The 54792-nt window shown below is 38.5% G+C and overlaps 6 protein-coding genes and 3 non-coding genes across 11 annotated transcripts; 3 read left to right on the top strand and 6 right to left on the bottom strand.

The window, feature by feature from the left end:
• The first annotated feature begins 10435 nt into the window (after positions 1 to 10435).
• On the top strand, positions 10436 to 13430 carry LOC132790799 (fork head domain-containing protein L1). The gene is made up of 3 exons (XM_060799503.1): positions 10436 to 10849; positions 12413 to 12668; positions 12729 to 13430. Exons 1-3 carry the CDS (start codon positions 10485 to 10487, stop codon positions 13218 to 13220), a joined length of 1113 nt encoding a protein of 370 aa, XP_060655486.1. The 5' UTR covers positions 10436 to 10484; the 3' UTR covers positions 13221 to 13430.
• Positions 13325 to 15200, bottom strand: LOC132790800 (large ribosomal subunit protein eL28). The gene is made up of 4 exons (XM_060799504.1): positions 15135 to 15200; positions 14232 to 14331; positions 13793 to 14035; positions 13325 to 13430 (listed from the first exon to the last, which is right to left on the bottom strand). The coding sequence occupies exons 2-4, from the start codon at positions 14322 to 14324 to the stop codon at positions 13389 to 13391; spliced, it is 378 nt and encodes a 125-aa protein (XP_060655487.1). The 5' UTR covers positions 14325 to 14331; positions 15135 to 15200; the 3' UTR covers positions 13325 to 13388.
• On the bottom strand, positions 14403 to 14476 carry LOC132794599 (small nucleolar RNA CD11). Its single transcript, XR_009633271.1, has one exon. It is a non-coding gene; the product is annotated as a small nucleolar RNA CD11 (small nucleolar RNA).
• LOC132794598 (small nucleolar RNA CD11) lies at positions 14626 to 14700 on the bottom strand. The gene has a single exon (XR_009633270.1). It is a non-coding gene; the product is annotated as a small nucleolar RNA CD11 (small nucleolar RNA).
• LOC132794601 (small nucleolar RNA CD11) lies at positions 14838 to 14913 on the bottom strand. The gene has a single exon (XR_009633272.1). It is a non-coding gene; the product is annotated as a small nucleolar RNA CD11 (small nucleolar RNA).
• A 354-nt stretch (positions 15201 to 15554) lies between the features above and the next one.
• Positions 15555 to 16658, top strand: LOC132790802 (eukaryotic translation initiation factor eIF1). Its single transcript, XM_060799505.1, has 3 exons — positions 15555 to 15741; positions 16041 to 16198; positions 16260 to 16658. Exons 1-3 carry the CDS (start codon positions 15714 to 15716, stop codon positions 16404 to 16406), a joined length of 333 nt encoding a protein of 110 aa, XP_060655488.1. The 5' UTR covers positions 15555 to 15713; the 3' UTR covers positions 16407 to 16658.
• A 624-nt stretch (positions 16659 to 17282) lies between these two features.
• On the top strand, positions 17283 to 30294 carry LOC132792998 (la-related protein Larp4B). 2 transcript variants are annotated; one of them, XM_060802554.1, is made up of 8 exons: positions 17283 to 17646; positions 19836 to 20715; positions 20782 to 21031; positions 21246 to 21644; positions 21704 to 22837; positions 22949 to 25193; positions 25254 to 25787; positions 25855 to 30294. In XM_060802554.1, the coding sequence occupies exons 2-7, from the start codon at positions 19913 to 19915 to the stop codon at positions 25454 to 25456; spliced, it is 5034 nt and encodes a 1677-aa protein (XP_060658537.1). In that variant the 5' UTR covers positions 17283 to 17646; positions 19836 to 19912; the 3' UTR covers positions 25457 to 25787; positions 25855 to 30294. The 2 variants fall into 2 exon arrangements, with proteins under 2 accessions (XP_060658537.1, XP_060658536.1); XM_060802553.1 differs by lacking the exon at positions 17283 to 17646 and adding an exon at positions 18125 to 19195.
• A 1938-nt stretch (positions 30295 to 32232) lies between these two features.
• On the bottom strand, positions 32233 to 34737 carry LOC132792999 (probable protein phosphatase 2C T23F11.1). Of its 2 annotated transcripts, none has more exons than XM_060802556.1 (4): positions 34500 to 34737; positions 33401 to 33786; positions 32974 to 33304; positions 32233 to 32870 (listed from the first exon to the last, which is right to left on the bottom strand). In XM_060802556.1, exons 2-4 carry the CDS (start codon positions 33683 to 33685, stop codon positions 32419 to 32421), a joined length of 1068 nt encoding a protein of 355 aa, XP_060658539.1. In that variant the 5' UTR covers positions 33686 to 33786; positions 34500 to 34737; the 3' UTR covers positions 32233 to 32418. The 2 variants fall into 2 exon arrangements, with proteins under 2 accessions (XP_060658539.1, XP_060658538.1); XM_060802555.1 differs by having other exon boundaries at positions 33401 to 33789.
• Positions 34738 to 37590: 2853 nt separating this feature from the next.
• On the bottom strand, positions 37591 to 38914 carry LOC132792403 (CTD nuclear envelope phosphatase 1 homolog). Its single transcript, XM_060801765.1, has 2 exons — positions 38779 to 38914; positions 37591 to 38720 (listed from the first exon to the last, which is right to left on the bottom strand). Exons 1-2 carry the CDS (start codon positions 38808 to 38810, stop codon positions 37892 to 37894), a joined length of 861 nt encoding a protein of 286 aa, XP_060657748.1. The 5' UTR covers positions 38811 to 38914; the 3' UTR covers positions 37591 to 37891.
• Between the last annotated feature and the right edge of the window lie 15878 nt (positions 38915 to 54792).

Consider the following 54792-nt stretch of genomic DNA (forward strand, 5'->3'; position numbering starts at 1 on the left):
CAGCCTCAGCCACAGCGTCAGCCGCAGCAACAACAACAACAATAACAAGAAAACTGTGGCAGCAGCAACAACAGCAAACGCTGCCATTAATTTTTTATTGGTTCTCCGAAAACCGATTCCGATGCCTTTTACACAGATTTCCCAAACATTTAAAAGTGCGAAAAGATCAAAGCAAATTCCAATTCCAACTTATTGTCCCCTCTTGTTGCCCCTCTCTCCACCTCCCCCAAGCCGCTTAATCCCTACGGCACAACACACACACACTCACACACACACCCCCAATGCCACATAGTTGCTACACACACAGAGTTCTTGTTGCTGCTGACTAACGAGACGTGCCACAAAAACTACACATAAATCTCTAGCTGTTGCCGCTTCTCCCAGAACCACAATTGGAACTGAAACTGTCCCTAGGCCTTCTCCCTGTGGTTGCGCCTCTCACTGTCCTATTCCTACTCCAATTCCTAGTCGCCAATTGGGAGCTCTACCTGCTATTACCTATATCCAACTTCTCTGTATCCTTGCTTGACCTAAAACAGTTTCTGACTCTTCTCTTCGATTTACAAAAAAACGCCGATTTCAATTTGTACTTCAATGAAGTTTCAAGAACAAATCGCTTTTCCTGTTCCAATTACTCTTCATGATGCTGATTCATTTTTTTTTAGCAGCTTTCTTACAAATCGTAGTGCTCTTTTTTCTTCTGGTTCTTTTCGACAAGCTCAGACCTCAATAAAGTTTTATTTTCGCCAGCTGATCTAACCTTATAGGAAAGTATCGAACAAATTCCTTAACTATTTGATTCATTCTATTTTACTTCTGATGATATACTCACCTACCTCTGCCCTTATCCTCTTTTATTGATCGTACAACTTTCGCCAAATTTCCATATTTCGCTTTTGATATAGAACTTTTATCTTTCTTGATTTTACATAGTCTAATCCAATTTGAAACTTTGTCTCTTTAGTGGCTCTTTATCTAGCCTTTTGATTGAATCTTAATTTGATCCTTTAATTTCTTGTCTTGCTGTCTTCAACTTTTATCTAAAGTGCTGCCCACTATTTAGAGCAACTTTCTAAAGCCTATTTTGAACTCTCAGTCTTCTCGAAGTTTAGTCCTTAGCACTTCTTACCTCTCTTCCATGTCATGTATATTCAACACTCTCTGGGGAGCTCTTTGGGAAAGATCTCTTCAATATCATACTAACTTTTTGTGGCATAGTCCTTGGACTAGGCTATTTCTCCAGAACCCCAAACATTTCCTGCTCCGTTATTGCTTCCATTCCTATGAGTGCTTCTAATGTTAAACCACCTTCAGATTTAACACTACTCTGAAATAGGTAAGTCTTCCCTCAGTGTCCTCAAGCCCAATCCCCAGACCCAGCTATAGAACTGTGCCTGCTGTCAGTCTACTATATACTTTTGCACCCTGCTCTTCTGCCATTGAGTGTCTCAATGGAATCCCAAGAACTATTATTGCCCCTTTCCTGCTTGACTCTTGCCACCACCACTTGGCTGTGGCTTGTGGCAACTATTGCTCACCCTGTTGCCACTCAGTGCAGCGTGACTTCTGCTGACGCTTCGCTGTTGCTGTTGATGATGTGGCGTATTTGCTTGTAAACATTTGACGAGTTCTTTCGTCGAACAAAAAGAGCTAAAGCGAGAAGCGTAAACCAAAGAAGAAAGAAAATAAAATAAAATAAAATAATATAGTAAAAAGAAAAAGGATGCCACCCAATGTGTGTGTGTGTGTTTGGGACTCCCCCAAAAAGTTTTTTGGGGAAAAAGTCGGCCACGGCTTTTTGGGCCTGGTTACCGAAAATTAAATCAGCAGCAACTGGCGTTGCTTCTCCGACTCCGGCTCCCGCTCCTGCTTCTGATGATGCTGCTGCTCCGGTTGCTGCTGCAATGGCAAACAGATATTTTGCTGGCGATGCCAAACCGCATATCAAACTGTCGACCATTTAGCATTTGCTGCTCTGCTCTGCTCTGGCCATACGTACAACGAGGTGCGGACCTTGCCAAGTGGTTTTGGCTGCCTCTTGTTTTCATAACAGCTCCACCGTGGCACACACCCGGTTGCCCAATTCCTCTCTGTCCCTCCCTCTCCCTCTCTCCATCTCTCTGGTATTCCCTCTCCTCTTCCCTAGACTGCTCAGGGCCGAAAGTCGACCCAAACTTTTGACGCCACTCTGTCTGCCGCGCCACGCCTTGGCGGCCTGCATTCATATGTAACAACAATTCATAGATTTGCTTTTTTTACAGCATACTCTAACAAATGGGGTAACATCCATCGATGGTTGAGAGTGTAAACAAAAAATGTAGTGAGAAAAATAGACAGCTTAGGACATCGATAACGGATGGAAGATAAAAAATAGTAGATACAAAAATATCAACGAAAGAGGACAAAACACCTTTTAAGCAAATCTGGCGAACTCGAATACCAGAATACTTCTAAGTATCTCTAAAGGCAATCTAACATACAGTTCTAAGGTTATCTAATTGTATTATTATACTATAGAATTTAATTTTGACCTAAAATTATAATAAATAAAATTAAAAAGCTCTAAAGACAATAAGACAGCTTATATGTATTCTTCCCTGACAAAAATTGGGAGATTCGAATTTTAGGAGCATTAAAGTAATATCATAAAAATCGCGACGAAGTCAAGTTTTGCGTTAAGGAACAGATCTACAAAAAAGAAATATAATTTTCAAGAGAAATTGTCAGGATAAAAAAATATTAAGACAAACATATCTCATTCATTATAATTATTTGAAACTTAGATAAAAATCAAGTCTGATTAAAAGAAAATTAATAAAATTAAAGAGAAAGTATAATAATATTAAAAAAAGGAAATTTTTTAAAATGAATAACGTGTTTAAATCATTATTTGTATTCTAGTATAATATAAGAGAAAAGAGGAGGATAATAAACTAAGGAACCTAGAACTGAATTCTAGTATAATATTAGAAAAATTATCAAGATAATAAACTGAGAACCCTGGAACTAAATTCTATTATAATATTAGACAAGAAGAGGAAGATTATAATCTAAGAAATTGTATCTTCCTAGTCAGCAATCAAGCTGAAGAAACAACAGTGACTTAGGCACCATTTTCCCCATCATTGTCACTCCAGTTGGTAACTGAGCCTAAGCTGGTAATACATTAGATTCCAACAAACAGCGAGAGAAAGCGCTGCCAATCAACAAGTATAAGTCCGATTGGAAGCAGTTGACAACGCCTCAATCAACTGGGGCAACTGAGGCAACGACTTCAATTAGAAGTTGCTTTAGCACAAAGAAGAACTTGTCGCTCTACCAGATTATCCCAGCCACTCAGCTGTCAGTTGCAGACTTAAGTTGCCATAGTTGTTGTCGCTCCATCAGTTGATAGCGTATAGAGAGTGCGGCGTGTTGCACGAGAGAGAGCAACAAGGGAAAGAGAGAGAGAGAGAGAGAGAGCACACACAATGTTGTTATATCGTCAATTGTGGGGAGCTGATGCAGCCGCATGGATCGGGGGCAACTAGTTCGAGTTGTTTACACGTGCCTTTGTTGCGCCGCTGACGCTGACGCGATGCGTGTGTTCTCTGCACCCCTTGCCATCACCCCTCGCCTTCCCCCCTTTTGCTGGCTGCCCCTGGGAAGCACACACGGAGCACTGCATGAAGTTTTGCGTACTCGTCGTATTTACACACACAAACACACAGAAGGCACATAAACAGGCAGTCAGCCGATTGCCAAGTGCAGCAGCAACAGCAGCAGTCACTAGCCCCTCATCCCATCTGTCACTCCCCCCTCTGGGCTGCAATAGCTGACTTTTTCCCATGAAAATAAACACGAGCTGACTACGTTAGTCGCCAAGATGTCTGCGCTGTGCACCTGAAGAACAGGAGGTGGAGAGAAGGAGGAGAAGTCGACTGAGAATGTGTCAGGATGTTGCCGTATTTTAATAATGCATCGAAATGAAAGTGGCTGTCAACTGGAGATTTGACAGCTGCTTTGTGCCCCACGACAAGGATCGATGATGGCATGTCGTCAGGTGCGTAAAGCGACAGCAAGATGAAGACAGAGAGAGAAAGAGAGAGTGAGAAAGGGGGAGGGAGAGTTGAAGTCAAACTGAAGTCAACTTCAGTCTTGACTTTACCTTTTTTTTTGTTCTGCTCTTTTTTTTTGCATACTTGGCAGCATTTGTTAGCTTGGCTCGATAATTAGCCAAGCAGTTGAAGTTTGAAGTGTATCTGTATCTGGTATCGTTGGCTGCGAAGCTCATTAGCACACAGCCTCCCCCCTCTCCTCCTTCTACCGATGCTGCCACCGCCTCCTCCTCGTTACTCATAAATGCCATAGATCTTTTGGGGGCCCACCAGCTGGCCCACTTGATGGCATAAACATGCGCTGCTTGGGACTCTTTGAAGTGCAAATTACCCGCGGGGTCAACCAGGCATCTTCACAAGCAATTGCAGATACTTTAGGGCTGGAAGGGGGCGTGGCACAAACTGGGGCCGCGTTTGCGTTAACAATGCTTAGTCTCTCTCTCTCAATTGCTTTGGCCATAATACATCTTTGGAAAATCTGTTTAATGGCTCTTCCGTCCACTTGAGAAGCTTTTGAAGCTGTTGCTATTTTAATGTGGTCGATATTCTAAATTTAAACAAATAAACAAACACACACACAGACAGACTCACACACCTCGTCCACAACAAATAAGCTGCTTGACTGATTGTTGTTGTTGTTGAAAGTTTATTGTTTTTAAACCTGAGCAGAACACTATTTGATATTTCCATTTCTTTTGAGTTTTGAACTGTTTTGAGTACCCGTTAATTTGCCGCCTCGAAAACGTGCCAAAAAATTCATTCACCATTCATTCACTTGCATTCTCAATAACTCAATCCTCAATGCTGAATGGAGTGTTTTCTTTCTCTGTGTTTTCCGTTCCGTTTAGATCCCATCATCTCGCATCGCATCGCATCGCAACGCATCTCGTGTAATTTCCCCCCGTTGTTGAATCAACGCAGTCAATTCAGTTCGATTCGCCCCATAGATAATTCAACTGTTAATTATTCCTTATTAATTGCGCATTAAATTACCGATAGTCTTCCTCGAGGTGGAATGATATTTTCAGCTAATTACATCATAATGAGGCGAAACTTTAAACTTGAGGTGTAAATTATAGGGAAACAGTTGAGCAGTGATGATGAAGTGAGATCATCATCATGTATTTAAGATTACAATGGAGAAAATCGTGAGAATAAAGGAAGTTATTGCCATAAATCGGAAATTAGTAAAATCAATTACAGAAATTCTGTCTATGAATATTGAATCATCATTTTGAATATGGTATTTAATTTAAACTATTTTATATGAGAAATATTATCTACTTTCTCTTTCAAAAACATCCTAAGAAATAAAATACCTATAGAAATTACTTTTCCTGTTCTCCTTTTATGTTTCATAGTTAATTTTCCCCAAGGGACTAATGCGACTACTAAATAATGTTTTCTAATGAAAGTAATAAAATATCCTGTCTTCAACTTATCCAATATTACAGTCCAGAAACTAGAGAAGTAGCCATAAAAATATGTGGACAAAATATTACTCGCATTATCCTAAACAACATCTGTTGCAGGTTTTAGGTAATTACATAAACATTATGTACATTTAAGGTATGCCAATATAATATTAAGATTGAATATAATGAGACTTTTTTGTAATTATATGCAATCTAATATATTTAATAGTATTTATTTATATTACTATATAGTAATGCAAAAGAACTTTAAAAATGTATCTCATTTATCATTATATAATTTGATTGTATTCTTAAATTATGTTTCTTACAATTATTCTCAGTTTTTATTTGATATATTTATATTAACAACAAATATAGAAGCCTTAAATAAATCGTAAATTCTAATATTAAAACAAAATTTAAAATTTGAGGTATTAGTTCATTCAAAAGAAAAATTGAAAGACACAGAAAAGGTTTAAATTTTCATTGAATAAAATTTTGTACGAGTTTTTAAAAATGATAACTTACAGTTTGTATTAATGACAAATGTAGAAAATTTTAATACAATATACACTAATATTCCTTAATTCAAAGACTTTAAAGAAATTATAAGATTGAAAGAGACTTCTACAACTAAACTAAATAAAAGATCACAACATTTATTTTAACAAAATGTAAGTATTCAAACAAATTTACCCACTGTTGAAATAAATTACAGTGTAGAAACATAATTTTAATAATTTTCTAAAATCTATATAAATTGAGATGCTTGTCACATTTCATTTTAAAAGATTTATAAAAATGTATGATTCGCCTTAATTAATTTTTCACACTAATCTTTATTAATTTCAACTTTATACAAAAGGAACAAATATTCAAATAACAAGTTGTTTATTTTAAGTACGTGTATTGTGTATATTAAACTACACACAAATAAAAAATCCAGTTTAATAAAATAGTAAAAATAAAAATAAAATAAAGTTAAAATTATCTACAAGTTAATCGATAAATCATAGCATATTCATACGGGCATAACTCATCTATCCCCTTAAAATCACAACTAATGTCCAACACCTGTTCTCTTTTTAAGGGTCACTGGGCCTGCCCTGCTACACGTTTTCGAGTTTATGGAGAATCCTGATGCGGATTTAACAAGCCTATCGAAAAGAGTGTCTCGGCCAGATATAAGTAGTAAATAATGCGCTTGTGGGGAGAGGGGAAGGAAGAGGAGCTGTGCTATGGATGTAACATAGTATTGTTATAGCAGATAGGGAGGTGCTACGCAACTAGTGTCAAGAATCGCATAAATTTCCGATTCCGGGCAACATACAAATGCGTTGACGACTCAAAGTGTGCCATTTAATGGCCACCAAAGGTCACGTTCACACCAACGTAATGGCTAAATGGGGGCCGCCCGGCTCTGACAATTCAGGTAATGTGGATAATTTGCTGTCAATGATGTGTAACGCCGCCGCCGACAACAAAATGAAAATGATGATGATGATGACGACGACGTCCACAGCGATGATGATGATGATGATGATGAGCAAAGAATGCGGAGTTGGAGGGCAGCTCCTTGTATTTGTTGTCAAACAACAGGGCACACAGCTAATAGCTGTGTGTTGCTTGGGCTGCATTTAACGAGAGATACTATTATATACTATAAATAGGCAACAACTAGACTGTTAATGTGCTCTCCTCCAATTTAAGTGGAGTTGGATGACAAATCACCCCACAAAATCTGACAATAACAAGCGATGATCGATGATTTGTTGTTTCATTCTTGTTTTTCTGCCCGCGACGAGTGAACAAATCAAACTTTCGACAAGGTGTTGATGGTACTGTCGATCCCTCCAGAATCCCTCTGATCTCGTTCACATAAATCAGCTGAGGCCAAAAACAATCGATCGACAAGATGTCACGCACTAAACTATAACTTGCAATTGGTGGTTTTGTTTTTCAGGGATTTTCCGTTTCTTTCCTTTTATTTTTTGATTAACTTGCGGCCTGTGGCAACTAAACAAACAATCGGAGAGGCGTTTTATGGCTTAACGTGACCAAAGCGATCGAGAGAGATCGTTTGCATCGTTTGCGTTGCGTTTGCGTTTGAAGCGTGATCAGTCAAAACTAAATAGAAAACATTGTTGTTTCAGACTTTGTGCAATAAAAATGAAAATCTATTTGTTTCCAATACTATTCACGGCATAGTTCTAAAAATAAGCAAAAACCAAAACACCGAGAGAGAGAGCAACAGAGAGCGACACATGCAACAATGTGGCACGTATGCAGATGAATGTTGCATGTAATCCTCCCCCCATACTCATAACAGACAATTCACAATTGCCTAGGATAACCCATTGTTTTATGACCCATTTTTGGCCGCGGTAAAACGATCGTAAAAATCAAGGGAGAGGAAGAGGCTGCTTGCCAGTTAGTGAGAGCGTGAAAAATCCTTTGTATCATTGGCGAGTTCATAGAGATCAGCTCAGTTGAGTTCAATTCTCCGACTCCCGACATATGTGGATTGTATGTGCTCAACAACTTCAATTGGTTTGTATTTATTGTTTTTATTTCTTTCAAATGAGACTCTGCTTTCTACTACTTGAGACCATCCATCGCATCGTAAAACAGATCATCATCCTAGTCCTGTGTTTTAAATGTATACAACATTATTTTACGACTTTTCGTGATATGAAGACTACTAAAGACTTTCAGTTCAGTTCAGTTCTGTTCACTTCAGTTCAAACAAAAACGCACAGCAAAAATGGCGCACTTGACTCTGAAATACCCCACAGATGAATACGAAATACGAAATCTTCTCATCTGCCTGTAATTGTGAAAAGTCGTAAAAATCGAAAGGAAATTGGATTATGTTCCAGATAGCCAGCGACATAGTTCACCAGAGATAAAACACTGCTTTCACTGTGTTTAAATGATATTTTCTGTGTACTAAAATCTTGCTTCGAGCGCATCTTTGAATGTGATTAAATTTCAAGTTCAAGTTGAGCCAATCTCTAGAGTCTAGACTTATTCTTGAACTTCTTCAGCAAACATAAAAACCTTTTTTTGTCAGAATATGGTATACTAAACATTTTTATTATTTGTTTATTTGTTTAGGATAAATCAGTAATCCAAGCTACTCTACAGAATTTCTTGTAATTTTTACATGATCGCATTATTTGCTGTAAAATTTATAAGTTGACTGGATTTACTTTTAAGTATCCTTTAAAATTATATTTTTATAGTCATCTTATTTTAACATTTTAATTATTTGTTTTGGGATAAAACTTTATATAGTATTAAGCAACACCAAAAAAAATCCTAAGATAATTATTCATATTTATTAGATTATATGTTGGATAATTTATTTTTTGACAGGATTTAGTTTTAAGATTCCTTTAAAAATACATTTGTATAATACTTTTACTTTAACTTAAAGTTTGAAATATAATATTTATATATTTTGTTTATTATAAATACATTTTTAACAATTGATGACCTTTTTTGAACTCCATTATTATAAACTTGATACAATTTTACTTTTAATATACAACTTTTTAGATTGTTTTATAAATAAACACTTTAGTTTAACTTTAATTCTAAAATATAATATTTTTATATGCATATACTTTTTTATAAATATATTATTACTATTTGAAGTCCTTTTTTGGACTTCACTTTTATACATTTGATACAATTTCTCATTTACTATAAGACATATTATTTAATTAAAATAATTAAAAATTAAAATGTTCAACAGTTTTCCTGTTACTACATTTTTTCAAAAGATCTATTTTCCTAGAACTAACTCTCAGCTAAATTCGTTTATTCGCTTTCTTTTTTTAATCCTCCAAATATCTTACGCATTAAAATTCCTCACTGTAAGACCTAAAAACATTTCTACACGAATCTACAACTAACTCTAACTAAAACTTAAATAAACATTACAATTACATTGTTTAAAGAATAATAGATCAAATAAATTCCAATCTCTTGCATAGCCAATTCAATATGTAAACTTGCTCAATTTTCATTTGTTGAACATATTTCGTCTATATGTTTGTTGAATACTTGAATACTTTGAATACACCCACACATGTCATGCCATAGGCTCCGCCTACCCGAAGAATTGTTCAGGCAAAAGAAATGTGCACGAGAGTGCTGTGTGTGTATGAGTGAGTAAGTGTGTAGGGTGTACATGTATGAGTGTGTATAGCTGAAGAGCGACGCCCCTGCTTGAGAAACTCAGTGCACCAATGAGGCGATTGCATTAACCCTACAAAGATCGCTGCTGAAGATCTTCGAATGCATTTCAAGCGATCGTTGGTAAATGATATGAAGGATATCTTAAATAGATTGAATATAAATAAAAAAGATATATAATTAAATAGTCTATGTATGTATATAATAAACTATTTAACTTAAGAATCAGCTTTATAAGTGGTCCTCAGAACGATCCTCGCTCTTCATTGAATTCTACTCCCTGCATTCTGCCACCTCACAGATTTACATGTTCTCTTTCTCAAATACTTTAGTGTGTGTGCGTGGGAGTGCGTGAGCTTGTGAGTGTATGAGTGTGTATTTATAGTACATGGTGCTCTCCCCACACACACATACACACACACACCAGCTGAAGCACACCCCGTGGTATTCCACTTGCAGCCAAACCCACAAATCCATATCCATTTATTTGTCGATCGGATCTCTTCGAAGACGCAACAAATCACGGCGCGCGCGGTTGAAGAATTCGCTTGAATACGTTTTGAAAAACTTAAGAGCTAAAGAGCAGCTTCAGTTCTTAAAAAAATTCAATTTAAGTGCAGTACTGTTTTGTGTCTTTAAGCTCAGGAACAAACCAAAGATTCAATCTAAAGATTTAAAAAACCAAAAAGTGCTTTCAAAAAGTTTATCAAATATTTAATTTACTTTAAAAACTATAATAAAGTTGAATATACAAATTTTAAAATAAAAAATGCTACCCAGTTCGTGTTATACAAGTGCATCGGGTCTTCCGGATAATGAGCAACTGGTCAACACGTTGTTGGCCTGTCCGGAATATCTACGCGCCAGCAATCCATTGGCTGCTGGTGCCGTCGGAGCTATGAGCATGGATGGATTGCCCTGCAATGGGTTTCCATCGGCATTCTACTATCAGGGCATGGATAACTTCTTGTCGCTGCATAATAATATCTGGAATTTACCCATATCCTTTCTGCACAACAATCATCGACCAGAGAAACCGCCTTTCTCTTACATAGCTCTGATTGCCATGGCCATAAGCAGTGCTCCCAATCAAAGACTCACACTCAGCGGCATCTACAAGTTTATCATGGACAAGTAAGTACCGAAAAGTATAAATAATAATAGTTTAAGACTTCTTACTAATTTCCAAAACTTTCAATCTAAAACTCTGTTATCGAAAAAGGATATTGTAGATTAGATTCATAAATTGTCATTTCTGTTTTCAACAAATTAAATTTGTTACATAAATCATGATCTAAGAGTACAGATAACTATTACTCATCAATCAAATCTTGTATATATTTAAAGTAAATACATTTTACTGCTTCTTCAATAGATGCAGTAAATATTTAAAGGCGTTGAAAAGTTTATTTTCAATTAGATAGAAAAGCGTACATTGCCAATTTCACAGCTTGAAAATTTCGAAAACAATTATTTATTTATTTACAATGTTAGACATAACATACAATATTAAATCTAAGAAGAAAAAAGTTATGGCCATAGCCTACAAATACTTTAAAAAAATGATTCATTTCTTAAGCTATCCCAAATTTTATAAATAATTTTAGCTATGGAGAAAGATTAAAGAGTAAGGAATAGTAAGGAAATATATCTAAAACTTACAAATTTAAAAGTTATTAAGATGAAGTCCTAAAGAAATGATTTCCGTCATTCTCTAAATAGTTTAAAAAATCTGTCGATACTAAAAACATTTCTTTGTTTAATGTTATTAACTTTGTAAGAAATATAGTAGCTTTATACATATTCATGAAGTATAGTTAATATACACATATTGACATAGGTAACCCTTAACTGGAATACAGTAGAATCCGGTTATAACGACGCCGCTTATAGCGTCCGTCCGGTTTTTGAGACGAAAATTCGATGACTTGGTGGGTTCCCATACAAATTAAATTGATTAAAACATTAATTAGTTGCATTTTAAAAACCTATGGCAACCATAAAATAAACAAAATTTTATTTTTCAACTTTTGGTTTGTAGGTGTTCCGGATATAACGACGGTCCCTTGAAAGTCGCTATAACCGGATTCTACTGTATTTAGAAAATTGATAGTTATTTTAAGACTTTATCTTATAAATTTCAAAATGAAAATTATAATATTGAGATCTCTTTTCTATGGTTCTGGTAAATCTATTGATATTATTGTTCACTGTCTCTATATTAAAGGAAAATATATAAGAACAATATACATGGATACATATCCATAGGCTTATCAGATTGTTTATTGGACCTGACAACCCGTCATATCCACACGAATTATTCGCAACTCATATATTTAACTTCCCATTAAGAAACATACAATGCAATAATATTTTCAGAAAACAAATTAAAATCCCACACATAAATGTCGGCAAAATTTCGAATTTTGTTCAATGATTCTTGGCACTGTTCCAGTCTAGCAGGGGGCATAACCCCAATCAAATAATCTTCCTTATAAAATTAAGAATATTCCTTTTAAAGAATATAATTTAACAACTAAAAATATAAATAATTAAAAAACAAAAACTTAGATACATATCTAGTTACAATTACAATAGATACATTTTTAGAACAACTAAAACTGTAACATATAAATTTCTTAATACATAAATAGATAAATACCATAACAACTCCTTTTCTCGTTTAATTACTTCAAGATTCCCCTACTATCGTGAGAACAAGCAAGGCTGGCAGAACTCCATCAGGCACAATCTATCGCTCAACGATTGCTTCGTGAAGGTGGCGCGTGATAAGAACACCATCGATGATAACGACAGCGCAGGGAAAGGCAGCTACTGGATGCTGGATGCCTCTGCCACCGATATGTTTGAGCAGGGCAACTACCGACGGCGACGCACACGTCGAAGACACTGCGGCAATGCCAGTCGCTTTGATCGCGATGCCACATCGCGGGTAAGTAATGAATCATCTCAAGAGACACGGCAGCATATAAACAATACAATTATTTATTAGGATGCGAATGGGAGCAACGATGGCGAGGTGCGATCACCAAGCGAGTCGCTGCCTGACTTTGATATATTCTGCAACGACAATGTGGCAGCAAGCAGACCCAACTATTCGGATCGCATCACCGAGCTGCATCGCCAGTATCTATCTGTGTCCTTTGGCTTCAACAGTCTCTTCAACAACGAATCACGCAACACGCAAGTTAAGGATGCCACACAGTCAGACAGTCCGTGCTCCAGTCAGACGGCGGCAAGTGCCACGGACAGCGCCTTGTTGCACGAAGATCTACATTCCCCAAGCGCGTTTACGCCGCCACTTCCAAGACGCACTGCAGCACCGGAAGTTGGTGGACAGGAGATGGCAACACTTGATGCATTTAAAGGATTGCAGGAATTATTGGGTGGCAACGACACGCCCACAGCGCCAGTTGCCAGCAATAATAATAAATCAAAGACAACGACGCTATTTACAATTGAGAACATAATTGGCAAACAGTAGCATAGAAACATCATTTCGCACAATCGAATTAAATTTGTTAATACATATTAAATTTATTGTTTGTTTTACTATTTTGAACCCATAAACAAAACACTCTGAATTGGTTCTTTTTTGGATTTTAACGGTATTTTTATTCTCGAGTAGAAAACAACTCCTCAATTACCCATCTTATTGAGAGCGCAGCACAGCGGAGGCGCGACGGAGAGCAGCCTATAAACAAAATATAAAGAATTGATCAATATCTACATCACAGTACATTAGCATATACAAAAATATGTGCGGAAGACAGTCTCAGTTTAAGTAGTGTCGTCAGGACCAGTAGGAGATCTTGGTGATACTTATAAAGTCATCACAGCACTATGAAATAGTTGTTATCAAGTCAAGTGTTTACCTGCAAGTAAATAGAAATATTCGTACATTAATAACATGAAAGATTTAAATCACATACAGTAAAAGTATTAAGTACATTCAGAGAAGGTAATCAACACAACATTTCTGAGATCTTGGTGTAGTAGTATAAAAAGGGTATCATCATAAAAAGAGAAAAAGAATGGAAAGGAATTCATGTTTACCTGGGTCAGATCCTTGCGGTACTTGGAGCCAATCAGCAGGTGCTTCAGTTTCTTCAGGGAGCGACGAGGACCAGCCTTGAAGTTAACACGCACGGTGTTCTTGGCGGGACGCTGACCGTATTTGCCCTTCTTCAGGACGGTGGTGAAGCCCTTCTTATCGGCAGCGGGCACAACACCAACGGTCTTCTTGTGCACAATGCCGCTGTAGCGGTAAGAGCTGACATTGGTCAGATTGTTGGGCTCCTACAACAAATGCAAATACATATTGTTAATAATCAACGTATAGTAGTTAACATCGACTCAATACTTTGTTCAATATTGTCAGACTAAAAGTTACTATCATGTAGTATTCAAATATCATTGTGAAAGTTGTATAAGTTGGAAACATCATTGAACTAATTATAGAGCGAGTAAGTTAAATCGTAAAATGGAAACTCACTGTGCTGAAGGGTTTCTTAACATCACGCTTCTTCAACAAGAAAGCGTTGTTGTTGCGAATGATCAACCAATTGAGGTGCGAAGAGGTTGCCATCGTACGTCTGCGTTAAAGAAAAATGCAATACGAAATTAGTATGAATAAATTGAAAACATTCAAAGCAGTCTCTTGAATGCTACATTTCAGTCTTGGGTGATGAATATAGTCTTCAAGAACTCTTCCGCCAAAATCAATCATCATGATACAAGGCAATATAACTATGACCAACAGATGGCGCTGCTTACCTTATGTAGTTAATTGAAGATGTAAATGCAGCAATAGGCGAAACACCACATGAAAGAAAAAATCAATTGTTAGTTAAGGGTTCCGAAAAACTATCATAAATTTAAATGTTGTGAATGGATATCAGTCTTGGGTGATGAATATAGTCTTCAAGAACTCTTCTGCTAATTCGTTCATCACAAATGGCAACCAATTCACTAAAGTTCCACATGTGCTCACCTTTTATGGAGAAACAATCATAAATCAATATCAACACAGCACATGAAATAGAAAAAAAATACAGATTATTATCGTTTCAAGTGAAAATAAAATTAAGAGAATTTATATATTGAGAATCAGTCTTGGGTGATGAATATAGTCTTCAAGAACTCTTCCGCCAAAATCATTCATCATCGATTGGTTGGTGCAGCAATTTGAAAGGCAGCGGCGTGTGCCACCAACGTGCAGCACGTGTGGGGTTAGCACACAAATTTTACCTCCATTATATTGCAGAGTTACGGCCATGGCTGGCACAAACACTTTATGCACATGCATTAATTAAAATATGGAGTACGTTTTGGTGCAGTCCACTGCACGCAGAAAGCTATAACTTATCTAAATCAAGACAAAATGCAAAATGCCCACCTTTTCTCGTTGAAAGACAAGCAGGAAAGAAATATGGCAGCCAAAGAGGAACGTGAAGTTGGCTGCGATTAAGGGCACAGTGTTGCAACATCGCAATATCGTTACTTAAATATATACCAGAAAATACATCTTAGGTATATTTCAAAATTGAACATACTGTCGCCTATCTGCCTTCTATTGGGCTTCCTTCTTATCAATATTAATACATTTATTCGTTTTTTGTTATTGAGTTACATTTTTCATTTTTCCACAGAATTCTACCGTAGTTTTTAATTCTTACACTTTTAGTTACTTATGCAATAAAATACAACGAAATCAATCTTATATTTCCTCTAATTCTCCCATACCTAATAAAGTGTAACCGTATTTATAACTGTAAATAAGGCGTACTTTGGTATAACTTGGTCGCAAAAAAGTAGTTTTTGATTTATTCAGATTGCGGTCACTCTGCAACTTGTCAGACACATTTCCGAGCTCTTTAGCAAAAAAACGTTAAATTACAGTTAAATTAAATACACAATTGTATCAAAACGTTTCAGAAAGTTTTTATTTTAGGCTGTGGTTTCTTTTTATTGTCGTATGTCCATCCAGAATTTAAACACTCGTGGTAAGTAGCATGCTTTACATTTCACTCTACTCCACACACTTGCACGTCGTAATTTACACATGTACATGTTATACGAGTGTATGTATGTGTGTACGTACATAAAATGGCTGCTTGTTCGGGGCTAGTCTAGTCATCATTGTGATACTTACAAACATACATACACACACACACACACATGAATGCATATGTAAATAGATGTGCTCTATGTCGGTTTGATGACATGGACATGCATTGGGGGTGTGATTACAGATTGATTTGATGCATTTTTCTGTATTTGGCATTTGTTATTGTTTTTACAGACCCCTTTGCTGATGCAATCAAGGGCAATGATGATGATATTCAAGACGGACTCGTGCACATAAGAATCCAACAGAGGAACGGTCGTAAGACATTGACCACTGTTCAGGGCTTATCCGCGGAATATGACTTGAAGAAAATAGTCCGCTCCTGTAAAAAGGTATTTACTTTGATTAGAGACAAAGAAGTATGTCATGATTATTGATCCGCTTTCGTTTTAGGAATTTGCTTGCAATGGGACTGTAATTGAGCATCCGGAGTACGGAGAAGTTCTTCAACTCCAGGGCGATCAGCGTGAAAACATCTGCCAATGGTTGACCAAGGTGGGTCTAGCGAAACCTGATCAATTGAAAGTTCACGGTTTCTAAACTGCTGATGCCAAGGAGGAACAAACAGAAGTGGTGTGGATTTTCATACGAGTCTTACATACACATAAATATATACATTTAACACAAATACATATATACCAAACTTGCTAAAGTTATTTGTTCCGATTACAACTACAAAAACTCCTCTCTTGATAACAAAACATTTATATAAAGACAAGCAATAGACCATTAACAGTGAACAATGTTAATCATAAAAGTTAAATAAAATTAAATGTTCATTTTAATTAAAAATTCCGTTGCGTTTCAATTTATATTATGTAGTTCTAGTTTTTTTTTATTTTTTTTATCATTCATGGTTTAGCAAAGAGAACCTGACATTGATAGTTATTCTATCATTGATGTCAACATCAATGGCAAGGTCGCATCAGTAGTAATCCGGCGCCGCCATTTTGATGACGTTTTTCAAAAAAAAATATCGATTGACTTACTATGCGTAAATTCGTCAACGAAAATGTTCAAAAATAGTTTCAAATAAAACTATTCATTTTCCATTTTGCTTTAAATAAATTACTGAAATATTTAAATAAGTTCGATAATATCAAAAATATTAACTATTTTTTGTATTTATCGATTTCACGCATAAATGTGTGGCCACACTGGCGATAATGAATGCGAAGAAATATATAGAGACATGCAAATAAAAATATATATTGCTATATGCAATACACGATGAGGAAAAAATATTAAAATATTTTTTATTTCATATGACATAGAAGAAACAAAGGTTGGTAAGTACAAAAAATATCAAATATGAATTACGGTCACATCCGATAACATTGATGGTTGCAACCATAACCATCCCTAGCTTCGATATTGAATAGAATCATCGCTAATCGCTCGACCACCACAATCACACTTTGTGATTTTGACGACAGCAGCAAAATAGAAATTCATAAATCACAATTAAATTTATATTAATCATTAGGTGCACAAATTAGGTTGTGTAATTCACCACTATTAGGTGACAACGCGTTCAGTTCAATGTATTCGTGTGTTTAGGCTCAGTCGGAACGTTTTGGTGTTTCTTTCGTTCGTTCGTGTTCAACAATCGCAATCGCTTTTGAGTGTGCCCTGGCTACCAGAAGAACACACATAACAAGTGGTTTTCAATTCATTTCGACGGTGTATCAAAAAGTGCTGCAACCAAAAATAATTGCCGAACATAACAATCAACATAAAGAAGATTGAATAACGAAACTCCCTTGATTTTCCTGAACTGGTAAGTACACACATTATTATTATTGCGTCAGTGTCTGCTCATTTTTTTTTTGTTGTTGGTGTTTGTAAGCGTGTGCATTTTTGTTTAATTAGCAGAAAAATATTTGGTTCTCAGTTGGTTTCGTTTCCAAACCGTTCCTCACAAACGAAGCGCCTCGAAATTACGTGGGCTTTGGTCGAAAATAGCATTTAAAATGTGTGTACATGTGTAGTTATTAATTAAGAAAAGTGACTGCTTTGGCCATTGTCATTCAATAATATTCAAAAAAGTGTGCGCGTGTTCTTCTCTTTCAATGTTTTGTGGGCTTCTTCGCCTACTCCCCCTCCTCCTTCTCTCCGTTGTTCCTTCTTTCTCTTCGTCTTCGTTGAGTGTAGTCAGTTGATTTTTGCGTGTTTTGCGCCGCATGCAACCATGCAAACGACAGTTGTGTCGTTTCATTTCATTCGTTTTTGGTGTCTGTGCTGATGTATCGAAACGTTTTGGCAAACGGAACGGGCGAAAGTTTTTCTATAACGATGAGACGTCAAATTTTTTTGTTGGGCTTTATAAAAAAATTTGTCGTGTGACGAGTTCGTTGTCGCAAAATAAGCATTAAAATCGCATTGAAAACATTTGCAACAATTCAATAATTCGTGTGTGCAACTTCTGCGGGTGCGGCGCTGCAAGTTGATCGTGAAAAATACAAGAAAAAATCAATTGCTTGGGTTCTTCGCTGCCAATTTCAATTTTTATTCTGCGTATTTTTGTGTGTGCAAAAATAACGAATAGAAAAACAACATACAAAAAAAGAAAGAGAAGAGGCGAAAAGCGAAAAATAGCCACGGAAAAGAAAATTAAATGAGAACGAAAATTAAGTCATTGAAGCCACACACGGGAAAATTCGTCGACAACAACAACAACGTTCGAAGTTTGAAGCAGAAAATGTGGCACGAGCCGCGAGATGAGCACCAAAAGAGACAGTGAAACAACACCAGAAGCAGCAGCAGCAATATAAATAAATAAATCATACAGGAAGCAGGCAGCAAGCAGACGAGAAGAAGCAAGCTAGAAAAGGGAGCCTGAGATTAGTGTTGTTGTTGATGTTGTTGTGTTTGTTGCTTGCTCTACTCGCAAATATTTATATGTGCATTATATACACACATATATAAATCAAGTGAAAATAAAAAAAAACAATTTCCAATTAAAAAAAAAAAGTCTCAACTGGGTGGCAGCCGCAGCAGCAGCCGCCGCCGCAACAAGGCAGAGCTCGCGAGTGTGTGTGTGCGCGTGTGTGTGAGTGGGTCTATATGTGTGTGTGAGCGAGTGCAAGCGCGCGTGTGTGTGTGAGTGTGTTGTGTGCTTGTGTTGGTCGTTTGTGCAAGTTTTTGGGGGCTGTGTCGGGTGTTCGGTCCGTCGGTCGGTCGGTCGCTTTTTGTGAAAGAGGAGTAGTAGAAAAAAGAAGAGCCGAGTTGTGTCTTCGAAGTGTGCTAGTGTGTGTGTGCGGAATTCTTTGACAATTCCCCCTCATCCCCCCAACACCCAACATACGTTACCATGGAATATTACCTAGGTTAGTAGAAAATTTCTAATTCTCAATTTGTGTAAATCGAGAAACACACAATCACATACATAGAGAAATATGCGGGGCACATAAATAAATATACACGCATACAAATACATAACTATTTACGCATACATTTGCAAAACAATGCCCCCGCACTTACGCATACACATGTGCATGTGAACGTATACATATGCATACACCTACATACATGTATAAGAACGCACACATACAAATGTGCATAGCGTATGCTGCCTTTTTGCTTTTTTGCCTGCATTACTTTAAGGTGAGGCCAAAACGCAAAGTTTTTTTTTTCTCTTCTTCCTCCCCACTTTCGCCCGTTCTCCCCACTCTCCATCCCCCACTCGCTTTCGCCCTCTTAAGCATTTGTGGTTATGTTTAGGATCAAATTAGCTGGCGGCGACTGTTCACATTTTGTTTGTTTGTGCAACATATTGAAAATCCCCATTGTCAGTCATATTGTGTCTCGCCAGCAATATAATTCCCATTGCCAATGCCTCTGCTCCAATTACAATGGTCAGTCTCTCCATAGTGCAATTATATGATAGGGTGGCATCATCCAATATTATCGATATGTACAAATGTTGAAAGATTTCTAATTTTGCTTTCACTTCTTAAACAACAACAGGAGGTTACGTCTATGTGAGCGGAGATGCAGTCAAGATTCAGCCGCCGGTTTATACGAATGTTCCTGTTGAGACGGCAATGTTAGCCACCAACTTGTTTGGCCCGACAACGCAAATTGCAGCTCCGACCGCAGCGACCCATATACCGTTGATCACCGCAGCCGCCGCCGCAGCAGCAGCTGGAGCAACAACAACAACAACAGCCGCAGCAGCGCCACAAACCACACAGCAGCCCGCACAGCATCCACAACAGCAGCAGCAGCAGCAACAACAGCCGCAACAGCATCCACATCAACAGCAGCAGCAACAAATCATAACGCATACGCACGCTTCACACGCCCACGCTGTGGCAGTTGCAGCAGCCGCCGCCGCAGCACAGCAGCAACAACAACAGCAGCAGCAGCAATCCACACAGACCATCCAAGCGTTGACGCCGGCATCGGGTCAATTGCATCTGCATCCACATCCAGCACAACAGCATTTGCAATACGGCCATCCGAGTCAGCAACAACAGCAGCAGCAGCAACAACAACAGCAGCAGCCGCAACCTGTGCCGTTGCCGCTGGCGCTGCCGTCCACTGGCGATAATAGCATAACACAGCAGGCAAACGCCATTGACAATACAAGCGAATACGCTGCCGCCATCATGAATGGAGCCATTGCTCAGACTCAGGATGGCAGTTTGGTCTGCTATACCACAGAGGCGCTTGTACCTGGCGTAAATACTACGAATTTAGTTGCACTCGAGCAGCAGCCGCCGCCAGAGTTGTTGCCACAGCAGCTGCAGCAGCAACAGCAACAATTGGCGGCCGATGAATGCGGCATGCCAATGGATAAGCTAAAGCAAATGCTGGCCACACAGTTGGATTATTATTTTTGCAGGTAAATTACATTTGTTTAACAAGTTAGTAAATGTTTAATATATATTCCATTTTGAATGTATTACAGAGAGAATCTGGCAACCGATACTTATCTGTTGTCCCAAATGGACAGCGATCAATATGTGCTCATAAAGACAGTGGCCAATTTTAATCTTGTTAAGAAACTAACCAAGGACATCAATTTGATTACGGATGTGCTGCGCGAATCGCCCAACGTTCAAGTCGATGACGAGGGATTGCGCGTGCGCCCCAATCACAAGCGTTGCATCATCATCTTGCGCGAAATATCCAACAACACGCCACTCGATGACGTCAAGGTATGCGCGACTCACAGCGACTCAACCTAATTAAACCTAAATTAATTATAAGCGTATAAAATTTGTTATGCAAAACATGACTGATCACTAGACCTGGCACTTGTGCATACCAAACTTTGTACTCATTCAAACGTTGAATTCATTTATGTGACTCTTTACATGTGCGGAATTTAACTTATTTTGTATATTACAACTTTGTATTTGTGTCTTTCAGGCTCTGTTCAGCAGCGACAATTGCCCGCGTCCCATCTCCTGTGAGTTTGCGGCCAACAAGTCGTGGTACATCACCTTCGAGTCGGATGAGGATGCGCAAAAGGCATTCAAATATCTGCGCGAAGAGGTCAAAGAGTTTCAGGGCAATCCCATTATGGCACGCATCAAGCCCAAGTCCTTTATCAATAGAATAGCTGCAGTACCAAATATTAAGAACGGTTATCGTCTCAATTCACCACCAACTGCCGCCGCAGTCTACGATCCAGCTGCAGCTGCTGCCGCTGGCGCTGCGGCGGCTACAGCTGCCGCTGTTAATTATAATCCGGCGCAGCAACGTTTCGTCTACACCAGCAATGGAGCCATTGCTCCTCCAGTTCCCTACAGCAGCCAGATTGTGATTGTAAGTTGACTTTGATAACGTTTGATTATCCTTTAAATTTAAACGAATCTTTATTTTAGCAACCACAGTACTACACTGGTTTGATGGCTCCGTGGCAGGCCGCTCCGGTGGCTGCCGGAGCGCATGGACAGAATTTCTACGATATTGGCAACATATTTGCCGCAAATAGTCTGGCACCACAGGCTGTGGCCGCCAATTTCACCACTGCACCACCACCCACCGCACAAATTGTGACCAATAAGCCGCAGGGCGGCGGCGGTGGACGCTACAATAGCAATCATCGCGGCAATCCCAATAATCTTGGCGGCGCTGGCGCTGGACCACGCGGCGAGCCGCGCAACAAACCGCCACGCAATGCGCAACAACAACAGCAGCAACAGACGCCATCGCATATACAGGGCAGCAACATTATCATGTCGACTGCATTGCGTTGTGTGGTGCCCACAGCTATTGTGGATCCAACGCTGCAGCAGCAACAACAGCAGCAGCAGGTGGTACAGCAACAGCACCAGCAGCTGCAACAACAGCAGCAACAAGCGACCAGCTCCAGCCACAGCAACCAGCAAGTGCAACAGCAGCAGCAGCAACAACTTGCCACTGGCAACACGGCGAGCACGCCGCGTTATGCCATCAAAACGAACTGGAAGGGTGGCATGCAAAAGAATCTGGACAAAGGCTATGGGGCGCATCATCATTACAGCACTCAGGTGCAGACGCTGCCCAGCAGTCATGGCCATCATCAGGCGCAACAACAGCAACAGACCCACTATCCATTGCCTTCCTCGAGTGCCGCGGGCACAACTCATGCTACCTATGCCAGCAGCGGCAGCAGCCAAGCGAACGCTGCAACACTGACGCTGGCCCCACAACAGCCGGGACAACAACAGCAGCAGCCGGGTCACCATCATCTCGTTGTGCACGCCCAGCAGCCAGTTGAGCAGTTGCAGGAGGCAGCTGGCGGCGATGGCGTCACCGTAGTGGAGCATGCCGGCAACACGGCATCCACCGCTCCACACAGCATGCAACAAAGTCGCAGCAACATGTCGGCCAGCTCATCCTCATCGCTGGCCACTTCCATTGGCGGCAACAAGGAGTCGTCGCAGCCACAGCTGCAACACTGGCAGACACGTCCACGTCGTCGTCGACGTGACGAGGATGGTGGCATCAATTATTCGCCTGGCGGTCGTGTGAATGTAAGTAGACTAGTTGGACAACAACTACAACAACAACAGCAGCAACCACAAGTGGATGGGCAGCAGCAGCAGCGATATACTCACATCTTCTTCTCTTCCGATTGTCTGCAGATCTATGGTGGTTCACCGCAATTGCTCTCCTCATCGTCTGCCTCGTCCAACAGCAATGTGCAGTCTTCTGGCGGCGGTTCAACGCATCGCGAGAGTCACTACAGCAGCAGCCACGATGCACCGAGTGCTCCGCCGCCGCAGCATCGCGGCAATTACAAGGGCAACAACTACAATCCCAACTATCATGCCCAGCAGCATGCGTCCATGCATCATCATCATCACAATCACAACCACAGCTCGCTGCCATCGCAACAGCAGCAACAACAGCAGCAGCAACAGCATCATATGCCAACGGCCCAGCAGAGTTCGGGGCATCCGTATCACCATCATCATCATCACAACTCCATTGGCAGCAATGTGGGCAACAGCGGTGGCCTCGGCGTCAGCGGCGGCAACAGCAACAACAATAGCGGAGGTGGCAACAATAACAACAGCAACATGTCCAGCAGCATTGGCAGCAACAGCGGAGGCGGCGGTGCTGGTGGCGGTGGCAACAGCGGCAACAATGAACGCAACTTGCATCATGGCGGCGGTGGCATGGGCTATCAGGGTCACAATGCTCATCAGCAACAGTTGCAGCAGCAGCAACAACAACAGCAACAACCGCCGGCTCCAGTGCAGCCGCCACAATTCGATTTGGAGGCAGCTGCCTTCCCGCCATTGCCTGCAACATCGGCGCCAGCTCATGCTGCGCATCATCCCAGCCACGCTTCTTCCATACACAGCGCCAACAACAGCAGCAGCAACAACTCCTCATCGACAGCAGCATCGAGCTTAACTCACCACAACAAGCAGACATCGACGGCGGCGCATCAGTCACAGGCTCATCATCATAATCAGGGGCACAGCACAGCAGCCGCTGCCGTGGAGAGCAGCAGCAACTCTGGCGTCGCTGGCGAGGAGTCGCGTTCTAGCAATCATCAGCATGCCGATGGCAATGCGCACAGTTCCTCCAACAATAACAACAACAGCAGCAACACAGCCACAAATGCCACCGAGAATCGTCTGTCCGATGTGGTGCGCACAGGCAAAGGCAAGGCGCGCAAGGATGCGGCTGCCCATCAAAACAGACATCATCAGCAGCAGCAACAGCATTTGCCACAGCACTATCAACAACAGCAGCAGCAGCAACGCATTAGCCCGACGCCAGCGATGGTGGTGATGGTGCCCGTTGAGGAGACGCCACGCCCATTGGGCAACAATACTAAAAACTTTACTAAGCAGAGCTCTAGTAATAACCCGATCCATGTGATAAAGTGTGTAACACCAAATATCAACGCCAGCAACAAGTTGAGCAACAATAACAACAACAACAACACTGCGGCGACGGCAACGACGACTACGACTTCGACGTCAACAGCAGCAGCAACAGCTGCTGGCGAAGATGCAGCAACAGCAACAACTGTTGGCGGTGCTGCCCAGCAGCAGCTGGATAAAACAAACAAGACTGAGGATGACATGCATCCAATGCACGGTGGCGGCAAACAGCAGCAGCAGCAGCGTGGTCTAGGCGAGGTCTATGCCCAACAGCAGCAGCAGCAGCAACAGTCGCAACAACCGCAGCAGACTATTACAAATGACTATGGGCGTGGCGGCATGGGCGTGGCTGCCACTGGCGGTCCACTGCCTGTTGTTGCCGGGCACATGTCAAGCTCGGGCGCTGGCGCCTGCAGCAGCAATGTGGCAACCACAACATCATCATCGACGCTCACCACCGGCCTCAATGAGCTGAGCCTGGGCCCAAGTCAGGGTCAAGGCCACAAGAAGGCGTCGCTGGTGGGCGTGCAACAGGCCAAAAAGGAGCTCAACAGCGCCGGCAAAGATGTGAGCAAACACAAAAGCGTTGCCACATCGACTACCACATCGAGCAGCAGCAGCAGCAACAACAGCAACACAAATGCCAACAACAGCACCACCTCCAATTCAGTGTCAACGGAGAACATTGCCGCCGCAACGGCCAGCAAACTGAGCTATGCCCAGGTGGCACAGCATCACAAGGCCTCCGTTGAGAGCAAAGACGGCACTTTGTCGCCCACTGGCAGCCACAAGCTGGAGCTAGTCTTTGGCGACACTTCGTCAGCGGCGACAGCCGATAAAATCACCGTCGCCAGCGGTGCTGAGAAGCGTCAGGCGTCTGGGCCAAGTGCCGGAGCAACGCAGGCTGGCGGCAAAGCTGCCAGCAGCACACAGACAATGAACGCCAATCAGTCAAGCGGCAATCAGACGGCTGGCTCCAAAGATAAGGGTGAGTTTGAAATGCGTCTAGACTGTAAAAGTATACTCAATAAAATCGTTTTGATTACAGACGCTGGCCAGCGTGAGTCGCGTCCAAAGGCTGCGCTGATTGCGGGCAGCGGCGGTGGCGGCTCAATGCGTCAGCAGAGCAAAGAGAAGCAAACGCATCAGCATCAACAACAGCATTATGGATCAGCCGCTGATCACAATACGAATGCCAATCAGGGCGCCGGTGGCGGCGGCGGTCGCAAATCGAGAGCAAACAACTCTTAAAAGCAAAGAAAGTCGCCGAATCAGCGACAAATGTGAAATAAACAAAAAACGATACTTTTGCTGCTTGTTTGGCTGTCATGACACAACGCAACACATCGCTTGCAACGTTCAACAGCAGCCGGGCAGCAAATAGCAACAACTACACCACCATCAAAGCAACAAGCAACAAACAAAACACTCCCACGCACTCTACAGATCCCCCTTAAGTCCCCACGCCCACTGTACATAAATTCCATGTGTAAATATACAAGCGAAAGAGCAGATTTTTTGTTATATATCTATTAGAGCTACATATAGATATTTACAAGCTAACCAAGGAGGCATATATAAGGTAAGTGCTCTGCTTGCTGATATATTATTATCTTTGATTGTCTTATCTAATGAAGGTCACTTTGCAGTTGTCGTCGTCGCACTGCAGAATAGAGGAAGGAAGGAGAGAAATTGGAGTAGAAGGCGAATCAGCTTGGACCAGTTATCATAATTTACGAGTAATAAATAGTAGGCAAAGGAATAATGGTGCATAACATTAATACACAACAACAACTCTCTATACAAGCATATACTATATGTGTGTATATGTATCTGTATAATCAGTTAACGTTAATCTACACTCACGACTCACACGACTCGACACACACACACACATTTACACATACTTCAATACATACTTAGTTTAGTGCAACACATTTTGAGAGACGAAAGGAAAGAAAGGAAGGGAAGGAAAGAGAATGATATGCCCAAGTTAAGTTAATGATTACAATTAATCTAATCTCTATACACACACTGTTTGATTCATGTTAGCCAAGTTGCATCCGATTGCAACAGCGCAACAAACCAGATAAACAATAGCATTGTTACTCATTTTACATTTATAACTCATTGCTAAATGTGAATCACGCGGTAATCATGAGAACATTTTGATTAACTATATTCATTTTCTTAAATGCTAAAAAACGAAAAAGAAAACCTACAAATGATTGTAGCCAACACACTCTCGAGTATATAGTCATTATATAAGTGTATATATATATATAAACTATATACGCTAGTCCCACAAACACACACACACTTTTAGTAGGCGACCATTGAAGTCTTTCGATTTAGTTAATTTAGAACCTTTATTATTTTTTTTCTGTTGTTTTAAATGGGATTCTGGTACTTAGTTCATGTCATAAGGGATCCATTTACAATAAACAAAAAAGAAAACCACTGACAACACTCTCACACATACACTGACAGACTGGCACACACACACTCTCACACAACATACTCTAATTTTATGTATATTTAAATGTATATGGAAATATTTGCATACATTTTCAAATTGCATTTCTTTCACATATGCTAAAAACAAAAAAAAGGCAATTTTCTCAGTTTAATGGTTTCACATATTTTAACAACAAAACAAACAAACAAGCAAAAACAACAACAACAACTACTACTACTATTACTGCAACAACAACAAGAAACAAAGAAATCAAGTTAAATGTGCATTGCTAAAATAACTATAAACGAAAGGAAAAAAATTTATAACGCGTAGACAACAAAACAACTAAATAACTATTCTAATGTTAAACAAAAAAAGAAAAAAACAATTAAACATATGTATTTCTGTACATACAAAACACACACACACATACACATACGATTACTATACAACAAAAAAAAGGTGCCATAAACTAAATAAAACACACACACACAGAGAAGAACACTCACACATAAAAACAATGAAATTCTATGAGGATTAGGACAACACAAATAGGCATTTAAAATTACATTATATATGCTAATATATATAATCTCTTCTTCTTAACACCATTATAATCGCAACATTATTGAATTCCCTCACTTTGGTTGTCCTATAAAACAAAAAAAGAAACAAACAAAACAAAAACGATATTGTATTAATTTAATCAATTATTTTTGACTAACTTCAATTCGGTTTGCATTATATTGATTTGAATTTGATTTTTTATTACGCACAACATTTGAGTTTTTCGATTGAGACGTTCATGTGGATGGAGAGCATGTAAATTAAACTTAAGGCATTAACAAATTGGCGGTAAAAGAATAGAGGAAAATAATCAAGATATATATATATGAATATAGACTAAGCTCATACGATATACATAAACTCTATACATAATGCTAAAGCTATAGCTATGCTAGTGTTAAGTGATACGTCTAGGATAATCCATATACATATATATATAGAGTACATACTATTACAGGCGAAGAGGAGAGATCTGTACACACTTGCAACTTGCAACACATGCTGCAACATAGGTTTTATGTTTAAACAAAGAACAAACAACGTACGTCTCCGCCCTTTCACTTCCAATCAGCAGCAAATCAATCAATCAATCAACCAACCAACAACAATTTGGAATATTCTCATTGATTTTTTGTTTAGTATGTTATTATAGTATTTTATATTTTATTTGATTTTTTTTTAATATATAATTATTAGCAAACAATTTAGCCAGGCTAGAGTCAAGCATATACATACATATATATATATGAGTGAGTGCTCCGCAAACTGTTTTAATGTATACCAAATGAAGAGAATTCTCTACCCCCCTGCGCTCCATCACTTTCTCTCACTCCCCCATCTCTCTGTCTCTCTCTCAGTGTCTCTTCTTCTGTTATTGTATTCTTCTACCTACGCAAGACTTCCAAAAATGTAAAACACATATACTAAAATATATATATATATATATGTGTATATTAATTTAAAGTAAATATATTTTGTTTCTATGAAAACAATCGAATATGCTAAGTGCCTATACTAAATACATGTATATATATATATATATAGAATATATATATGGGTGTACAATTTATATACATACATAGTAAAAAAACTGCTAAAGTCCGCTCCACTGAGCCAAGGTCGCGCCGTTTGTTTCTTTGGTGTTATTTCCTAAGGTACATTATTCAACTTGCTGCCCCCCTAGACCATAAAACCACATACCATATATACTACATACTATACTATATATACTATAGAGAGTACTACTATATATAAAAATATCTTTAATTATTTGTTAGTCGATTGCCAGTAGCAAAAAAAAGAAGTAAAGTCCAGTGCCCAGTTCTATATAGAACTGTGCCAACTGGTCTCCTCTCCAGACTGCCGCCTTTGCTCAGTGGTGTGCCACAGTACAATCACACACACTCTCACACACACATACTAAAACCACACCCATAGTGTATGTGTCTGCCTACCTTCCGCCCACTCCTTGCAAATACACTCAACTGATTTCATTTTCAAAAACAAAAAAAGAAAAGTTCTCAAATGGTTTTCATTTTGTTTTGTTTTTAGTTTTCAATTAATGCACTTTCCAGCCAGAGTGCTTACAAGTGAAGGTGGCGAGGGGGTAGATGCAAGTGGGGGTAGTCCTCCCGGCATGTGCCTGGCAGTCAAAGATTCAGCACCCCTTTTTTTGATGTGTGATATTAATGCAATTGTTTGGTTTTGGGGCAACTCAAAATTTGCAATGCGAAAAGTTGGAATATTGATTTGCCAGTGTATTTGTTTGTCGGCTGACTGAGGGGCTATCCAACTATATATTAATAATATCCCGGACGAGTATAGAGGTATAGTGTTTAGCAAAAACGAAACGATAAGTAATTGAGAATGATACGAAAGAGGAAGGAGAAGAAGAACGATCTAAAATGATGGAGAAGTGAAAAGTAAAAAGTGAAAAAAACATTGTTGATGTTGAATAATTTTAAGGCCAAAAACAAAAATGAAATACACAAATGAGAGAAAATAAATTAAATTAATTAAATTGTTATATTGTAAAGCCTCAGTTCTTAAGTTATTTATTTTGTACGTTTAAGCAGCGCATATGACACTCGACGAATGACACGTGTGACACCTTGTTAAATATACTATACGAAAAACAAAAACAAACAATTACAACAACAACTACTGATACTGATAATGATAGCAAAGAAGCAGCAACAATAATAATAATAATACACACACTATATTTAACATAAACTATCCACACACACACACACACCCCACCCACATCATACTACACAAATACTTTCTCCGAAAAACAGTACTAAACAAATTTCTTGATTGTTTTATATGTGTATCTACATATATATAGTATATCCATATATATATATGAATAACATTTATCAAATTGTCGTGCAGAGTCATTTCAAATAGCTTTCAAGACATTATTATAATTATTATCATAATTTTACAAAAAAAAAACTATATTATTTTATTTTATTTATTATTATTATTATTGCAAGAGTTTAAACAAAACAAAAACCTTTCACAAGGGCGGCAGAAAAATGCCTCAACTATTATTTCATTTGGCACTGCCACAGAATTCTGTACATAAAACTTACAAATATCTATAGTATATATTTATATCAATTAATTGAGGATTAACAAAAAAGAAATCCCCTTCGATATATATGTATGACTATAATAGAAGCCCGCTGCTTTATCTTTCCTTCTCATTCATTTGGCACTGCCATTAATAATATTTTCCACATCTTAACAATTTTAGTTATAAAATCGAACGCGAAATTCCTTCATTGATATTCGCGCGTTCTCTCTTGATTGTTACTCGATGGACACGCCCCTTGTGAAGGGCGTTCGATTAGTTAACTTTACTTGTTTACATTATTATTTTTGTGTGGATGAAGTTGTGAAATTTGATTATTTTTTTTTGGTTTTTCTGTTTAAATTAAATGCATAGAAATGCTTACGCACATTGTTATCACTAAAAACTGAATAAAAACAAAAACGAAAAACAAAAAGATACAAAAAAAAAACAAAAGAAAAGAAAACGAAAATGTCTGTTAAAGCGAAAGCAAAACAATGTAATAATAATATGTCAAGAGTATATGATTAATATTATTAATTGTACCAAAATTGATAATTGTAAAGTAAAAAAACAAAACACAAATAATGGTTTATGAAATTGCATATGAATAAACTATAAACTAAAATGAGAAAAAACCCCTAACTATAACTAAACAATATCCCTATGCAAAAAGAAAAGAAAACAAAACAAAGTATAATAAATAAATACCATTACACTGAGAGACAGCAAAAACAAAAACAAAAAACAAAACAAATCCGCAAAATTATTTTCATTTTTCTGTATAGTTAAGAGTGAAATTTTTCTGCTCGTCTTAGTACAGAGATTTATACTTACGAGCTGAAAATAAAGAAAACAAAAGAAACAACAAAAAAAAAAACAAAGAAAACAAAAAGTAAACTGAAAAACTAAAAACAAGAACTAAAGCAAAAAAGGAAAAAACCATCTAATGAAAATCATAAATGCATATTTTATTTTATTGTATGTATCATATAAACGAGAATCAAATAAAAAGAGAAAAACCAGAAGAAACAAAAAAACAAAATTTTGCGCATATGTAGATTAAATGTAGTTAGCCGAAGAAAGAAAGATGGTGATGATGGAATCGAAGCGATAAAACGAAAATTGATTATGACATGTCAACCAATAAAACATTTAACCAGCAAATGCTGTACACAACATCCCAAAACACATCTTGCTTCTAGGATGGGGGTAAAAGAAAACCAGTAAGAAAGCGACAATCGAGTGTGCTCGACTGCGAGATACGCGGTAGCCATTGTGAATAAAAGCTAAACAGGGTGGTATTCATTTTAAAATATATCCAACTAATAAGCATCGTACTAAAAGATATACTGACGGCTATATTTGGTATATTGATATAGTACTACATTCAAAATATACTACAGAGTTTTTGGAGTTTTACCCATACAAAAAAATTTCTACAATTTCTAACTGAACTGAACCAAATTTTCCAAAATCGTGACTAGTTTCAAAATTTCGCTTGTTTTTCGATATTTTTCTTTGCGGGAATGGAAGAGGGTGTGGCAAACATTTGAAAGAAGCGAGCAAACATAACAAGTGATGTCGAAATTATTATAGCTCTATCTCTTATAATCTCTGAGATCTACATATGTGTTCATAAGGACATGGCTATATCGTTTCGACTGTTGACGCTGATTAAGAATATATGTACTTTATAGGGTCGGAGATGCCTTCTTCTTCCTGTTTCATACATATCCTGGAGGCATAGAGTTACAATAGTCTTCGACCCTATGGATAAAGGGTATAAAAACGAAAAGAACATTTATCTATTAAATATCCCGATCCCAAATAAATGGAAACCTTTTGGTTTTGTGTGTGTGTATTTGAAATCTCATTTTATCATATTATATATATATATTATTGCGATGTAAAAAAGGCCTCTAGCATGACTACTTTGGATCGACAAACCCGTAGTTAAAACCGTATACTTTTTAAGTTTATATTTTTCTGGAATTATTAATATTCTTTTTTTTTTAGCGATACGATTTCTTGTGGGCACTACAAAAACATTGTTTACTTTTTATTATTATTAATTATTATTACAAATACAATTTCAGCTCTTACTATCATCGATTTGTGTTTTGTTTCTAAAATTTAAAAGACCAATCCCAAAATGCTTAAAAGGTCAAAATATATATAGGTACATAAATACTAAACGTTTAATACAATTTTTTTCTTTCTTTCTTTTTTTTTTTGCTCACAACAAAGAATATTGATAAGCCCTATCGCGGTATGGAGGAGCTAGTTAACAAATTGGTAAGGATTGTACGAGTGTGTGTGTGTTAAAGTTAACCGAAAAATACAGGCACGTTAAGTACACATGATTCACATTTTGAATGGCGTTCCGAATTTCACGATTTCAGCATACAAAGAATACAGTTTTTAGGGACAATAACAAATTGCGTATATTGAAATCAATATCAAAAAGGAATTGCATTCGGGAACGGGACATGTGGTAGTGTTGTTGTGTGTGTGTGTGTATGTGTGTGCTGCCAGCAGCGAATTTCATTTCCGGTTCCACATTTGCTACTCTAATCGGCACAGGATTTATTTGCTTGATTTGTTTTACAGTTCCATGGCAGGCGCATCACTTTTATTGGTATCCGTATCAGCGGGTGTTGCTTCTGTTGTTGTTTCTACTGCTGTTGGTGTTGGTGCTGCTGTTGTCTCTGTTTCGGTTTCCGTATCTGGAGCATGCGAAGACTGTTGTTGTTGTTGCTGCTGTTGACTCGTGCCCGCACAACGTTGCACCAAATCACTGTAGGGCTTATCGTGCAGCAGGCAAACCAAAACGACAGTCATATTATCGCCACCCAAACCACCCATTTGGCAATCGGGCGCCAGGCAATGATTCATCAGCTCTTCACAGATCTCCTCCGGCTGCATACCGAGGCCGATGCGTGTGCGACAGAATTGCAGCACTTCCTCATTGCTCATGACATCCCAAATGCCATCGCAGGCGAGCACAATGAATTCCCAATCCTGTTGCACTTGGCGTGTCTCCACATCCGGGTAGGCTGTCAACAAAACCAAAAAAGAAAGGTGTTAATGTAAGAACAATGAGTGCGACTGCAATTTGCCATCGCTAATGAAATGTGGTCTTTTGTTCTTCATTCTTACCTGTGACTATTTGGTCTTCCGGCTTTTTGTTCGCGCGCTTGAACACAAAGTCGCCAAGTGCACGGGAGAGGGCAAGATTGCCATTAACACGATTGAATTCCACCCAGCCGCCGCCCTCAATGATGCGCTTCGATTCCGCCTCGTTGTTGGGCTTGTGGTCCACGGAGAGTGTTTCCAGCTGGCCATTTATGCTGGCAATGGCACGTGAATCTCCAGCATTGGCACAATAAAGCATATTATCCTTGACGAGCACAACGACGGCCGTTGAACCGGCCATTTGTTCGCCACACGGTTCGTTATGTTGCATTTCATAATCGATATCGAGAAATGCCTGTGGTGTGCGTGTGTTTTTTTTGTGCAATGGGGATGACGTTACGTATGAGTAATATTACGAAATCTTGGAACAATCATCATCATCATTACTCACCTGTTTGAGGGCCTTGGCAATGTCGTTGGTATTATATTCGGGTCGCTTTATAACAAATTTGTGTAAATGCTTGCCCGCATATTGGGCAACTGTGGCTCCGCCATGGCCATCATAGACGGCAAAGAACGCTGTGCCCGGATCACCGGGCAGCGATAAGATGTGTGTGTGTGAATCCTCCATATTGATGCGCCATCCTTGCATGCAACTGCTGCCGACACGATATTGATCGTTGCGACAATATGATGATTCTTTTGCTGTGACCGGCTCCGACAACGTTTGTCCCATCTTAACTGTGCTGGCTCCCTGACTAACTGATGTTGTTGCTTTTTGGGGCGGGGTGTTCCAGGGGCTGGTGGTTATCAGTTATACGCTTCAAGTATCTTTATCTGCTGCGAATATAGTGTAAAGTAAAGTAGAGAGTTGAGTAGATTGTTAATTACGAATGCGATAGTATAAAAAATATATAACTGATGATGATATATACTACACTAAAATCTGCGGGTGTGTGTGTGTGTAAGTAGATAAACTCCTGCACGTGTGTGTGTGTTTGTACTGAGATTATTATATCAAAATTAATGATATGACCCGCATAAGCTTAAAGCAAATAAACGTGCTGATTACAAATTGCTCTCGAAAGAATCCGAATCCTTGTATATAAAATTCCAAACACATTTCGCACTGTTTATAATATATAAACAGCAAAGATGTGTCATTCCCTCTTTTTTTGTATATTTCAACAGCTTGCGATTATAAATTGATTTCGATTTTTGGAGTTGGGCAAAGGCCAAAGAGCGAGCGAGGCAACAGCAGAAAACACGAAAACCAGATAAATTCGCTGATAAGACGCTGCCCCAGTGTCTTGTGATGACTGCGACTGCTTCAAACTTAAAATATTGCGATAAAAAATATGCAATTTACATACGAATTTGTTATTCAGAGCACCGCAATTAGCTGCTTGCTGCTGACACACTTGAGGTGACTAAATATTGTGTGAGATACAAACAACGAGACCCTAGAAGTTGCGTAAAATACTAGAATAGAAAACGCTTTTCAACAATGAAACTGGGCCTCTTAATCATTAAGTGGTTGTTAAACCTACCTGGCGACGCTGACGCTGCTCCAACAATACATTAATAACTTTTTGCTCGTTGTGTTTTCCGTTTTTCTTCCCTGGGTTTTGGGCAAAAACACAAATACACGGTGTTGCAGTTGCTTTGGTCACGTTCTTCCTGGGTTTGTTTTGCTTCCTGGCGCTTGTTTGTTGCCTCTTAAAATGCGGCACGTGTTCTGATCTACGCGTTGCAGTTGCTGTTTTGCTTAAATTAAATCTTTTATACAAAATGTTTAATAATTGCAATTATCGTTATCGATAAGACCAACAAATGCATGCCTACATAGAACTATCGCTTGTGCGATGCGTGCCTCACGTACACTTTGAATTTTAATCACAAATTATTATAATATCTTTATTTTGAATATTAATTGCCAAAGAGCATTGATTGTTAAGAGATAAATAAAAAGTTTTAATGTTTTCTCAACATCTATCGATATTTATCGCGATGCAGTGTCGTAGCAATGAGCTTAAAGCCAGTGGCAAGCTTTGTTCGACCGTTAAATTTAAAAGCATTTTCAAGTTGATTCGAAAAGGTGTTCCTAACAAATTTCATTTAAGAGTATTTAAATTACCATTGAGTTCAATTGCTCGCATTTAAATGATCGTTAAGCTTAAAATCTCCGGTTTGTCAAATCGTTAAATTTTAATTAAAATGTGCTTTAAATTGAATACCTCAATTCGACAAGTATTTGTTTTCTGTTTGACATTTTACTATTATCTTAAGTGTACCATATATTTTTTTGATTTATTCGCAGTTGTTATTTATAAAACATTTATTTATTAATATCTTGTTCTGGTCATACAAGTATTTGATACTCATAATTAGATGTGCTAGTCACAAAATAAAAATGTTTAGATGTGTTTGTAAGCACACACACATATGTACACACACTGAGAATACAGCTTCTGTTTCAACTGTGCTTTGCTGCCGCTTTCACTCTCTCAACTCTCTCGCTCCAGCACTTTATCTTATTGTGTTGTTGTATTATTTTTTTGGGGGCTGCTGCTGCCGCCGTCGTCGCTGCCAAATGCATTGAATTTTGCGAGTTTTGTTTTGCGGCAAATACACGAATTCAAGGACAAATGACGTCAGCTAAACATTTTTTTCGTGCTCTGCGCGCTGTGTTTGGTTTGTTGCTGCTGGTCAGGGGCGCACGTCACACGGTAAGAGGGGAACACTAGCGAAAGCTTATTGCTATACTCATTAGTACTATACTGTTGAGTAACATTCGGTGTTCCATTTCAATTTGTGAAACAAATACTGTTTGCTGGTCATCCCTCTTACTTGCTAACTGCGCCTCTGCTGCGCTGCTTTCTGCTTTCGTCTCTCTAAGTCTGTTTTGTATTTTATTTTTTTCGATTTTCGGTTTGCCCAAAAAAAAAGAGACGAATTAAATATTTGTACAGCAGCAGAGACTTTAGCTCCAAGCACCCAACAAAGTATTCCTGATAAAGAACTGTACTGCACGTCGCTATCTCTCACTCACACATTCAGTATGTTCTTGGTCACTTTTATCAACGTCAGCATTGAATGCGTTACAAAAGTCAATGAATTTCATGAGATGGGCGTGGCCGACAAACGCCTGCAGCTAACGCGCATTGCACTTCCCACAGTTGCCTCCCTTTCCCTCCTCTTATCACTCTGCTGCTGTTTTGTTTTAACGTACTTTTTTTTTGTTTTAGCTCATTGAAAGTGCATTTGAGTCGCCGCACGCATTTTATTTTTCCAAACTACTTGAAAACCGCATTTATTATGCATTTAACGTTGTCGTTGCTGCACTCGACGTCATCATCATCATCATCATCGCGATGATGATTACCATTTGGACTTCTGGAACTCTCCCCCCTCTGGCAGTGCGAAATTTCCATATTGTTTGTCAACGCATCCAGATCCCGATTCCGATTCTGATGTCGATTCTGATCCCAAGCTCAGCGGCGACATTATCGCTGCCACTTTCCGACCGTTTCGCATGCAGTCTGCATGCAAATGTTTGCGGGGAAATGGCAGTGAGCGCGGAGTGGGCAACGTGGCTCAAGCTCACAGATATCGCAGCAGCAGCAGAAGCTGAAGCAGAAAGCCGTAGTTCAATCACATTGCACAAAAGTTCGAGGTCAGTTATAAAAATAAAATTATATGCGCTTGTGTTGGTGTGAGAGTGCGAGAGTGTGTTTGCAATTGTATGTGTGTATGTGTGTGTGTTCGCTCTCTCGTTCGCATTTGTTTTGTATTAATTTTTGCATGCGACAAAATGAGTTTCTTTGTCTTTGTCGCGCTGGCCACAGGATCGCTTTTGCTGATTGTTGATGGGTTGGGGTTGCCTTACTGGCCTGACAAAAGCTTTTGTTCCAAGCGGACGGGCGGGCCATTCCCATCCCATTCCATTTCCCATTCCCATGCCCACAACGTAAACGCAACGCATCCCATTCCCATATTCCCATTTGTTCCATTCAAGTGGAAGTAGGCCACTGGAGTTCTGTGTAACTTGAGCGAACCACAGTAAAAAGGGGGCAACGAGGTGGAGGGGGGAATAAGCGGCCAGCGGCGAACTCGAGATGCACACGCAGTTCCTGCTGTTGCTGCCACTGCCGCCCGCCTGCAATTGTGTAATGCGAGACGAGGGCATTGACTTGAGCCTCAAGGATAATGGAAAGTTAACCCAACAAAGCATCGAGCAAAACAGAACAGCAGCAGCAGTCGCAGCAGCAGAAGGCAAGCTCTCTTCTAAGCCTCGGTCCCAACTTGATCACAGACCAGCAGACGGTGTGGGGGCTGGTCAGAGGAGGAGGGGCAGCAGACTGTAGACTGAAGACCGGGAGACTTGGCAACCGGCAACCGGAATGCTGTTGAACTCAATTTTGTGTGTGGAGCTTGAAATGAAATTTCGATCATTTCCACAGAATTCATGCCACAGATTTGGTTCTGGTTCTCCCTCGTTCTGCTTCTGGCTTCTGCCTCCGACTGCAGACGCGTCCCAAACTAGTTGGACAACTCGCTGGGAGTTCAAGGATCCGCGACGCGGGCAACGGGTTCATTAACTTGTTTCTGCGGCTCTTTAGCTCTTTTCTGTTGTTGTTGTTTTTGTTTTTTTTTTTTGGCTGCTGCAGCATTCACAACATCCGCGGCGAGACAATAATGATCTTCACTGGAAATGGTGCCGCTCCACCTCCCGCCACCGCCGCTGCTGTTTGTGGTGACTTAATTGCCGCACCCAAAGTAGCTTAGCAAGAGAAATACACATTTCACACAGCCGGGTTTTCAGTTTCAGCCACATTTTTGACCACCTCTGATAAAACAGCAGCAACACTCTAGTCGCTGATAAAGCAACTAGGCGCTGATTCACTTGCCCACTTGGACGTGACTAAGCCAACACCATGACTCAACACTCAATGGGCCAGTCGCAGTTACGTCCTCTATATCTCTGGCGATGTAATGCTCGAGGGGTCATCGAGGCCAAGGCTGTTGTTAGACAGTCACACCTCTTGGTGACTCGTCCCAGCACCGAGCGAACATCGGACGTAAAACGCAGCGCATCAAGCAAGGGCAGCATGGCGAGAAGTTCCTCATCCCGGGTGCCGATTTTATATCGTTTTATCTGCACCGCATTGCCCGCATTGAATTGATTGGCCAAGTGGCAATCGTCTAGGAGCAAAACATTGGCAGGATCATCATCGCAAACCGACACAAGTTTGGCCAGAATGCCGCTGATTTCGATGCAATGCTGTCGATAGAAACGACGCTGGAAAAACTTGCGATTGGTCTCTAAGCGATCGAGCACTTCGGATGCATAAATCTCGGTGGCCGCGGTGAAGATCATCACATTGTACCACTTGGAAACGCAGTCCAGAAAGTAATCCAAATGCGGTCGCTTAAACACAGAGACGAAGACATCTTTGTTCCGTATATAGAAACTGAAATCGGGCTTGATAGACTTATTTTTGCGCGTTCTATTTCTCCAGGGTTCTCTTTGGTATTGAAAATGCGACTTGATCAATGTGTCGTCCATATCGAGTACCAGAGTTTTGCGGCTTACTAGCTTTAATCTGCGCCTGGAGACGGGCGACAAATAATCTGTATAGTTAACTGGCGTATAGTTGATCAACTTGTTGTGAATTGTGCCCAGCTTCATTTGTATTTTATTGCGTAGGTTCGGCAACAACAACAGAATCGTAGCAAATAAAATTGCCAGTGTTGTCAGCGCATAGAAACTGAGAAAATCACTTTAGTAGAATTCAAAAATGAATGGATAAAAATATAAGTACTTACTGCTTCACGTAAAAGTCTTCCTTATATACCATGTTTTACGAGAATGAAGGATTATTTTGTTTCTATTGAAGGTATCAAACAAACTATGTGATACCTCTGATTGTTATACAAATAGTGTATTCAAAATGTTCCCAAATTTTACATTGTTATAAAAGGTAACTCTGTTTTTTTGAGTATATTGATAGATTTTTTATTTTCAAATTCAGTTTTGGAACGATTTTAACTTAATATTGTGCAAATGATAATTTTTTGTTATTTTTTAATTATATGAAAAGTGTGTAATGTTTAAAAGTAGACACACAAAGAGAAAAAAATCTAAATTAAAAAAATCTTAATTTAAAATTTTTTCGATCTTCAAATGAACAATCTTAACAGAAGATTTTTAGGATGAAACAATATTTGTATTCTAAATTTGCATTTTCAGATTAAAAAGATTGCTGCGGAAATAAGGAAAAGTACTTTTCCATTTATTTATTTATTTTTTCCTTTATTTCAGAAAATATGTTTGTATTCATAAAAAATAGAAAACATTTATCTATTTATTATTTATTTCATGTTTTGATGTCTTGATGTTTTACTTATAAATAATGGAATATGTTTATGTACACATTTAGTTGTTTTTTATTATTAAATTCCAGAAAAGACGAATTTATATCTATATTTATTTTGTTTCTTTTTCTTTAATTTGTGAATGAGATTTGATATGACAACTTTTGTATCCTCCTGTAAGAATACTAAGTATTATTAATGAACAGCACAGCCTTGAATCTCTTTCCATCATCTTTCTCTTGTTCTTCTTTTACTGATGGAGTAACTGGAGCTTATTATTAATGAAACGCATATAATACTTAATCCTAAAACGAGCGTAAATCAGTGTGAATCGATCAGGTCCCATAATTACATACCTATAATGAAATGAGTAGTTCTTTTTTTGGTATTTTCTTTTTGCCAGATTTTGAATTCCCCCGCCTTGCTCTCAGTGTGTGTGTGTGTGTGTATGTGTGGGCGTGTGTGTTGCGGGGACAATGACAATGGAAAGAAACATATATATATATGTATAAGCATATAGTAAATGTGATCGTCAAGGCGAAAAATGAAACGCCAGCCATGAAATGTGCAGCGCCAGCTAAAAAGCAAAATACAAACGATTCCATTCCCGTTCACAACGTTGCTGTTGCTGCTGATTCACCTCCTGCTCCGCCTGCGAAGCTATCGCAGAGATGACGCACCGAGGAACGAAGGGGGGAAAGCGGTGCTGTGGCGTTGGTGTTGCCAGCGAGACGGAGACAGAGACGGAGCTGACGGAAGTGGCCGCCGCCGACTGACGACGAAGCGACGTTACAGTGTAAAATATTGCACTGGCCTTGGAGAGCAGCACGCACGATGCGGTTGCCTGTCAAGACGATTAACAACGCCAGCAACAAATGCAGCAAATACAACAAATACAACAAACACACAACTGTGTCCCTGGTTTTGGCTTCGTCCGGCAGGAGCTGAAATTAATGCACCATATTGTGCGCATCTGTTCCTATACAAAGTATATATGCCCCGATATAACATCTACAGTCTGACCTCAAAAACTAAAACGATTTGAATATAAAAGACTCCCTTCAATTGTCAAACTAATACCGATTATTTCTTTTTCTCTTTTGTCTTAAAGTTGTATGTATTTTTATAAGTATATTATGACCAGGGGAATTCCTAAAAATGTGAATTTCTATTAAATGTCTTGAATAAACCAAGCTTGTTACCAAGCTTCTATTTTTTATATTTTGTTTGCTTTACTTATTTGATTTATTTTCTGCATTTCATTCGTTTTAATTATTTTACATTTATATATTTTTGTTTATTCATTTTTGGCGGTTTTAAAAACTGGTCTTAAGAAATGTATTTTATAGAAGCGTTTAAAAAATGAATATATTGCCTTTTAATATTGTGATTCTAATGAGATCAAATAATAACCAAATTTTTTTGGTAATTCCTGATTTTCATTATTGATAAAAAATAAAAAGAAAAACATAAACAAAACAAACATGATCCTAGTTAGTTTCTTTTGTTTTATCTATCTATTTTATTTTATGAATAAATTTATTTTATTATTTTCTTGATGATCGAGGTTATATAAGTTAATTGAACAAAACCAAAAGAACCACGAAAATAGTGAAATTCTGCATGAAAAAAGTTTCCATTCAACTCGAATATTTAAAAGGTTAACTTCAAAAGATGTTGACGACAAAATTGATATGGTGAAAATTCGATTCTTTTCAAAATTTTTTTTATAACAATAAAAATCTTAAGTTTGTCAATGGAGAGAGTTCACTGTAGAATCGTATATAGCATCTATATGAATTTGTTTGGCGACTGGCGTCTGCTGGGTGTCAATTTGTAGCGCAAACCGCATCCCTTGCTAAAAATGCGACAGTGAGTCAGTTGAGACTCAGAGTCAGAATCAGACAAGGAATCGCTTGCAGCATTTAACACCCGCATTTTGTGGCACATGTTGCTGTCTCGTGCGGCTGCTGCAACTGCCACTGCAACAACGTGAACCGGAAAGCATGCGAATTCTTTGGTCTTGTGTCATTTGGCTCACTGTGGGTTAATACCATGACCCCTAGAGTATATTTTTATTGTTTTTTTGGAAATTCCATTGGTCGGGCCATGATAATTATCAAATAAAAAGAAACTTGTGTATTTAATGACTGTTCGAGGTTATGATGAAGCAATCGCATCGAAAGCGACATAATATGCTGGCAGATATATGTAGATATGAACATATATTCTCAATTTGGTGAAATGTCAAATGCAATTGCCCCCTTAACTATTTCGACTCATAAAATTACGTATACGTGTCGTGAGCCCGAACCTGTTACAGCTATTTCTGTCATTTTGTTCGCGTTGAATTAACATTAAACAATAATTTTGCTTTTTTTGCCAATTGTTGTTGCTGTGGTGAATGTGAATGCAAAATAAATTGCGCATAAAGTTTAATCACTTTGACTTTGCGCACGCATACACAGGCAACGAAGGAAAGAAAGAGAGAGAGAGAGAGACAGAGAGAGAGAGAGCAAACAAGAGACAAGGCAGCAATCAAACAACGACAACGCCAAATAATAAAAACGCATAACAAAAGATTCTACACACATATTCACAGGCGCACACATGCACATACTATGGATGTGTGTGTGTGCGTGTGTTTATGCCCAGTGCAAAATCGCAAAAATAATACAACAAAAAATAAGACAGACAAAAACAACAACAACAATCGCCAGAGACAGAGTCAACAACCTCCAGTGCATTACTCACTTTTAAAGACCGTGTGTGTCCTTCAACAAAAACTTATCTCCATCTCGCACTCTCCACGCTATCACTATCTCGCTCTCACTCTCGCGCTCTTGCTGCTTTTATTTTGCTTATTTTTTTCTTGACTGTTTTGCTTTTCTACAACATTTATAATTAAACAATTTTGCTGGCAGTTGTTGTTACTATTGTTGCTGCTGCTGCTGCTGCCTCTGCTGCTGTCGTAGACGGTTTCTCCTGCCTCCTGCGTCGTTATCTCTTCTGCCCACACGTTCTCAGCCAAAAGCTCGTTGCCGCTGTTCTTATTGTTGTTGTGAGCTTTTGAGTGTGTGCAGTTGAAGCCGGAGTTCTTCTTCCCTTCTCTTTCTCTCGCGTCTCCCTTATTGATTTCTCCTCAAATTCAGACTTTGCGTCGATATTTTGGAAGCTGCTGCGCATTTTGGGGTGAGATGAATAAACTTTAGCACGCTTGCGTGACCTGTTGTTGTATGTGTTGTCCACTCTTTGCTCTGTCTCTCGCTCTCCCTGCTGCCCACGCGCACTGACGCAGCACATCCGCTGCAGCGCTGCTAAATTCTTATGTGCGTGTGTGTGTGTTTGTGTGTATGGGGAGAGCAATGTCATTGACTGCAATTTGTTAGCAAAATATTTCAACTGATAAATAAATTCTACATGGAGCCAATGAACTCAATACTCAAACACTTCACCCAAAAAAAAACTGATGCTCTCTCCTTCTCGCTCTCTCCCTCTTTGGTTTTTGGGCTGTAATTTTGTTTTTGGTTTTTTTTTTCATTGTGGTTTTTGCAATTTGCGCCCCAATTGAAGAGTCAACAACAACAACAAAAACAGCAGCAAACGACGCAATGGAAACTCTACACACACAGGTTGGGACTCGCCATAAACAAAGAATTCCTTTTGTTTGTTGATTCTTGTTTTTATTTTTGTAGTGTATTTTTTCTGTAAATTTGTATTTTATTTTTATTTTTAAACAAACAAGCGCAAAGTCGTTGTTGAGTTCATTGCATTCGATCGCATACAAAAATTAAAAAGAAACGAGAACTGACACACACACATTCATACTTGCATAGCAAATAATCAAAAGCAGCGCGTGTACACACACACACAATCACACACACATGCATATGCATGCGCTAATGTAGAGTTCAAATTGATTTATCAAGTTTACGTTTTGTTATTCTATTGTCATATGAACATTGTATTAGTTAACAAATTCGATGTATTATAAATTATATGTGATTATGATTGATTTACTATGTATTTCAGTTTCAGTATTAACTCAAGGAGAATGATTTGCAAAGCAGAAAGCCAAAAACTTCGTTAGTTATTTACATAACGTTTCAAAATATTGATAGTTTTGAACAAATAATTTTATGTCATAAAATACGCCATTTTGTTCGTTAAAATTCTGCTTGTTGAACGCATGTTCTTTATTTGCATAATTCGAATTTTGAATTATTCATATCCATAGCTAAATTTTATTTAGAGTGACGGTATATCATTTGACTTTCAGCACTATTGACTCGTTAGTATCGAGTACAAAATCAAATAGCTCGATAGTGATGAAAATGACTCAATGCTTTCACTATTACAACGTACATACATGTATGTAAATTTTACAGCAAAAGTTCTATATTGTCTCTATCACTCTATCTCTCTATCTTTCTCTCGCTCCTTCTCTCTGCGGTGACTTGCACTGCTGTTGTCATCTGTCACCTGGCGCCTCTGTTTGGATGCACGAAAAGCGCATTAAGTTTCATTGCATTATGCTCAGGTTACATGCCATACAAAGTCGGTCAATAGCTTTGAGACAGTTGCAAAACGCTTTAATAAACCACAAGACAGCAGAACAGCAAGAAATTTGTTTATTCCTTGATGAACAGCAAGCATTTCACTTAAGTTTCAGATGCTGCATTACTTTAACTGACCGGTTTAATGACTCGAACTTAATTTGCGCCCTCAGAAATAAAAGGCAGACAACCAACACCCATACATTGACATGCAAGCCAGCAAACAAGAACAACAACAACGACAGCAGTGGAAGGAACAGCATAGCAGATCAAGCCGGGGCTTAAAACAGCAAGTGAAAAAGAGAGCGAAGAAAGAGAGCAACAGCAGCAAAAGCGACAACCACAGCGACACGTCTGGCACAAGGGGCTTATGGCTCGGATAGTGGGCGGCGCAGGCTGCAGAAACAGAACAGATATGTCTGTATATATGTGTGTGTGTGAAATCGCCTAAAAAAGAAGCAAAGTAAATTGGCCGAATAAAGACGAGGCAAAAAATGGCAACCGAAATACAAAACAAAATGATGCTCAAGTAACTCATATTCATATGAATGTGTATGTGTATGTGTTTGTGAGTGTATGTGCAGCAGAAGCAGCAGCCGCGGCCACAACGTCGACGCTGGCAGAGCCATCGCCATTGCCAATATAAACGACGATCGAAAGATGCAAAATGTTCATTCCGTCGTCGTTTCGTTTCTGCATGTATGTACAATACCCACACACATACATATTTCGCTGGCCAAGAATTCGAATATAAAAAGTCAACAAAATAATGAAGCAGACGAAAGCAACGGCGATCACGCACACATTCACAACATCACACGCACGCACATATGAATGTGTGTGTATGTGTATGCAGAATTCAACGTTGTTGTTTTTTTCTGCAACGCTGCGTGCGTCGCCATCGCCATTGGACGACGACGTCGCTGCCGGAGAGTATAAAAGCTTAAACTCGCTTCATACTCGAGTTTATTAAAACCAAAACTGTGCGAGTGTCAAGATCTTCAGGAGTTGTCGAGAGTTGATAGATCTATGAAAACAAAATTAAGTGCATAACTAAATTCTTGTGAAAAAGGCGACGCCCCAAAAAAAAGCAAGTGAAAGAAATAAGAACAAAAGCAAAAATATTCCTTCAATTAAAAAACCATTGATAACGTTAACGAGCACAATAAAAGAGAAATTTTATATACACATAAACTAAGCGCACGCCTCACCGACGCCACGCGACGCGCGCCAACGTCAAAATAGCAAAGCAAAGCAAAAAAAAAAATCGAAAGTGTTCGTGTTCTACTGACATGGATTACTTCTGCCGTAACAAAAACATCGACGCAGCCGCAACAACTACAACACTACAGCTACAAAACTGAGAGAAACTAGCGTTAGTTTTGTCTATGACATGTACATGTGTATGTATGTGTGTAGGTAAATCATACAAGGTGAGCGCCGTTGCCAAACTGAGAGAGCGAGGCGACAAACTTCGTGGCCGGCAAGCTCCAAAATAGAAAGCGACTCTAGTCGATTACACGACGGCGCCAACGACTATCAACGAACACGAGCACGAAGAACGATTGACTTGCGTGTACGTGCACTTTGTCAGGGCGTTAGTGTGGGTGTGCGTTCGAATGTGAGCATATAATTTGGAGAGCAAACAGCAAATCAAGAGAGCAGAAATTCTAATACGCCGCATCTGCGGCCGTAGCCGCAAAAATCGTCGTCGCTTTGAACTTGAACTTTAAAATGCACTCACACACAGCAACAGGCTGCATAACTACTTATGTCTATGTTTGCATGTGTGTATGTGCATATGTTTGTTGTTCATATGAATTTATCGCTGCTGTTGCTGTTCTATTTGGCGACGGGGCGCGACTTTATTGCTCTTTCACGCTCTCTTCCTTCATTCGCGCATTGGCCGTCGGTTGATTCGCATGTTCACTACTCGCATTTTTTGGTCGTTTGTTGAATTTAGCGATTTGCGATTTGCCATTGCAATTAATTCGTCGTTATTTGACGTAAACGCGAGAAAAGTGAAAGTTACTTTATTTGCGAAGAGTGAAAATAGCTCATTGGCCCGTGTCATTTCTTTTTTTTTCCAAAAGAAAAAATACAATTGTATATACAAAAAAACATGATGAGTACGCAAAGCACGAAACAAACGGCAATAGTAACTAAATAAATTAAAGCGCATAGAAAGCGACTGGCGCACTGGAAAAAAATGCTATTGCGCAGCCCTGGATTTGGATTTTTGGAATGTGTTTGAATAAGTGGGCGTGTCATATATTATGTGCATTTTATGTATATTTCCTTATAAATCTAGCCTCTACTAGGCTTTGTCTGTGCATTGTTGCATTTTATTATCAGACATAGCCTATGAGAGGTTAGGTGTAGCGAGGAGGCAATTCAGCGGCACACAAGAGAAAGAAAGATAGAGTAAAAAATATGGATAAGCACGCTCACACATTGATAAAGAACAGCAAAAATAAACACATATTGTGTACATGTGTGTATGTTTATATGGTTGCATGCGTGTGTGTGTGTGCATATCAAACATGGCGAATGCCATAATCTTGTCTTTTATTTTCTTATTCACAGCCAACTGTCAAAATTGTGAACACGCTTCGGGAGCAGCAGCCGTCGGGCATTGGAATCGGATTCGGATGCTTGTGATTATCGTAACTGTAAACAGTTGCACACACATGGTCATATACACATCCCATCAATTTTACGTTCTATTTGTTTGTTTATGTTAAAACTATATTTCAATAAAAACTGTTTTCTTTTCAATATATCTGATGATTTTGCTATTTTATTGATTTTTGAGTATTATTGTGGGCAATATAAGTAATATTTCAAGTTGAGCTCAGCTAGAGCATCGAATTACCACATAATTATAATTGTCGTATCGATAATGCTTGAAGTCGGATACGGCACGTTGTAGATAGCAAACACATTTGACAATAGATACGCGTAGAATGTGTGCATATGGTGGTTAACACTAAATCAAGTTGACGTTTGCAATTCGAATCGATCTTTTTTGAATTGTTGAAAGGCCGTCGGACTTTACACTTGAAACCACTGAACGTGATATTCTATTAATATTGGCCAGAGCTTATGTCATTATGAAGTTCTAATTATAATAAATGTGGTTGCACTGGTATTCCTTTATAAGAAAAAGAAACAATATAAAACGAATGTAAAATTAAATTAAGTTTAAATAAACTGCATTCAACTGCGTGTTCTAGCAGTTAGCTTTGAGAGCACACCTCAAGCAGTGCCAAGCAGTGGGAAGTTTTTAAATAACTAGCGCTGCCAACTCAATGAAAATTTAAGCACTGCTTGTGGTTGCAATTAATTGCTCGCTGCTACGACAATGATCATAACACTGCTTGTCGGGAAACAGCTTGCAAGCAGTCGAAACTGCTGTGAATGCTTGTGATTTTTTTTGGGCTACACTTTTATTTCTTTTTGCTAATTTCACGGTAGCTTTATGGCCGATCGGAAGATGAATGAGCCATGCGAGTCATACAAATTGTACAAAAGAGAGGCTAGAGGCACTGCTGAAGCAACTCCCACAGATGGCTGGCAGTGTGCATTGGTTTATTTGCGAACGACAACCATAAAAAACGCTCAATGGCCAATGCGTCGTTGTCTGTTTGTCTGCCAGCCAGCCCGAAACTTTGTGAGTTTTCTCACACATAAAACTCAAATCGAAAACATTAGCCAAATACAGATTGCGATTGCCGCAGAGCAATGCAGGCAGCAGCAGCATTAGACATGTCTTCTCTAATGGCTTGCGCATGGAAAAAGACAGAGGCCCAGGCACTTGGCTTGTTGTTGTGTTGTATTTATGGCCTGCACTCTACCATTTTACCCAACTTACAATTTACCAATTTCCAGCTGCCCGCCGCCGGCTGCACTCACACACACACACACACACACACACACAGATCTTATGCAATTTTCGCGCGATGCAGCGCATCATCAGTGTCTAAACATTTAACCCACATTTTTTGTTATTGTGGCGGTTCCTGGTCCAAAAGCGTTGACCTTCGCCAACCAGCAGAGAGCCAAGAGTTAACGAAATGTGATTAAATTTGTAGGCAAATTGACGGCTGCGCCTAACAGGCAGGCAGACAGACGGATAAACAACCCGCCCACCAACAAAACCAATAATCAACTTAAAGTTAATTAATTTTCATGCTGCCTCCCACCCCACGTATATAAAAATGGCCTACAAAAGCAAAGCAGACAAAACGGTAACAGCAACAGCAGCAGCGGCAACATCAGCAGGCGGCAGCAGTTAAAAAAATGCATTGCAGTAATAAATTGACCCACTTTCGAATCTGCAACCTGACCCAACTAGTAACGCAAAACCCAAAGCCCAATACCCAAAAAAACTGACGAACAAAAAAAAAAAGCAAAACAAACTCGGCTGGAAATCGACAAGCGCCAAACAACAACAAACAAGCCACAACAGCAGCAGCAGCAGCACCAGCGGCAACAACAACACAAACACTTTAGTGCAACAGTTTAGTGTCAGGCAAAACGAATGACTTAAGAAACGAACGCGAGGCGACGACGCTGGTGACGACAGCGTCTGCACTGCTTGCTACTTGCTTGCTGCCTTGCCATGTCCCCTGCTTTTCCCCTGCTTGCTCTGGTTGTAATGCATGTCTGCACGTGAGCTGCATGTGTCCACATGTTTGAGTGCTGACTGTGTGTGTGTGTGTGAGTGTGAGTGTGCATACACAATCAAAATTAGTCTTAGTCTGGTAATTTGAGTGGCGCGCAGTAGTCAAGAGAGGGAAGAGGGGGGCAGTTGGAAGACAAGTGGAGGCAGTCACTAGACTCGGGCGGTGGCAGCGCCAATCACTTCACAAATGCATTTCAACTTCAACTTTAAACTGCAATTGTTCGCTGCATGCGAATTGAGTAATTGGCCTCTTGCCTTGCCTTGCCTTCCTTTCCAGCGCAAATCAAATGAATTCGCCTTGTTTGCAGTCTTGGTAACAAGCACAACAGCAACAAAAATAGCAACAACAACAACGTTGACTCGACAGCACTGACAGAATTTGAAAGGTGTACAACAATTTTTTTTAATGTGGTGGAGTTAAAAAGTTGTTGTTTTGCAAATTTCAGCACAAGGCAAAGAAATTCTGATTAGCTTTAATAATGATATCGATAGACACATTTCGTATATCGAAAAGTAATCAGAAATGGATGCTGACAAAAAGCTGATTGATCGATAACTGTTTTGACAACATCATTTAGTGTGAACAGTGTAAACAGTGTGAACAGTGTAAGCAGTCTGAACTCTTTGTTTGCTAATTGGTATCGAGCTTCTGATATCGATAATCACATTTTTACATATATCGAAAAAAAGAAAATGGCAGACCCCAAATTGTAAGCGACAAAAAGCTGGCTTTTCAATAACTGTATTTAACAACTCAATTTGCCACCTACTTCGCAATAACCAGTGTGACCGCTTATTAAAATTATTGCAGATTATTGCAGATAAAAATAGAAAGGTAACAAAATTCTGAATAGTTTGAATATTGATATGGAAAAAAAATCTTTTCGATGGGTAACTACTGTAAAAACTCAATTTACAGTGTGACCGCCTATTAAAATGATTAAAGAAAACTAAAGATTATCTTTTCTTTCGTTATAATTTGCTCACATTCACATTATCTAATCTCACTTTTTGTTGTTGTACGAATTGTGAGCTTCAATTGCTAACTGTCTATTGTTGATCAATATTTACGTAAAGTACATTCACCTAAAATGCCAAATTCACCCACTTAAAACGATTTTCTTTTTGAAGCTTTCAGCTTTTGTTTAAAATATGCATTGTGTGTGCTCAGTGCGCAGTGATTTTTATACCGCGTAAGCCACAAAATATGGCAAAGGGTGTGGTTGATGCAACTGCCGCAAAGACATTCATAAATTACAGGGTATATGCGGGGTGATCAGCTGTTGAGTTGGCATGCAGCGTGGCTAAAATGTGATTTGGTTTAGCCAATTGGTTTTAGGCACAAATTCGCTCGGCCAATCAACTGGCCACTTGTTTCAAGTCTCGCTGCCGAGTCGCAAGTCCAGTCAGGCGGCCAGTTGAATTTCATGCTCTAGATACTAACATGCACTTAACGTCTTTGTATATGTGTGTGTGTGTGTGTGTGTGACTTGGCAACGGATTCAAATACTTGTTGCATATATATATATATATATGTATATATATAAAACTTGATATTTTATTGACTTTCCGATCGACTTGAGTCGAGTATATTTTTTTGATTTTGTTGGTCTGTGTTGAATACATTTCGAATTGGTTCAAGTTACGAGTGCGCGCCCCAAAATGCCAACGCTATAAACAATAATAATAGCAACAACAATAACAACAACACTAACAATAGCGACAGTTATAAAAATCACATTTCCATTGTGCGCAAGGTGTTAAAAATGTTGTTGTATAACTCCGAGCTCCGAGCTCGGCCAACAACTTAAAAATCGATTAACAGCCGCGTAATTATAGACATAATTTGTGTGCACAAGTGTTGCAACAACAACAACAACAACAGTGATACCAACAAATAAATAAGATATATAGTATGCAAAAGTAAATGGCAAGATATTCGAAATCCAACAAAAATACCAATGACCAGCAAATGGCCTTGAACTTGAATTGGCAAGGAATCTGTTTAGGAGTTGGCCATAAGCTGGCCATATACTGGTTGCTGTCAGCTGCCAAAACCGCTTTATAGCGGGGCTTTCACTTTTTTTTTTTCTCGTATTTTTTCGTATTTTTTGTGTGCTCACAATTCTTGTGAAGGGCTCTTCGCTTAATGGCCAAAAATGCAAATGCATTGGAAATTTTCGGAAGGTGAACCAGTGGAACGCCCAGTTACACTCACGCTTGTGTCTGCGTGTGTGTGTGTGTGTGTGTGTGTGTCTTGGTGCGTGTCCAACAAGGTCAACACCTTTCCTTTTGCCAGGCGCTAAAAAAAAAAGAGTTAGGTGTCTATCGAGACAAAGACCGACACTTGAGTTAATTGAATAAGTGTAATAACAAGACATGAGATTGCGCATACGCCCCGTTAGTTCCAAGCACTTGCTAATTAAAATATTTTCAATTAATTTTTATGTAAGCAAATGTCACACACATTGAGGTGAGAGTGCGTCAATGAAACACAGCATGCGACTTGCCAGACTTGTCAAATATCCTGTATTCCTACGCATATTTCTTAAAAACTTTCTACTCCCCAACTTTGGGCAACTGACGTAAATGAAATTGTGATAGCGGGACTTTTCTATTTAGTATCCTGAACAGCCACGCAAATTTCTAAATTCTACTTTTCTAAGTTATGAAATATGTAGTATTCTTAGAATCACGTCGATAAATGTTAACTACCAAATTTGGTAGCGATAAATTTCGCAACAAAAAATATGGCTGCAATTAACTTTTTATGGTTTCGCCATAAATGCTTGAGAGAGCTAATCTTTGGCTTAAACTCTATAGATTTAGCGCTAATCGTTTTTAATACTTTTCTGAATTTAGTTTGAAACGCTGAGATTTGCATTGGCTACTTAAAGTTCGAGAATTGATATAAATATAAAATTGATATGTATAAAAAACTTAGTGAGTGGACAATTTTTCAAGAATTTATTTTCGGCAATTTTCTTAAACATTTAATACTAAAGTGAAGTGATATGTTAATGAATTATCAAAAGTAAAACATATATAAAATAGAATACCTCAAATCGAATTTATTATCTTAAATAAAGCACATACTAAATCTGGCTTTCATAAAAGGTATAAAAATAATATTTTTAAAATAAATTTTTAACATGTAATACTAAAGTGAAGTGATATGTTAATGAATTATCAAAAGTTTGATATGTTAATGAATTATCAAAAGTTTTAAAAGTTACCTTTGATATAGATGATAAAAAACACTAATTAATATCTACCAAATATGATTTATTGTCTTTTCTTCATGTAATTTTATTTATTGATGTATCATACAATATAATAGTGACAGCAAAACTGTCGAAACAGTGTGACCATTATTTTTTTAGATAAACTATTAGCATAATATCGATTGAGGGAATAAATACCGATAATTCATATGAAGGAAATGATATCGATAAAAGTTAGAAGTAGGAAAGAAAGTTGAAATGAATTAAATTAAATAAACAAACTTATTATTTCATTAAAATGTTTTCCAATGTCAAGACCTTACAGTTTATATTGTTTTTTGTTTCCATTATCTCAATGTATTCATTAAATTTCAGATTAAGCGTGTAAAATTAAACGGAACTATAGAATCAGATAGTTATAATACATTTTGGGTATTATACCAGACAAGCAAAATAAATAATTAAGCACTTTGATTGCTTAAGTTTTGTAAGTTCTTCTTAATTTCTGTCACTCGCTGTCAAATTATAAGACTAACTAATTTCCGAGGAAGGCGCATGGAACCGACTCTCTTAACTTTAAAGTCGATAAAAGTTCCAATATGATCGATTAATCGATATTTATATATAGAATATTTATCATTGTTGCTTTTGCTATGCAATTTCCAACAGAAAGTCAATTACTTATTTCAACTTAAGAAAAAAAATTTACTGAAATAGCAATAATAATATTAAACATATACTCGAAATTCCAGGGAATTCTTTAATTCCCCCAATTCCAGTTATTAAAATTAGACTTAAAAAATCGGTGAATTACTCAAGTTAACTTTAAAGTATCACTTTCTTGAAGTTGCAAACATTCAATCAATTTGAATGGATTCGCATATTTATTATTATGATTATTAATCTATTTGCCGTATATTTTTTATGCTGCCTCATCGTGCAGTCTGTTATACCTTGTCTGCTGAAGCTATTGTGTACACAATTATACAAAAGTACAAATCAAGTATCCGTGTCTGACAAAATGTTAATTGACTGCAGCCAATTAAACAAACAGGCAATCAGTCAATTGGTCAATCAGTCATACATCATGCATATGTATGTATCGCGTGTATCTCATAGATACAAGTCAATATCGAAGTCAATATCGATGGACAGTTCCCTTCATTAGCTGAACTATTGTATATGGATTTGTCTTTGGCAAAACGATATCAATCGTGGGCTGCAAATCATTTTGGCCAAAACACGTCAGCACGAAAGACAACTGAGGCTGCTGTTGATGCTGTTGCTGTTGATGCTGCTTCTGCGGCTGGCACCTTAATTAATCCAGTTTTTATGGAGCGTCTTGTTTAAATTAGTTTGACATTTAAGTTTCGCATTTGCCGCTGGGCCGTTGACTACCGCCGATGTTCGGTTCATGTTCGGTTTTCGTCTCTTTCTCGCCCCGTCATCTATGGTCATAAATTTTTAATTTCTGGCACTGACGGCGCTCATCATAAATTGCCTTTTAGTGGCAAAACAGCAACAAGAGAACTGCTTACGCCAAATGTGAAAAGAGCAAAAGCGTTGCGATGCCTTTGGCATTCAAATGACCAGATCGGAGATGATGAGCAGAGCCACAGCTTTAACCACAACAGCCATGTCCAACCAGTTGAGCGGGCGTTACGGGCCAGACCCAGACTCAGACTCAGAGTCAGAGTCAAACTCAGATTCACATTCAGTCTTAGACCAGACCCGAGAGACGTGTTTGATGATGAACTTGATGCCGATTTAACGGCAATCAACAAGCACAAAAATTATTTTTATTTTAACAGCAACTTCTTCTCATTTTTCGTTGTTGTTGTTTTGTTTTCTTTCGTTTGTTAAAACCAAAAGTTGTTCTTATGTAAATTTATTTATTTTATTTATAATATTTGTGTGTGTGTTTTTTTTTTACTTTGTTTTGGGGTTTGTTTGCTGACGTTTTGCGCTTTTGCTCGCATTTATATTTAATTATGTTAATTAAACCAGTGTTGAATGCGACAAAAGTGGCTCAGAACTGGTCAGATGCTTAGCAAATACACAAAAAACTAGAAGGAGTACTGCTTAAATTTAAGAATGCGGCACCAAAAGATACTCTATGAAATAAAATTAAATAAAATGAAATATGAATTGAGAATATTTAAAGCAAACTTTATTTACTGTTCAATTCAATTTAAAGCGCTGTCAAAATATTCTTTGAGATGCAACAACGATTAAAAATTACAATAAGTAATTTAGCAATAGTAAGTTAGCAATCTAGAAATTATAAATGTAAGACAAAATATTAAAAATATGATCACAAAACCATAAAAGATATCTTAACAAAAGCATAAATATTTCAACTGATTTTCTATAGAAAATTGACTTTAACTTTATAAAAATCTTTCTTGAATTTATAAATAATAAGTTTAAGGTAGAAACACAGTTTGTTCAATAGAAATAATATTATTCTTTCCTGAAATCTGAAAACAGATATCATAACAAAAGCATAAAATTTTAGAATAATTTACTGTGTATAAATTTAAGAAAGTGTTGAATATAATGAATAACTTGCATTTAAAAACACAAGTGTGGCATATTAAAGTAATTTAGATAACACAGTTAAAAGTGAAATTGAAATGATAATTAATGAGTTTGATAAACATAACAAGAACAAGAAATAAACACACTCTCTAATTTTAAATACATTTTTGTGCAGCAACCCAACCAGATTATTATAATTGCTATTTGCTACTTGAACTTAATTCAAGCAGTTTGAATTTTGAAACTGGCTGTAGATAAATTCTTTTGTTGACAAATTGACAATACCTTTTGTTAGAGTATTCAAAAATATTATGTGTGGATACAACACTTTGTTACCGATTAGCACAGAGACCGACAAAATGAACAGCGACAAAAAAAAAACTATAAATATTTTGGCAGGGCATATTGTTGGGGGAATAACTCAAGAACTCAAACAAATAAAACTAACTATGGGAGT

The sequence above is a fragment of the Drosophila nasuta genome, chromosome 3 (genome assembly GCF_023558535.2).
Source record: "Drosophila nasuta strain 15112-1781.00 chromosome 3, ASM2355853v1, whole genome shotgun sequence".
NCBI classification, from domain to species: domain Eukaryota; kingdom Metazoa; phylum Arthropoda; class Insecta; order Diptera; family Drosophilidae; genus Drosophila; species Drosophila nasuta.

What these genes read in the sequence shown, in the direction of transcription:
- LOC132790799 (XM_060799503.1), top strand. Translation starts at nt 10,485, where the DNA reads ATGCTACCCAGTTCGTGTTATACAAGTGCATCGGGTCTTCCGGATAAT. An exon ending in TACAAGTTTATCATGGACAA is followed by an intron (nt 10,850 to 12,412) that starts GTAAGTACCGAA and finishes AATTACTTCAAG; the next exon opens with ATTCCCCTACTATCGTGAGA. An exon ending in ATCGCGATGCCACATCGCGG is followed by an intron (nt 12,669 to 12,728) that starts GTAAGTAATGAA and finishes ATTATTTATTAG; the next exon opens with GATGCGAATGGGAGCAACGA.
- LOC132790800 (XM_060799504.1), bottom strand. Translation starts at nt 14,324, where the DNA reads ATGGCAACCTCTTCGCACCTCAATTGGTTGATCATTCGCAACAACAAC. An exon ending in TTAAGAAACCCTTCAGCACA is followed by an intron (nt 14,036 to 14,231) that starts GTGAGTTTCCAT and finishes CATTTGTTGTAG; the next exon opens with GAGCCCAACAATCTGACCAA. An exon ending in ACCGCAAGGATCTGACCCAG is followed by an intron (nt 13,431 to 13,792) that starts GTAAACATGAAT and finishes TTTTGTTTATAG; the next exon opens with GCTGCTCTCCGTCGCGCCTC.
- LOC132790802 (XM_060799505.1), top strand. Translation starts at nt 15,714, where the DNA reads ATGTCCATCCAGAATTTAAACACTCGTG. An exon ending in CCAGAATTTAAACACTCGTG is followed by an intron (nt 15,742 to 16,040) that starts GTAAGTAGCATG and finishes TTGTTTTTACAG; the next exon opens with ACCCCTTTGCTGATGCAATC. An exon ending in TAGTCCGCTCCTGTAAAAAG is followed by an intron (nt 16,199 to 16,259) that starts GTATTTACTTTG and finishes CTTTCGTTTTAG; the next exon opens with GAATTTGCTTGCAATGGGAC.
- LOC132792998 (XM_060802553.1), top strand. An exon ending in TTGGATTATTATTTTTGCAG is followed by an intron (nt 20,716 to 20,781) that starts GTAAATTACATT and finishes AATGTATTACAG; the next exon opens with AGAGAATCTGGCAACCGATA. An exon ending in CGCCTGGCGGTCGTGTGAAT is followed by an intron (nt 22,838 to 22,948) that starts GTAAGTAGACTA and finishes GATTGTCTGCAG; the next exon opens with ATCTATGGTGGTTCACCGCA.
- LOC132792999 (XM_060802556.1), bottom strand. Translation starts at nt 33,685, where the DNA reads ATGGGACAAACGTTGTCGGAGCCGGTCACAGCAAAAGAATCATCATAT. An exon ending in TTGCCAAGGCCCTCAAACAG is followed by an intron (nt 33,305 to 33,400) that starts GTGAGTAATGAT and finishes CGCACACCACAG; the next exon opens with GCATTTCTCGATATCGATTA. An exon ending in GGAAGACCAAATAGTCACAG is followed by an intron (nt 32,871 to 32,973) that starts GTAAGAATGAAG and finishes TTTTGTTGACAG; the next exon opens with CCTACCCGGATGTGGAGACA.
- LOC132792403 (XM_060801765.1), bottom strand. Translation starts at nt 38,810, where the DNA reads ATGGTATATAAGGAAGACTTTTACGTGAAGCA. An exon ending in GAAGACTTTTACGTGAAGCA is followed by an intron (nt 38,721 to 38,778) that starts GTAAGTACTTAT and finishes TGATTTTCTCAG; the next exon opens with TTTCTATGCGCTGACAACAC.